The 72,089-nt window shown below is 33.2% G+C and overlaps 1 protein-coding gene and 1 pseudogene across 1 annotated transcript; both read left to right on the plus strand.

Annotated features, from left to right (window-relative positions):
* The first annotated feature begins 15,971 nt into the window (after nt 1–15,971).
* LOC18589459 (plant intracellular Ras-group-related LRR protein 6-like) lies at nt 15,972–20,158 on the plus strand. Its single transcript, XM_007014441.3, has 3 exons — nt 15,972–16,537; nt 18,908–19,077; nt 19,261–20,158. The coding sequence occupies exons 1-3, from the start codon at nt 16,328–16,330 to the stop codon at nt 19,943–19,945; spliced, it is 1,065 nt and encodes a 354-aa protein (XP_007014503.3). The 5' UTR covers nt 15,972–16,327; the 3' UTR covers nt 19,946–20,158.
* A 1,624-nt stretch (nt 20,159–21,782) lies between these two features.
* LOC18589460 (choline monooxygenase, chloroplastic-like) lies at nt 21,783–52,964 on the plus strand (annotated as a pseudogene).
* The last annotated feature ends 19,125 nt before the right edge of the window (nt 52,965–72,089 follow it).

The raw sequence follows: 72,089 nt of genomic DNA on the forward strand, positions 1-72,089 counted from the left end.
AACATTGTTCTTAATGTTAAAAAAAATAAAGGAAAGGTAAAGTATACTCTTTTGATGGTTGGATGAATCTGGTGAAGCGTTAGTCCTCACCTTCGTCCTCATCATCCTCATTGTCACCTGTAAGAGAATTTTTTTTATTGAAAAAAAATAAGTAGAGATTAATGAAAATAAATAAATGAATAAAATAAAAATAATTAAAAAATAAAAGTTTCGAAAGCTTGGGTTGCCTCCCAAGAAGCGCTTCTTTATAGTCAATAGCTTGACTTTGGTTGAGGTTTGAGTTTGCATGGAAAAGCTTGAGGTGTGAAAGTAGCCTCCTTTTGAGATGAGGTTGTAGTGCCTTTAACTCAAAATTTGATGCTGACTTAACCCGAGGTGGTGGAATAGGCTGACTTTTATCTAACTTTTCAAATTGAGTTCTTCTTGAATAATGCGCTTCTGTCATAATCTCTTTAAGTAACTCATCAACTATATCCATAAAAGGAATGGGAGGCACATATGGCTTGACTTATGGTGGTGTAGATATTTCCTCTTCTTGTTTAATTTCTTCATCTTGAACTTGATTGTTGGAAATATTTCCTTGATCTACTCTATCTCCATCATCTTAAGGTCCATTATTAATGGCAATAGCTAGTTGACTCACTTGTGTCTCAAGATTTCGAATTGATTCTGCTTAACTTTGAATGATGGCATCAGTCTTTGTCATGAATTGCATGAACATATCCTCTATTGAAGGCTTTTTCTCTAGCATAGGAGCTTTAACTTGTGACTGAAAACCATAATGGAAAATAGGTTGTGATGAATATGTAGGACCGTGATCATTACTTCATGAAAAATTTTCATGATTCCACCATGAGTTATAATTGTTGGAGTTTGACTTATTTTGCTGCCCATCGAAGCTTCCATCAAATTGCATTGATTCATAATAGACTGGACAACAATCACTTGAATGGCTATCTCCACAAAGCTCACATGTTACAAAAGGACTTTGAAAAGCATTAACACCTTGAGTGTTAATTTTTTGAGACAAAGCATCTATTTGGGTGGCTAAAACATTGATTGCATCCAATGCATAATCAGTAGCAAGCCTTTTAGGCACAAATAGTTCAAATGGCCATTGATAGTTCATCACTTCAATCAAAAGTATCTGAAAATAAAACAAAAAGTTTGAAGTAAGATTAGAATTCTTGGTATTAATATTAACAAGGAAGAATTAAAAATCAATTTCCTAACAACGGCGCCAAAAACTTGTTGTTCCATTTTCTACCCACGCAAGTATATGTATCGCAAAGATAATATAGAGATGAGTAGAGTGTCGATCCCACAAAGAATTGAATTAATCCTTATTGTTAACTATTAAAATTAACACACCCTAATTTTATCTAAACAATTAAAATTAAAAAGAAAAATTTAAATTAATAAACTAATAATTAAAACTAATATATCAAAAAAATTACTCCTAATGATTACCATACTTAAGATTATGATATCCCTCAATACTTCATCTGCATATTGTCTCTCTCTCTTAACTCAATTTAATGGATTAAGTTGCTAACCTCGAGTTCTAAATTATTAACAAGTTTCTGTCTAGTTTCTCATAAAAATACCTATCCCAATTAATTTACTATATGTTTATGCAAATTATATTGAATAAAGATTCATTAAGTTTGTGCTTTAATTTTAGTTACGTATGGCTTATAGGTGTATGTCTACCCTATATGCAAATCAAACCACCTAATCAACTAAGTGCATTCGATCATACGCTATTCTATTTTAGGTCTACCTAAATCTCCTTTGTCAAGTTTCCAATTCAATCTAATTGGTGATCAGGCAATTAGAAGCATTAAGAACATAATAAATTAAACAACTTAAATCTATTAAAAATAAGTAAAAGAAAGATAAATAATTCAGACTACATATTGAGTTCAACCATAATCTTAGATAAAAAGTTTAGTTCCCCATTAAGTCACACATTGAATAAAATTTAAACATTAAAAACAAAACCAAGATAACAAGAAAATAAAAAAGATAGAAAAACTAAAGAATTGTATTTTTGATCTCCAAATTTCCTTGAATTCTTCAAATTCTTCTTAGCTTCAATGACTCTGTGGCTTGACTTTCAATCTGGTGTTTCATTCTTTTATTTTTTTTAAGTCCTTCGAAAGGTTATTTTTATAGGTTTTGAAGCTAAGCCAAGTTGGGTGGAGAAAGAAGTCAATTTTAGCTGGGATTTCTTCATCAGACTATATGGGTCGCAGCCTTGCCCAATTAGTTACAAGAAATCATAATTGCTCTAGGACTGCTGTAGTGTGTTAACTTCGACAAGATTTTTTACCACCTTCCAAGTCGAACTGGACAAAGTGTTAAACATGAAAGTTGTATCTTTTTCTCTTATCTTTTCAATGGTCTAAGACTTGCTTCATTACCTTTTTAAGCTCAAGACAATCCTGCTTGTACTTGTGCATCAGCTAACACATAAGCCGACGCAAGTAACGGACTGTGAGTTCATCATCATCGGTTGTCCTCCCCTAGCTCAACTACAATAAGAGCAATTAATTGTGTTAGTCGATAGTCAAACATGGAGTTGTTGCATATAAAACTAAGAATTATACATACTAACCAGTGGATTGGAACCAATGTGCATCTCAAAATGTCCTGTCCCCATATGCATCTAAGGCCAACTACTATATAGTTAAGGAAGTGGACGTGTATATCTGATCTTCGTGTTGGGAAAAAGAAGCTTGACTCACATTGGCCTAGTCAACATCCTCTTACATCAACTGAAGGTGTGACTAGTCGTCATCTAGACGTGTGACCATGCGCCTTCGCTTAACGAGGGCAGACATTTTTTTCTCCTTTAACGCTCTCCTCTTCAGTCTTTGCTAGATATCTCACTTGGGTCGATCCTTCATATGGCCTATTGGCATGTACTAGTTCCCCTCAAATAGAAGGACCTCTATGTCTGACCAATATTCTCATTTGGCCTCCTCTAGTGTGGGCTCTAAGGTTTTGTGTGCTAATAACTGCAAAATAAGTAAAATGATATTAGATTTTGAAAGATAGTATATAGATGAACAATGTATATTAGTAGGTTTACCTTCACTGCTAAGTAGAACTTTTGAACCACCTTGTAGAACTCCTTCGACTTTTAATTGCACTTCCATCTGCAAATACATGGGTACGCGTCCTCATTGGAAAGACTTGGAGCAATTAATTTTGGAACACAAGAATGGCCCCTATTGCCCATAATTGCAAATTAATTGTAAACATTATTATCACCTATCTCATACATGACATGCCAGCTTAAATATGTTATGTATAAAAGTAAATTGGAAAATGTTTCTTGATAGTATCTGTATCGCGCATGCAAAATTATAGAGGCTGTAGCGTAAATGATTTTGCATATCAGAGGTTTTGAGAGGAACTTTGAACCCTTTCAATAGGTAGTCATCAATCAGCCTCCATACATAATGACCCCATGGGAAGACATTCCAAGCTTCAATGTCCTGAACCAACTCTAATAGCTAAAATGTCACCTATCTTCTATAGTCTTGTCTGAATAAAAAATTATTCACCATTAAGACGAGTGCCATCTTTGTTGCGTCTCCTGGTTGCTGAAAGTTACATTCTTGAAACTTATCAAGCAACTGTTGTAGCTTTAAATTATCATTCATGTTCCAGAATATTGTGTGAATGCCTCTAAAACGACCTTGTACAGTTGTTGGAATATATCCAGCATGGGGCTGAATTTCAATCTTGTAACAAGACAGAACTCTTGTTTGGAGAACAGCACCTTCGTCTTCACAATTGTAAACCACAACTCATGCTCCATCGATTTGGGTTTATTGATCCAATGAACCATGATGTTCTGCACAAGACTATCGCAAAAGAAGCCCTGTGGATGGACATACTAAAGCATATACACTTCACTGCTTCATACTCCGCTTTCTTTTAGGAGCATCTTGTTGATGTATTATAGTTGTGACCACTTACAATGGGTGTTACTGGGGACGTTGAAAGCCCACTTATTTTTTGGCATAACAAGAGATGCCTCAAGGTTATTGTACTCTCTCAACTTCATCTGCAAAACATATCACCCATGCATGTGTAAGCTACGTGCCATTAACATTAAACCCATTTCAAGCAACACACTAGTTTGAGCAAATTTATTGTTGTTCCACATTATGCAGATTTCTTAAAATGTTTTTATGCGCCTAAAAAGATGTTAGTTATATGATGTAATTGTCTCCAGGAAATAAGCAAGGGGAATGAATGTACATTGAAAACTAAGCCCAAAAATGAAGAAAAAAACATGAAAAACATATCAATGCATTACCCTTAACCATTACCTTTCCTAAAGCAACAAAATCATGAAAAAAACCACTCAAAACACATAAGAGAACTCACCATTCATTGATTGACTTTTTCACACAATTACAAATTTGTTGTTGTAACCCTAAACTTTCCTCAGAATTTGGTCCAACGCTTTAATGCCTATGGCAATGAGGAAATATGAATGAATCAAACCGTCTCTACTCTTTGCTCTTAGTTGACCCTTCCATTTGCCAATGAGTAATAAAATGCGATGGTGTGTTAAATTCCTCACCTCTTATATACATAGATGAGAAATTGATACAGGTTTCATTAAGGGCATTTTTGTTCGAAATTCCTTTCTATTAGATTATAGTGGTTAAATTTATGGCATGTTACATAATCTCACCATGGCATGTTATAACAACACTTTTTAACATGACGTCTAATAAGCTTACTTTGGCATCTCCAAATATTTTTCACTTTTTCTAGTAACAACAACCTTTTTTTTAAGATCGTGTGGAACATCTTCCTTTCAACACATGTGCATGAAAATTATTTTTTAACTGTGGCATGTTAAAACCCAATTTTTTTAAACCTAGCATATTTTAACCTAAATCATCTGACAAGATCCACATTCTTTTGATTTTTGTCTTATTGCTGTCAAATTTGAAAGGCTTGATGATAAGACAATTGCTAAGGCTACTATAAACATCGTTCAATCTTGAATGACAATTTCTTCAATGTAAATATATTTTTTTTCCCAACTTAAATGAGTTTTCTTTATCATTTTCCTATTTCTTCAAAACTTTTATGCATTTGTCCATTGGTTTTCATGTTAAAGGTATGATTATCTAACATGCCGTTTACCAACATTGAAAAGTTATAACCTTTTTCTTTCATTGTCAAATTGAGATACATTTCTTGGGATGTAATATTTATTTCTATGTTCTAATTTATGATTTTTACACAATATGTATTATGACCAATTTGTTGGAATGCGTCAATAGACATTGCTATTATAAGCCATGGATACTATACAAATATTGCTAAACGGCATGCCAATGTTATTTCTCACTTACATGACACGCCTTTATATATTGTCAGTCACACCAATTTTACATATATTGTCAGTTATGCGCCATGCCTATATATTTTGTCAGTTACACTTTATGCGTAAATATACCTTATTATTACATGACATTCTTAACACCATTCTAAATAAAGGTATTCCTAATTATGTAGCTAAAATAATGATTCATTTACAATCAAAATAAACTTCATAATTTGGAAGAAGAAAGAGCCATATGCTTCTACCCTATACCAAAACCCTAAAAATGAGATAAACATAAAAGTTTTCCCAGTTTTATTCCATAACTTGCAATAAAACTATAAATTCAATATAGTATATTGCACAACACAAAAAATTAAACATAGATCGATGAGTCAAGAATTTACAAGCATTTCTTTGAGGTTTTTTTTAAAATTGTTACATTATGGGATATTTGTACCAACTACATTTTCAAACTGTTGCATCAACAAAAAAGTGTTAGTGAACTTATTTGCATTAAATCATCATTGAACTAAAGTGGTCGAATATTACTGATTCTATTAAATAAAATATGTCAAGCCCGACTCTACAATATGTTTATTATGCCATTCCTACATAAGAATGCATGTTTGCTTATTTGGGTACCTCGAAAATCGTTAAAGGACGACAATGTACCAAATAGTGTAATTAAGTTGAATTAAGCCTTGGACTAGTCCAAATAGAGATTTTAAGATGAAATTGAGAATCTTAAAATCTCAGAATGACTTAAAATGGTGATTCGGAGTTCGAGGACCGATTTTGAGTCAAATTGAAATTTTCATGATCTAGGGCCAAAATTGTCATTTTGCCACCCGAGGTTAAAATTGGATTGTTGGAAGAAGTTTTTGATCAAGATTGACTATTTAGAACATAATTTGAGTTTGAGAAGTGAAAAATTTTAATTTCGACATTTTTTCGAGCATAGGGGTAAAATAGTCATTTTGCCACCCCATGGGCAAAATTGTAATTTTACACCACCTAACACTTGTCCAGCACATGGATTTTATCCAATATTATCATGGATAATTGAAGGATTTTATGTGGTGGAGAAAGAAAACTTAATAGTTAAGAATTTAAAAATGGACCAATAACATGGTGACAAGTGTCAAGCTTACATTATTTTATTATTTTGCTTTAAAAATCAGCCTACAACTCTTCCACATTCATTCTTACGGCCGACCATAGCAAGAACAAAGGGAGAAAAGAAAGAACAAGAACCCTAAGGTGAAAATTCAAGAGAAAATTGGTGGATTTCAAGTAATTAAGCAATCAAAGGTAAAATTTCTTGATTTTGACTTGTGATCTACCTTTTTCATGCATTCTTTTGCATTTTCCATGGTTGAATCACATGATTTCATGATGGGTATCTTGCTGGCTGAACATTTAGAGAGAGGTTTTGATGCTTGATTTGGTTAGATTTTAAGATATTTTAGTGTTTTTAGTTAGTTAGTGATGTATAGCATGAAAATCAAGCAAGAAAAGTTCATGTTCTTCCATCACCCATCAATGGTCGAATTTTACAAGAGAAACTGTGAGGATGATTTTGCCATATTTCAAGTTATTTAATTTGTGCTTGATGATTTGGAGTATTGAGAGAAAAATGAAATTATTTGGAGTTGAATTGGACGTATTGGCCAATTAATCAAGTGATAAATCGAATTAGGCTAATACCGTTTAATTTAGGTACACAATTTAATTTGTGTAGAACACCGTGTTTAGACAATAATCCGAACAATTTGCATCCCATTTCATACATTAGTATAAAGCTTGAATTAGTTTTATAACAATTTAGCATAATGTAGTAAATGGCTTATTGTGCATTATGTTTAGGTGGTGAGTATTTTGGCAAAAGTAAAGAGATAGTACCAGATGATCAAGAATCGGAGTACTTGGAATTCGGCTCTCGAAATAGTGAGTAACCTTACTATCGTCTTAATTATCTAAAGTATGTTTTATTCGATTTTGTGAATTTTATAGAAAATGACTTAAATGATTAATTTTTCAGTTTTATAAACAAAATGTGATTTAATGAAATGATTTCATAAAATTGTTTTGAAATTGAATAATGGCTTTGAAAATAGAGTAACTGGAGACCACTTGATGTGTTATAAATTTATGGTTCTAATTTATGGCTTATGATAATGTGTTGGCATGACTGGCTGAAATTGTGGTTTGTGAACTGTATGAATTGTTCTGTTTTACATTTACAGGCTGGGTAGTATAATATTAGTCATGTCATGCTGTCAAAATTTTATTGTATGGTGGGTTTAGCTTGCTGCAGTGGCTAAGTTCTGTGGACCAGCCTATTAGAAGGGCATGAAATTCAGTTATATTTTACCTCGGTTGGAGATGTGAGTAAGGTAACTCCCGAGGTATAACTTTAGAGTTCACTTCACACCAAACCACCACATGAGGGTGAACTCAGCCAACGCCAAGGAACGACTATATTTTTAAAATAAAAACATGATTTATGCATACATAACTTTTTAACAACCTTGGCGGACTCGGTTGGGATAGCCCTTGATCAAGGCATCCCTGATAACTGGGTATGAAAATGATTTTGGCAAGAGCCAAAGTTTTAAGAAATTCATAAGCCATGTTAATTATTCGATTTATGTGAATTGATTTTATTTGATTGAAACAAGTTGAAAGGTGATGAATTACAATATGTTGAACTATTTTATCTGTCTCCATTTACTCAACTTTAGATATTTTAGATGGTATTTATTTAATCACTGGGATTATATAATCTCACCACCCTCATTTCCACCCATTTCAGGCTCAAGATAGTCTACAGATAGCTAATTTCATCAAAGACCACCATTGGATTTGCATCCTCTAAACTGTAGGTTCACAATCTTCCTTATTTTTAGTTATTCGGGGGTCCACTTGTTACTGTAAATTAAATTAAATACTCTGGCTTACTGTATTACGATATATATGAATTTATTTTGCTTTTACGCTGTAAAAATTATTTATGTAGTGTTCTCAAAATATTGTTTTATGAGAAAATTGAATATTTTATTTAATATTTTTATATCATTCTAATAGTCATAAATTCATTTCAAACAAATGTTTTAGACATCCAAATTTATTTTTGATTATGAAATATGTGTTTTGCACCCGCATACTACATTTTTAGCGGATTTCGAGATTTTTGAGGAAAAATGACCAAAATGCCCCTGTGAGAAAAAAATTGTTTTTCTATTGTTTTTATTTGGAAATATTTTATAATCTCTCAAAACATAATTTTAGTGACTAATACTCATAGGCGAAGCGAGAAAAACTGATGTTAAGCCTTGCGAGGTTTCGATTGACATTTCGAGTAAGAATGTCTATCGGGACGTCACGGCGGTTGTCACGGACTCGATGGAAGTTCCGGGTCGTGACAAAATATTTGCAGCATCAACGTATAACTTATCTCCAAATCCATGGGTCATCAACACCAACATGAAAAAGTTTATTCTAGTTTCACTATGATCATATAAATTCAATCTCTTTAGTCAGGTTTACAAATATTTAACTCGGTAAGACTTTCAGATTGATGACTATACCGAATCAACAATTCTTCATATGCATGGCATGCGAACAAAAGCCTTCGAACTTAAACATCATCAACAAACTCTACATCACCATTATGGATAGTCTTCAAACTTGGAAACCATATGTCAGTGGGGATGCTCATAACAATAATAATATAAAAATGTAGTTCCAATTTCATGACTGTCTTATTTCTAAGGAGACTAAGAGGCAGCAAACCCAGAAAATCCTCTCTAATGGACATCTAGAACTAAGTTGGTCAAGACTTTGACGTTATGCAATAGATATAATACACTCAATAAGTCAATAACCTTTAAAATCTTCATATAACCAATAATAGAAATTGATAGACTACGAAAAAATGCACCTACTTGATAAAATGGAGGTGTGAATTGCATTTATTGTGGAAAGCAAGGACAGTACTTTAGATAGCATTGAATCTAGTAAAGAAATCAATCTTTCGATGTTGTTGTCAATGCTGTTGTTGCTTTCATGCCATCGACTAATGGTTTTCGTGCGTTAGAGTCAAGTGGCCATTTGGGGATTTTGATTTTCAATTGTTTTCGATGAAACTCAAATGATTGAAATGATCATAGAGGTTTCAAATATCTTTTTTTCGAATCAATTCGAGCCTTAAGCTTGAGTAAACATGATAATTTCAAAATTCTAAACCTAAGGTTTCATATGAGATTTTCTTCGATTTTTTTTACGAAACATGTGTTTTCGATGAGGAAAAAATGGCATTTGGATTTATAAAAACGCATTAGACAAACTTCAATCCGCATCCACTCCCCACAAAAACAAAATTACATGTAGAAAGTTGAGAGAATTTGAAGCTTTGCTTCACAGTTTGTCTTTAAAATGACTCATCAGTGTCTTTTAAACCCAATGCAGAACAAGTTAAATTTTCTTGCATGCCAAACTAAGTTATTACAAGCCATGCCTAAATATTCTCCCTTGCTACACGCCAACCTAATAGTATTCGTGTAAAACATGCCATGCATCACCACTAAGTTGCAACATGCCTTGCATAATCATTAAATTCTTATAGTACATGCCTAAAAATCCAATTTTTAAACATGCGTCTAACAATAACATTTTTTCACTAGGTCCTACATGCCAAGCCTAAATTATCGATGTTGCTACATGCCATGCTAATAAATATAGTTGTTACACGCCATGCATAACAACTAACACATGGCATGCCTGTTCATGTGTTTGATTTAAAGCAACATACCAAGATGCACATGTAATCATCTAATAACTTCAAACTCAAATGTAGAGTTTTGAGATGTTAAATCAACAGTCTTGATTTTCATTACTCTGATTAAATGTATGAAGATTAAATGTCTCTTCACCTGCCTTCCTTGAAAATTGTTACGTTATTAGGTTGCCCAATTTTCAATATTAATTTCTTTATATGTTTTTTGTCTACCTAAACCTTTTCAACTATTATAAATACCTATGTAATTTAGCATGTAAGTGAAGTCATTTGTAAGTTGCTTTCCAAGTGCACCACAATTCTATTAGTTAATTTCGCTTCAATCATATGTTACTAAATTCCAATCCTCTCATATCATTTCTGACCTAAACCTTCAACCATAAACCCTTATCAGTCAATAGTCAACCCTAAACCACTACAACGATGCAAAAATGACCACATGTCTAATTGATTCGTTTTCTTTTCTCCTATTCCCACCTCACCAATTCTGTTAATTTTCAATTGGTAATAGGATACATGCAAATTAATTCTTGGACATTGTGTACATTTTGGCTTATTTTTCCTGGTTACTCTATTCTAATGCTCCATTGGGCTAGTTCATTGATTTTGCAAAGCATGATGTTGTTTGGGAGATCGGCTCAGAGCTAACCCTTGGGGATTTCTTGTTCCTTTTTTTCCTCCTTTCATGTCACTGTAGTAGCAAGGATTTATGGTTTCACTTCTTCCTTCTTTAGACTCACCACAATTGATTCCTCATTTTGTTTCACCTCAATGTTCTCATACTCTCTAAAATCCATCTGCAATAGAATACAGTAATGCACATGTAAGCTACACACATTGAACAATTAACCAGAGAAGCACCATGACATTTACAAAAATATTTCTTTTGTTACACGCCTTATATAATAACTATTATGTTACATGCCATACATACTATATCATTGTTGTTACACGCTATGCCTAAATTTCATAACATTCTACACGCCATACATTTAATAATACAATGATACACGTAATTCCTCAAATTCGTTGGTTTCTACATACCATATTCATGCAATTAGGGAAATCGCTGAATTGTTACACACCATGCCCATTTTCGTTCCATAAGCTACAATATTCGACCCAAATGACCATGCCATCTAATATTTCTGATGATTTCCACAACTTCAAACCACACCAAATGTCGTTTAACAATAAAACCCTAAACCACGTTCTCAACCAATATGGCATTCAAATCATTAAACCCACTCAAAAAATAACAAAAAATTCGACATTCCCTGACTTATTGTGTGTTGCCAACTTCTTTGTTGTCACTAATTACTTCGCTCTAAACTTGTTCGAACATTTTCCTATCTTTGAGAATGAATCAAATGATTGTTTAATAATCCAGCCGTGTTACATACCTATTGTTTCTGTTTACGTCAATGTCCAATAAATTGGAGAAGATAATCTTCTGCAACAAGAAGATGGTTTTAACAAATTGTCATTTACCAAATTTTGGGCATATTTTTTTTTCACTTATTTGCACATGTATGACAATGCGCGTGAATGAGAAGGTTCATTTAAGGCATTTTTGTCCAAAAATCTTATCTCTTGGCTTAAAACAATCAAAATTATGAGGAGAGTTATTTCCAAAATCACCTTATATTTGAGGGCTAAAAAAAAAATTTGTCCCTAAAAATTATAACGAGAGAAAGTTACCCATTGTTAACTCAATTTTTATGAAAAGTACCTTGACATTTGGTAAATGTTTGTTTCTCATTGCTCAAAGAAGACAATTTGTCCCATAAAAAAATCTTAAGAGAGTGAAAACTATTGTAACATGAGAATGAAAAATAAAAAATGTTAGAGAATAGATTTAAGATGAAATACCCCATACTTTGATATGGTGATAAATAAAGTTGATCGAATGCAAATTGAGGTCAATTAAAATGTTTAAAAGTGATAAAAGACGAAAGGAGTAGTTTAGGATAAAATATTTCGTAAGTGAAAAAATAATAATAAAATAATAATAATTTTATCGAAGGAGAATTTGTGAGATAAAAGGCGATTTGGAAGTAAAGTGAGGCATAATAAGGTATTTTGGGTACCAAGGAGACAAGATAAAATTTTTAGAATAAAATAATATTTTATTAATAAAATAATATTTTATTAATAAAATAATATTAAAATATTAATATTTAGCCGGATGTCGAAGTCAATCAAGAAGAAGGATCATATGGTTGATCCAAGTGGGGGAGAAGATGACAAGCCCGACTCTATAAAAATATTTATCATGACATACATGTGATGGATAGTATGTTTGCATGCTAGGAGAGTCTTGAAAAATTTACAAAAGTCGGTATTGTACCTAAAGGTACAATAAAGTTGATTTAAGCCTTGAATTAGATCAAATAGAAAATTTACGATGAAATTAAGAATTTTAAAGTCCCAGAATGGTTTAATATGGTGATTCGGAGTTCGAGGATCAATTTGGAGTCAAACCGGAATTTTCGCTATCCAGGGGCAAAATGGTCATTTGCCACCTGGAGACAAAATGGAAATATTAGAAAAGATTTTTTTTGGCCCCATTTGACTTATTGGAGTACGATTTGAGGTTTAGAAGTGAAAAATTTTAATTTCGATATAATTTGGAGTAAAAGGGTAAAATGGAAATTTTGTCACCCCAGGAGCAAAATTATAATTTTTCACCACCAGGACATTTTTCCAGCACATGGTCTTCCTTTATCCTCATTTTGACCATTGACTAATTGTGTGGTGGAGATAAAAAGGATTAAAATTTTCAAAGTTTTAAAAACGGGCCAATGACATGATGCCACGTGTCATGCCTTTATTAATTTATTATTTTCCTTTTTAAAAGGCACAAAAATCAGCTCATCTTCCACCCCATGGCCGGCCAAACCAGCAAGAAGAGAGAGAAAATTAAAAAAAAAAACCCTAGAGAGAGAAAATCAAAGAAAAAGTGTGAATTTTCAAGGAAATTAAGTGAAAAAGGTGAGATTTTTTCTATTAAGCTTGAGTTTTCTTATTCCCAAGCATTTCTCTTTATTTTCCATGATTAAATTACATGTTTTCATTATGAATTCAATTCTGAAAAAATGGGTTAGGAGAGAGAAACTTGTTAGATTAATTTGATTTTAAGTTATGTTAGTTTTTTAAGTTAGTTTAGCATATTTAGAAACAAAACAACAAGAAAAGAACTTATTTTCTCCCACAATCATTAATGGCCGAATTTATCATGTGCTGAGTGAGGAAAAATTTGATTTTCATTTTAGGAGAATTGGTTAAGAAATGATGAACTATGAGCCTAGAAAAATAATGAAAATTTTCAGAGCAAAAATACGATTTTTACCCACTAGGGGTATTTTCGTAATTTGCTACCGAGACTGATAAATTGAATCTCATTCACAGTCATGGAGGTAATTTAGTTATAATTGGAGTGTAGAAAGTGAGAAGAATTGATTTGGAGTTAAATTGGAGATAATAGGCTGAATTAGGTCAACACCGCATTTAAGCGGTAGTCGGATAAGTTGTATATCCTATCATGCATATATACCGAGCCTAAATTGATTTTATAATGGTCAAGCATTGATGTTATGAATTATGTATTGTACATTGTGGATAGGTGGTGAGCAAAGTACACTGGTAAAAGTACAGAAATTGTGCTTGAAGATTGGGATTAGGAGTACATCGACTCCTAGAACTGTGAGTGAACTTATTATAGTCTTAATTATCTAGAGTAGTTTTATACAACTGTGTGATTTTATGAAAAATGGGTTTAAATGGTAAATTGCTATGTTTTAAGAGAAATTGTGATTTTATAAAATGATTTTATAAATTTTCTGGAAAATCGAATATTAGTTTTGAAAATAGAGTAATTGGAGACTGCCAGTTTGTGTTGCATATTTATGGTTTTGAATTGAATGGCTTATGACAATAAATGAGCATGAATGGCTAAACTGATTTTGGTATTAGAATTATTTATACTGTGTATTCAGTCTTGAGAGGCTAGGTTACGATAAATTGCCATGTCATGCTAGAATGAATTTTATTGATTGGTAGATTATATATTAATTATTTACTGCAGAGGGGGTTCCGTGGACCAGCCTATTAGAGGGGCACGGTAAACTCCATTATATTATTACCTTGAAGGGAGAGGCATGTAGGGTATCTCCTAGGGTAAAGCTTAGGGTTCATTTCACGTCAAACCACCACGTGAAGGGGAACTCAGCCAACGCCAAGGAACGACTATATTTTTCTCAAACTAAAATATGTTTTAAGTGTATACAAAATTTTAACAGCCTTGGCGGACTCGGTTAGATGCCCTGCGCAAGGTATCACCGAGTATGAGTTTTGGCACGAGCCAAAGTTTTAAGAAATTCGTAAGCCAAGTTGATTACTCGATTTTTATGGATTGATTTTATTTGGTTGAAATGAGTTGAAAGGTAATGAAATTACAGTATGATGAATTATTTTAATTGTCTCCAATTACTCGACTTTAGATAGTTTAGATGGTATCTGTTTACTCACTGGGATTTTATAATCTCACCACCCTCATTTCCTCACATTTCAGGCTCGGGGAATTCCATAGTTAGCTGACTTTGACAAGGACTTTCATTTGGACTCGAATCGGTAAAAGCTGTAGGTTTCCAGCTTCCGATGCATTTTGGATAGATGTGGGCCCACGTGTCACTGTAAAAGAAATTTTATGCTTTGGTTATTTGTTTTATAGTATATATGAATATAATTATCTTTTACGCTATAAGAATTATGTACCGATAGTTTTATGAAAATTATTTTACAAGAAAATAGTTTATTTTATTGAATATTTTTATTATATTCAAATGGTCAAATTTTCACTTCAAATGAACGTTTTAGATACTTAATTTTTTTTAAATCATTAAATATATATTTTCGGCTTACCTACTACAGGTTTAGCAAGTTTCGAGATTTTCGACAAAAATGACGAAAATGTCCCTGTGAGCAAAAAAAAAAATGTGTTATGTTATGATTTGAAAATGATTTGTAATCCTTCGTATTTTGATTATTTGATAACTATTGCTCACCGGGGAAGTGCGAAAGCTGATACGAGAGCCTTGCGAGGTTTCGATCGACATTCAGGGTGAAGAATGTTTGTCGAGGTTTCGAGGCGGTTGTCACGGGCTCGATGGAAAGTTTCGGATCGTGACATAAGACATATATCTATGTCACTTTTTTTTTGGATTCTATTTGCTTCAGTTATAGTATGCAAAAAAGTTAGTGACGTATAAACCTCAAAGATAAGTCTAGTGATTGATCACATTTTGTACTAATGAAATCAATTCATTAAGTAATCATTGGAGTATGACGAGATTATCAAACTTATATTAAGTTTTTCTGCAACAAAACAACATTTAAGAAGAATTTGAAGAAGGTGGAGAGAATAATTGCAAATTGTTTTTCTTTTTGTTTTTTCACACAATCTTCAAAAAATCAGATAATCCTATTTATAAGTAAAGATGCTTATTCCCGACACACATAAGACAACTATCTATTCCTAACAAACATAATTATTTAAATAAATAAATTTAATAATTTGGATAAACATAATTATTGTACAATCAGAATCATTCATTTTCATTATTGTTAATGCCAAGGCTCAGCACAAACAACCGAAAAGATAAGAGTATGTAAATGCCGTCCTTAGAAAGAGTTGAAGTTGGTGATAGCAGTGATTCGTTTTCAGTCTTCCCCAGGGGCCATGATTGGTTGGTAGGTAATTTCATATAACGTGTGTAAGTACGATATGATAAAAGTAATCCAAGTTGGATTTAGTCTAAAGACTGAATAATGAGACAGGAGATCGAGATCCGCGGGCAGCCGAAGAGAAACTAAAGGACGGGATGGTTTGACTTTTTAAAGTGGGAGACGTGGCCACGCAACCCCCTAAACATACGGCTCTTTGTACTTTTTCTTCCTTCTGTTTCAGTCTTTGGACATACGTCATGCACATCTCTTGTCTTATTCTATTTCTTCCTCACTGCTCCTCCGTACGTCCTTGCAATTAATTCCCCTTATAAAACCAACAACGATTCAAATCAAAATCCCTTTTCTTTGCTTTCCTCGTCTTCTTTTCTTTCTCTTCTATTACAAATTCTGACACTTTTGGGACAAGTCTTAATAAAATGATGTACGAACAGCAACAGCAGCAGCAGCAGCAGCAAGTGAGAATGGCCATGGGTTTGAGCGACAAGGGAGATCACAGAAGAAGATGTATAGAGGAAGAGAGGCTTGAGATTGTGGATTTGAGTGGGATGTCGTTGGATTCTCTTCCAAATCCTTCTCTGAATTTGGCTACTATTTGCAAGTTAGACCTCTCCAACAATAATCTCCAGGTATCCCTTTCACCTTTCAATTATTCCCTCATATTAGGTTCTCAAAACTTTTTGGATCACATGCATGATCAAATACAAGCACGCACCTGTGTTTCCTGTTTGTGAGGATTGGTATCGGTGCATGACTCATCACTACTCGGAAACGAAGGGCCTCCAATCCCTTTGGTCAACTTATCATTCTATATATATATATTCCTCCCTCATAAGCTAAATACATCTATAATCACCGATCATGTATAATAGCACAAACCATAAACTATCCATATATTTTTTTATTAGTGAACAAAAACTGTTCAAATAGAGAGGAATAAGATTCTAAAATTCTCGTATTTCATCTTTTTATGTTATTAACAATAATTATGAGCCTTTAAAAAAAACAATAATTATGAGTAATATTAGGATCATATTCTAAATTTTTATTTATCGTATGGTTAGTAATCATATTGATTTCATATTTAAGTTTTATCAATCGATTTTTTTTATTGGTTAAACTTACAATTTATACGTACATGAAGGAAATTAAGGCCCTCTTAATAAATTATCTCTCTATATTTTCTGGCTTTTGTTTCCTTCATATCGCTCTCACATCTTACAGTACTTGATTACAAATATTCAACAATATTTGCATCTGATGCAGTTATCCTATTCCAGTCAAAGCAGCCTAAAAGTAGTTAAAAACCTTGGTTACCTTAATTGTCGTTTTCAAGTTCTGCCGTCCATTGTTAAATATATAAAATTTTTTCCATCCACAAACAAGTAAATTGCCTGTCTTATGTTTATTTTCTTTTAAAATCCTTTAATATGAAGTGCAAACAAAGAAAACAAGTAATTATATGTGCTAGAGAGAAACGACAGCGCTTCAATAGAGCTATATTAATTCTCTACTTAAAACATTAAATGTCTTAAAATATTATAAAAGAAAAAAGGAATATCCTATAATATTTATAGGAATGTAAATAAAATAAAAGATTTTAAATTAATTCTCGTTTACTAGTTATACATAAATCAGGGTGTTTGTTAATTAATTCACCTGTTCTTTGGGTGCGCCTATTATCGAGTGCCTAAAATTGTACTTGATTAAACTTTAGACACCCGATAAGCCGCAGTTAATGCTTTTAGTAGAAAGCCACAGTCTTAATTTTTGACTTTACGGGGGTATAGTGCACGTTTCATTCGTGAATATTTTCTTACAGAAGTACCTTTTGAACACAATCCTTTTTAACAACACTTACATTTGGTCTCTCTCTTTTTCTTTTTATGCTTTTTTAGTTCTATTGTTTATTAAATAATTAAAACAAATGAATATTCCTCAAGTAAATAACTTGACTCAATTCTAATATAATAATATATATTTTAGTTTAAACTTGAGATTTCACTTTATAAATAAAAGTAAATGTATTTTGTTTTCTTATATTCATTCATGTATCACTATCATTTTAGGATTGAATATAAATTAAGTATTAAACTTAAAAAATTAGGATTTAGTTAGCTATACTATAGCACAACTAATAAGTACTAACACAAAAACAAGGTAAAATATAAAAATAAATAATAAGAATATGATGTTTGCTAAAAATACTAACAAATATATATAATTATTTTTCAATTTCCATTTGATTATTGTTTCCTTTTGAAAAGTAAAATAGTTAAGAAAATTATATTTTATATTAAAAAAATCTTTTTGCGTATTGCTTTAAACATATTTTTTACTTTTTATTTCTTAGAATAAAAATTAAGTTACAAAAATAAATAAAAAATTATCTTTTTGATGTAGATCTCCTGAAATACACTCCCGTCATTAACGGCTGATTTGTGGAATCACGGTTAAGGTTTGATACATGATGCTATATGTTTACTCCTATGTTTAATGACGTGGGAATAGTAAGGAGCAGCTTCTCAGTCTGCAATATTTCTTTCTTTCTTTTTTCCTTTTCCAAATTGTTTTCTTCATTGCTTCACCCATTTCATCATTTGTTCAAGTTAATTATCAAAGTGATAAGGATCAAATCTGATATTGCCCACCAGCATACGCTTTGGCAGATTTTAATATTGTTATCCCTCGCCAATTTGAGCTCTTGTTTTGTATATTTTCATCATCATTGGTCTTGGATTTTGTACCCGCCCTTTCCGACTGCCAATTGATTGTGACTTTATAAATATAAAAGTCTAGCTCTGATATAGAATGTAAGGCTAGAGTCGTACGAAATTTTGAGGTTTGAAAGTACGGTTTTGTTGCTGCTGACCAAGGGCCGGCTGCAAGTATTCAAGCAGCATTCTTTAATTTGTTTGACTTTTTAATAACCCCATTAATAAGTTGTAGTAGTAATATTTTGTGGATATAATATTCCTTCCTTTGAATTGACTTGACAGAGCATACCTGAGTCCCTGACCGCCAGATTACTCAACGTGTTGGTGTTTGATGTGCACTCCAATCAGCTTAAGTTTCTCCCAAACTCCATAGGTTGTCTGTCTAAGCTCAAGATTCTCAATGTTTCGGGCAACCTTCTCCAAACTCTCCCTAAAACTATTGAAAATTGCAGGTTTGTATTGTACATGATGGAATGGGAATAGGATTATCATTTGCCTTTATTATTACTGCATTTAGATATATTCATATTTTATAATCTGGTATTTTGAGTATCTTAATTAATATTTTTGTCAATATACATCCATGGACCTAACTAATAAATTGTTAAGCTGCAAATATCTCTTGCATTTGGCAGGTCATTGGACGAATTAAATGCTAATTTCAACAAGCTTACCATGCTGCCAGACACTATTGGATTTGAGTTGATCAACCTGAAGAAACTGTCAGTGAACTCAAACAAGCTGATTTTCCTTCCCCAATCCGTCACGCACCTGACTTCCCTACGTGTTCTGGATGCACGCCTGAATTGCCTCGGGTCTCTCCCTGAAGACTTGGAGAACTTAATCAACCTGGAGGTTCTCAATGTAAGCCAAAACTTCCAGTACCTTGAAAACCTACCATACTCCGTTGGCCTCCTCGTTTCTCTTGTGGAATTGGACGTTAGTTACAACAAAATAACAAGCTTGCCTGACTCCATCGGATGCCTGAAGAAGCTTCAGAAGCTTTGCGTGGAAGGGAACCCCATGGTTTCACCACCAATGGAGGTTTTCGAGCAGAGCTTGCATGCTGTGAAGGAATACTTGAGTGAGAAAATGAATGCAGGGCACAAAAGCCCCCAAAAGAAGAAATATTCATGGGTTGGGAAGTTGGTAAAATGTGGGACCTTCAATGGGCACATGATGAGGGGCGGAACCCACGGGGAGCGAGAGGGGTTCGTCATGTCGGAATATAGGTCCATCGAAGGGCTAGCTTCACCTCGGTACATGGGGATGTTCTCACCGCGCCGGCTCTTCTCGCCCCGTACTTACTTTAGCGGATGAGGAAAAGAAAACTCTTCTACAGTTTGAAAATGTTTGCTTGAGTGGTTTATATTATAGTCAGTGATTGTAGATTAATTTGGGATGATAAACCATATATAAGCAAGTGGGTTTAAGTTTAGCATGGCTGAAATTGCAAGTCTTCCATGTCTGTATTTGATCTGTAGATGAGCATAGTGTATATATCATGTATCCTACTCCAACAGCTTTTATTAATTGCTCTCGTCCTTGCTTCTTTAATTATATTTCTATATATTGTACATACTATTTTGATCATTAGTCAAATCAACTGAGTTTGCTGCTCAGTAAAAATGTATATAGACACAACTATGGCTCATGTTGTGTTGTCCGAATGGAGTCTCTTGAGCAGTGAATGGTATAATTAGGTCTTTTCTTTTTTATCATTGCTTTCCTACTTATTATTATAGCAGTAGGAAAATTATGTAAGTAGTTTTTGTCGTGGGATCATCTACATATAGGATTAAAAGAGGTTCAAATTCGAATAACCTTTCAAAAGTAGTCGAACGGGTGCAAGGAGAAATGAAAACTGTGAGATTGGCATGTGCTTGGAGTTTATAAAAAGCTCTTGCATATCAAGATATTGTAATCAACTGTAAACCGTGGGCACTGTTAGGGATTAAATCTTTGCTGAATGTACAACTTTTAAGAGGCTTGGGAGTGTACACAACGGTGAATTTCACTTTGTTTATATGGGGTGTAGAGTGTTGTTGAGGTTTTATGAAATATGATTTCATGTTTGTGGTGTGGTTGTCGATGTAGGTGCCTATAGCTTTGAGAGTCATTACTCAAATGAGTTTTCAAAGCTGTCCAATTTTGAAGCAATCTTTTGGGCTCTACAGTTGAGCTATATCTTTAAATTATCTTTTTATGAATATTGAGAATTAGATTTTAAAGAAGATACCGAAAATCCACTAACATGCAAACATGTGGCTGCCTTCATAAACATTAATTGCATATTCCACTAAAAGCTTGCTTTAGTCAGCTCAGATGTATTATTGCAATCATTGATTCTATACCAAAAAATCCCAATGATTGATTGTATGACAGATGGTTAGAACAATTTTCAAGTTATTTTGAATATAATCAAAGTGAAAGCTTCAAATAAGTAGAAGTAGAACTACAAAAAGAGGATTCCGCACTGTATTTGGGGAAATTTTAGGAAAACCGGATGTTGGACGTTTCACACTGTTGTTGGTATAGATATTGGGAGTAAACCTGGCAATTTGATTTTAGTCACACAATTAAAGGTTCTCACCCTTGTTATTTACTGAAGAGATGAGGAAGGACACCAACTTAAAAGAACTTCTTGAGTTAAAACCAAACTTGGAATTAAAGGTGCTAGAAAGATAAACAAGTCACCGAAAAGATATACAAATCCTATTAGGTAAATTAAGTATTGAAAAGCAAACAAATGCTAAAAGGTAAAGGTGCTTGAAAGGAAAATTGAACTGAAAATTAATGTTGCTAAAAAGGTAATTAAACTTTGAAAGATAAAACAATTGCTTTAAGATAAAGGCTTAAATCTTAAAGCAATTGTTTTATCTTTCAAAGTTTAATAAATGAGGAGAGTACGGTGATGTGTGCACGATGGTGGTGACTTCGGCAAAAGACGACCTTAGAGATTTAAAAATGATGAGAGTACGAGTGATGCGTGCACAGCCGGTGGCAACTTTCAGCGGATGACGACCTCAGAAGATTGGTAGTCAGGCTACCGGAGAACTTATAAATAGTGGAAGATAGACTATTTTTGGTGTATGTGGGAAATTTAAGCTCAAGGTCTTCCTGAAGACAATTGACTGAAATCTTCCATGATTTCGGAATGGTTGTGGATGCCTTCACATGGAAATCTTGTCGGACTCAAGAGCCTAACAGTAGGCCAACCTTTGCCTTTGTCAGAAACTGGCTGACAGAGGAAATGAGGAAGGCCATTTTGCAAGCCAATTATAAGGTGATTGATGGTTGCCAAATTATCGTAAACAGGACAATCTCCGTGAAAACTGCGAATCAATCTAAAGTTGGCAAAGTAGAGAACGAGGGCCAACAAAAAAAATTTTCAAGGAGGCCTTGATTCAAGGTCCTAAAAATTATTCAAGCCAACTACAAAACAAAGATAAGTCAACTAATTCTCTATTTAAGAAGATAGTCCAGTTAGTAGACATTCATGTGGATGTTGCAGACAGTGATATCAAATGGACCAAAAGAAGTGTCGTTGCTTGTATGAAGGAAGCCTTTTCTCTCAAGTCTATTCAATCAAGATTCATCCAAGAAGGCATTCCCGTTTCCTTACACCCTCTTGGTGTCTTTAAGCCACTCATCAACTTTAGTGATGTGGAGGAAATGAAAATAGAGAGCTACTCAGACATTTTCACTATCTGGTTTCGCATTATTACCCCATACTCCCTTATACTAGAGAGAGACCAACAACCCATCTGAATCACAATTGAAAACCTTTCCCCCATCTTTGGTGTGAAACCACTTTCAAGAAAATTGGGAGCCTCTGTGGTAAGGTTATTAAAGTCAGTAGTACCACATGTTCTTTACAAAAGTTTGACTTTGCCAAGGTGTTGGTTGTGTTAGAGGAAGGGAGGAGCATTCTATAGTCGACCTCAATTTGATTTATTAGCTCAATTTTAGTTCTCTTCCCCTTTCCGGGAAATCACTAAAATAATATTATCCTGGTCCTTGGGCCACGCTTAGCTGTGGAAAACTGGTGTGCTTTATGTTGTCCATTTAACAAACGATGCCCTGTTTTCTGATTCCAGCAGTTAAATAGGCTCAATTTTCACATATAAGAACAAATGAAGGTTCATCGTCCTTATGCAGATTGGGAAATGTAGAGTTTGTGGTCTGCCGGGATGATAATGGGAACATTGCTGCTTTTCACAATGTCTGTAGACATCATGCCTCTCTTCTTGTGTCTGGAAGTGGGAAAAAGTCTTGTTTTACATGCCCTTACCGTGTAAGTCTCTTTGAATCCCGTCTGATTGACTTAAGAATATCTTGTTTTTTTCTATGTTTTTGCTGTTGATTTGTTTTAGTTTCTTTGATTTCTGTTTTATGAGAAAGTTTATCCTTAGCTGCGATGGGACTTCCTCTCAGATACCTACCTAAGATCCCCTTTTTGCTTTGAAGTTTCAGCGGCCGGTAAAATGTAAAGCAATTGATTCAGAGTTTTGCCCTACATTTTACACACATAAAACCAGTTACCAGCAGATATTTTGCTTCAAATTGAGTTCTCTGCCTTATAATTTGTTCTAAATTTATTATGATAAGCTTAAAGAAGAGTTGTAATAAGAGAAGATTATGTACAATATAAGATGCATTGAAAATACTATTAAAGAGAAAGGCTCTTTCTACACTTCCAGAAGAATGGTAATCATGGCCAAGCTGAAAACTTTGTGCCTGTTCTCTAAAGCTAACAAGGTTTTGATAGGTTTTTACTTCATATTTTGGGTCGTCTAAGAGAAATCTTAAGTTCTCCTTTAACAATCCACCTGCTCAATTTATGTCAATTGTTTCATTTGCTCTCATCACCAAAATGCTACTTTACATCCAGAGTTCTCACCTAAAGTGGAAAATCCTCACAAATGAATTTGTGGCAAAATAAAACTTCCTCTCATGGATCAAATTTTTTGTAAGTGACATTTGTTAACAACAAAGAAGAATATAATGCTCTGTTAAAGGGTAGTAGAATTGAGGTGAACAAAGTTACTTTGTTATTAATGAATAAGGTCTTATATTCACTTTGATAAGAACAGCACATATATATCAAGTGATACAACATTAATTAAACACTAACACTTGTTCTTGATCTATTAACAAGTTTAAAACATTTAACAAAACAGCTTCATGCAACTTAACACATACAGTCATAGAGTTTAAGCAAAAGACTCTTATTTTTACACAGAATCTTAGTGGATTACATATGCCTTTATGTCCACGTTGATGCAAGCATTACAAGTTAACATTCTCCCTTAATGCTTACATTGACTATCTTTATTCTCTCTTTGTGATATTCAAACTTCTGTTTGCTCAATGACTTAGTCATTATGTCGATCAGTTGATCATCTGAGCAACAATGAGAGATAGCAATTTCACCTTGCTGTTTTGCTTGCCTCAGTGAGTGATACTCAACACTGATGTGTTTTGTAAGTCTGTGGAACACAGGATTTTTACCATAGCTATAGTAGATTTATTACAACAAATAAATCTGATGCAGTTGTCTACGGGAATCCCAGGTCATGGAGAATTTTTCTTGACCAAATTGCTTGGTTTGTTGTTGTTGCAGCAGAGACATACTCAGCCTCTACTAAGGATTGAGCCACAGTCTCCTGTTTTTAAGAAAACCATGAAAGTACTCCATTTCCAATTGAGAAAACATAGCCGGAGGTACTCTTTGTATCATCAACAGAGCTGGCTCCATCACTATATAAATATCACATTAATTTGATTTCACCATATTGTGTGAATTTAAGTCCAAAGGTGATTGTACCATTCAAATACCTTATTACTCTCTTGGCTACAATGACATGTGATTGGCATGGTTGCTGCATGCACCTTGACAAAAATCTCATAGTATACATTATCTCGAGTCTTGTGGCACGGATGTATAACAAACATCCAATGAGACTCCTATATTCAGAAGGATTCTTCAATTTGACACTATCATTAAGAGATAAATTTTCATAAATAGGCAGGGAAGTGGATACACCTTTGCAATGGGCCATTTTGAATTGTTTAAGTACCTCTTTGACATAATTCTGTTGACATAATAGAATGCCATCATCTTCCTGCTTAACTTTAATTCTTAGAAAATATGATATTAACCCAAGATCAGACATGCTGAATTGTTTCTCCAATAACTCCTTGAGCTTATTAACCTGAGTTGAATTAACTCTAGTAATTAATAAATCATCAACGTACATAGACAGGATTAGAGGAGATTGATCTTTCTTTTTTAAAACATATAAAGTGGCCTTATTTAGACTCCTTTGGAAACCATGATTCACCAAAAATGAGTCGACCTCACTATACCAAGCTCGTGGAGCTTGCTTTAAACCATACAAAGCCTTGCGAAGTTGGTACACCTTGCCTTTATCAGATTCAATCTCGAAACTAAGTGGTTGCTCAATGTAGATTTCTTCATAAAGCTTTCCTTTTAAAAAAGCTAACTTTACATCAAGGTGATAGAGCTTCCACTTACAAGTTGGAGCAATGATAGTGATTAATTGAATGGTATCCATTCTTGCAATAGGAGCAAAGGTTTCCTGATAATCTATACTTGCCATTTGAGAATATCGTTTCACAACCAGGCGGGTTTTATACTTATTCAACAACCCATTTGAGTTGAGTTTCCTTTTGAAGATCCACTTAACATCGATCACATGTCTATATCTTGGTCTGTGTACCAATGACCAGGTATTATTTTTTTCTATCATCTTTAACTCTTCTTTCATTGCTGCCATCCATTTAGAATGATGAGCAACTTCCTCAAATGAAGCTAGTTTAACAAGAGCCAATTGACACCTGTCATACACATCTTTAATGGTTTGGGTCCCTCTTACAGTTTCATCATCTATGATTTGGTCAGCTTCTAGACCACTCCCATCTCCATCATCAATATTACTATTATCAATCGTATTGATTGGTGCATAACTGGTGCCTACGAGTTGTTGTTTTTCCCAATTCCACTCGCTATCTTCATCAAAAATGACATTTCTGGTGATTGAGACCTTCCCAAAATCAACCAAATAAACTCTATAAGCTTTAGCTTGCAAATTGTATCCAATGTGAATCCCAATTTGTGCCTTAGTGTCATGACCCAAATTTCGGGTCATGACCGGCACATGGGCCTTATAGACGTAGTCCACTAAGCCCAAGCAAGCCTATTAATCTGGCATATTCATCATTCCATCATAAACTACTAAGTCATATATCATAACTTAGAATCAAAATAATATTAAGCATTGCCACTTCATACTGGCATACCAAACAAGTGTATATACACTGTCTACACATGTATCTTAATAATTCACATTAGGTTTGTCTATACACAACAAAAGGAGACTCTATGTCCAGCAGAGAAACTTGACGAATGTATAACTACTAAATGCCAAGACACCTACCAATAGTCGAGTCTACAAATGTACTTCGACCTAGTTACTAGCTACCTCGTAATCTGAAAACATGAAGTTGAAAGCGGTGAGCATAACGAAAGGGAACAAGCATACCATAAGGAATGTTTAACGAAATCATGATGCATTCATTTTCTCAAAACAATGCAATTGTTTTGGCTCTTTTAAACCCCTCATGTAAACCCCACATGAGTAAATCACTTTACAAAGATCCATGCTCAACTATGGTACCAAAGAAATGGGAAATATGGCAAAAACCCACAAGTTAGCAAAATGGACAGAAAGGTTCTCATTGCAGTGAACTTCATTCTCGCTACAGCGAGAACCAAGTCTAGTGAAGGCCCTCAAACCCGAGAGTTTCTCGCTGTAGCGAGTTTCAAAACATCAAGGAAAAAGTCTCCTTTTCCCTTAAAACAAGCCATCCTGCTAAAATAACAATAGCAACATGTAACACATGTAAACTCCCAAATTTCAACAAATCAAATGCTCACATATTTGCATTTACAACCATATACCTATCATCATCATGCACACCATCCCATCATCATCATCATGAACACCATCCCATCATCATCATTCCCAACTCATGCGCACTCCCTACTCGCACATGGCTAGGTCATCACCAGGTTATGCGCACTCCCTACTCGCACATAACTAGGTCATCACCGGGTTATGTGCACTCCCTACTCGCATATAACCAGGTCATCATCGGCTTATGCGCACTCCCTACTCGCACATAGCCGAGTCAATATCATTACACAACAATGTATTCATATATATATATCAACACAATGTGGTAGTGCATGAATCAATAATAGTCACATGTCATAACATGAAGAAATACTTGTTTTTATGAAAAGCTTGTTCCTAAGGCACTTGTTTTTATGAAACGCTGGATAATCCATTCAAATGTTTGACAAATACATTATATCTCCAAAACAAGTTTTGAAATGCAAGTCCACTCATCGGTATTAGGAGTAGAAATACTCCTATTTTCAATCTGCGGGTACAGTCCTTTACCCGTATCTAATGGCTCACCACCTAACCATAATCCATGACACATATTCTAATTAAATTATGTCTAACAGCCATAAGCTATTTCAAGCTCGATATATATATGATATGAAATGAAAAATGCACGGGTAGCCATCTAGACTTAGTATTCGCCTAAGTCGATTTTTCATCCGATAAATTGGCCAATGCGTCCAATTTCACTCCAACTTGCTCCATTTCTTTTCCAATCCCTCAATTCACCAAGCACAAACTAATTAACACACAATTAGGTAAAATTTATCTTCATTTTTCTTCTTGGAACTTTGGCCAACAATGGTACACTAACTCTGTGATTTTTCCTACTTAATTTTCTCACCATTATTCATTAATTCCTACACCAAAAACTATTATTTCTTAATCACATCACCTAGAATAACATCCCATTCTTCCTCATTATTCACTTAGAGAATTCGGCTATTGATGGGCACCAAACCTTTGGTGGTTTATGCTACACATCATTAATCACCTAAAAACACTAACATACCTAAAAATCAAACCAATCTAAGATCATTCTCTCTCCATACCCATTTTGCCTACCACTTATTCACTATGAAATCATGTTTCTCAACCATAGAAATAAGAAAATAAAGCATGGGTATTGTAAATCTCAATTAAAAATAAAGAATTTTTGCTTTACCTTGCTTAATTCCTTGGAATCCCACACTTTTTCTTCAATTTTCCCACCTAGGGTTTGTGTTCTTTCCTTTCCTCTTCACTTCTTGCTTTGGCCAGCCATATGGGTGAGACTAAGAGAGTTTTAAATAGATTTTACAAAGAAATTCTAGAATGATCCAAGCTTGACACATGGCATGTTTCCATTGGTCCATGTGTAATACTTATCCATTAAGCAATCTCTCTCCATCACATAAAATGTTTCAATTATCCACAATGTAAAATGTTAATGGCGAGACTAAGAGAGTTTAAATAGATTTTACAAGGAAATTCTAGAATGATCCAAGCTTGACACATGGCATGTTTCCATTGGTCCATGTGTAATACTTATCCATTAAGTAATCTCTCTCCACCACATAAAATGTTTTAATTATCTACAATGTAAACTGTTAATGGCTGAAATCCATGGGCATGACAAGTGTTAGTTGGTGTAAAATTCCAAAATTCCAACTTTGCCCCCGTAAACTCGTAAAATTACCGTTTTGCCCCTAGAACATGAAAATCATCAAAAATTTTATTTCCTTGTCATTTCACCCATATTTTCATCATTCATTTATGCTTTAGGCCCACTTAAGCCATAATATTGTTTAGAACTTACTTTTATGGGCTTATTGAGAAAATGACGAAATTACCCCTAATTAGGGGTATCGCGTATATTTCTATCTACGAGTCTATAAAGGTCAAGGTCTCACACTTAGGTTCGAGTTTGTCTCTTAGTTGTTTAGGAATGTGTTGATAGCATAGGCAATCAAAAACTCTCAGATGATCCACTGATGGTTTAATACCGTACCATGCCTCATGAGGAGTCATTCTTTGAGTAAAACGATTAGGCAGAATATTAAGAAGATAGGTTACTGTATTTACTGCTTCTACCTAGAATCTTTTGGGAAGATTCTTTTCATAGAGCAAACACCTTGACATTTCCAGTATAGTTTGATTCTTTTTCTCATTGACTCCATTTTATTGAGGGCAATAAGGAGCAGTGAAATGATGAAGAATATCTTCTTTGTCCAAGTATTGAGTGAACCCAAACGATGAGTATTCACCACCATTAGTAGATCTCAACACCTTAATCTTCTTCTTTGTTTCAACTTCAACTTAAGCTTCAAACTTCAAGAAGTAGCAAAACACTTTTGATTTCTCCTTCATGAAGTAAATCCAACAGAACCTGGTGAAGTCATCAATGAAAATAAGGTAGTACCTACTTCTATTTAAGGAAGCTTCACTCAAAGAGCCCTCTACATCTATATGTACCGATCTTAGCTTGTCACTAGCTCTGCTTAAACTAGTTAAAGCGTATGGTCTTCGAATAATTTTCCAAATTGGCATGTCTTGCAAATTAGACCACCACTTGAAAACTTGGGAATGTCATTCACTAAATTTAAAGAACTAAGATGTTTTAAAGAGGCATAATTACGGTGGCCTAATCTTTTATGCCAGAGAGTTGCTGAATTTGAATCATGCTTAGTAGCGTGCATGCATACATTATTCCAATTCACTGCAAAACAGTTATGTTTCATTGGTACATTCATTAAGAAATCACCTGAAGGAGTATAGATGGTGCATGATTTATCTTTGAAAATTAAAATATAATTATCATTTAACATTTAACCCACGCAAAGTAAATTTTGGGTTATTTTAGGTGCCAACAAAACCTCATATACATACTTGATTCCTATTGCTGTGCTGACTGCTACTGATCCTTTCCCTACTACACAAAGGTACAGCCCCATTGCCAATCTTCACTGTTGAATGATAGTTGGCATCTAATTGAACAAACGGTGACTTTTTGGGGGTCATGTGGTTTGAAGCACCACTGTCAATCAACCATTGTTTTGCATCAGAGGTACTTGAATCGCTACCTACCATAAATAGGCATTTTTCAACAAACTCAACCTTTTCTGCAGTCTGACCGTGTTTCTCTTTGTTCTCAGTTTGCTTATTCTTGCAAACTCTCTCAACATGACCTTGTTGATTACAAGCCCTACATGTGACATTGGGTCTAAACCAGCAACTAGATTCTACATGTCTTTTTTTCTTGAAATGAAAGCAAGGTACATTTCTGTTCCTTCCATATTACTATTTGCCTACTAATAAAGTTCTCTTTCCTTCGTTGCCTTCTTTATAGATGACTCACCATGGGTCTTACCCTTCATTTTAGCAATCAATGCATGCTTAACATTCTCATCATTTCTAATTACTCTCCTATTCTCAGTTACCTGTAATGCATTAACAAGTTCTGTCAATGTTATCTTGGAAAGATCCTTGGCTTGTTGTAATGAAGATATCTTGGATTCAAACTGTTTAGGCAAGCTTATAAGCACCTTATCCACCACACGATCCTCTAGAAATTTGCCTCCCAAAATTATAACTTAGTTTACAATCCTCTCCACCTTGTTTTTATAGTCCTTCACACTATCAGTATCTTTCATTTTGAGAGCCTCAAGCTCTTGTATTGGTTTCATCACCTATTGATGTCGAGTATGACCAGAACATTAGAATGTAACTTTAAGTTTTTCCTAAGTTTCTCTTGCTGACTTGCATGCCATTATCCTTAAGAATATGGGTTCAGTGACTGATCCATGAATGAATGACAGTGCCCTATACCTCTTTACAATTTCTTCACTGTATTGCTTAATTTGAGTAGCACTTACATTTTTCCTCTAGCAAGGGACTTCAGTTCTGGACTCAATCACATCCCAAAGGTCATAACCTCTTAGATAGGCTTCCATTTTTACAAATCATGAGGGATAATTATCATTATTAAACGGAGGAGAAGCTAGATGGCTTGTTGTCGTGGTGGTGGCCATTTAATTTTCAAGTAACTTGCTGAGGCTTTTTAAGGCTATTAAACTCAGAAGGGCAAACTTATTTAGACTTAACCACAGTCCTTCAAGACATCAAAGGGTGCTATAATACCATGTTAACAACAAGGGAAATAGAATAGAGGTGAACAGAGTTACTTTGTTATTAACGAATAAGGTCTTATATTCAGATTGATAAGAACAACACATATATATATATATCAAGTGATACAACACTAATTAAACACTAACACTTGTTCTTGATCCATTAACAAGTGTAAAATATTTAACAAGACCACTTCATGCAGCTTAACAAGTAAAGTCATAGAGTTTAAACAAAAGACTCTTATTTTGCACAGAATCCTAGTAGATTACATATGCCTTCATGTCAACGTGGATACAAGCATTACAAGTTAACAACATCCACCCACCAATTATGCACTTTTACAAATTAAAATGTGCAGAATTTCTGATGGTGACTGAAAACATCAAATAGAGAACTACAAATCAAGTATTGTCCTTTACTTCCCATTTACTGCTAAGATGACAACTAGTATCAAGTGTTGTCTTTTACTTCCCATTTACTGCTAAGATGACAATCGGTTTACTTACTAGATATCCAATTTTTTCTACAGGGATGGACGTATGGGTTAAATGGAGTGCTTTGTAAGGCAACTAGAATTTCAGGAATATAGGATTGCATTAGAAATGTATGCTGTTGTGCACTTAATATAATTGTTGCCTTCTTGTTAGTTCAATAGCAATATATTTCCAATTAATGGAATACCTTGGTTGATATATGTTGCAATTGATGGTAAGAATTTGGACTTATACCAATAAAAGTTGCTACTTAGGGACCATTTTTGCTTCTCAATATGGAAAAGGAGAGTTTACGTAAGGATGACATTGGTACTAACAGCTTTGCTAATGAATGGCTTGGTAGTTGCTTAGAAATATTAAGCCTCAATGGGGTTGATTCCCCACTAGCTTATGTTTATAGACGTGAATACATTATTAAATGTAACTGGAAGGTGTGTCTCAGTTGCTAATGGAAGATTCTTCAATTTTGTTTGTCTCGATTGGCATTTTATGAGGACATGTATACATATACACATTCATATATACATATACATAAATATTTATATATACACATACATATGTACATATACATATATATATATATTTATATATACACATACATATATATATGTATACATGTGTGTATATGTATGTGTGTCTGTATAGAGAGAAAGAGAGAGAGAGAGAGAGAGAGAGAGATAGGGATGAGCTTTTTGTTGCTTTAAAAAAGTTATGTCTCTTCAAGCCCATGTTTTGTGTCGCATTCAAGATTAATTTAGTATTTTAAATACCACAAACAATGATATTTTGTCTTGAACATAACATTCAGCATTCTCCAATTTAATGGTTATAGCGTTGTTGTGCAAGTTTGATGGACATATACACAAATTGCTAGCAATCTTTTATTTCCTACTTGTAGGTATTCTGTGACAACTACTTTGATGGTGGTTACCATGTACCATACGCGCACAAAGGCCTTGCATCTGGTCTTACACTTGATTCATATACGACCTCATTATGCCTCTATCTGATTTTTCTTTTTGGACAATTTCTTTTTAGAATTCTATAATGTTACAAGGACATATATGCATACATTAGGTTTGATGTGTTTGAATGAGATTTGTTTCAATATCTCTTTTTCACGTTGTGATTTAAATGATTTTCACTTCATTATGTCAATGATTATTGTTTATGAAACAATTTTACGGAAAAGTTAGCATCCAAAAAGGTGGCTCTAAAGAAATGAAAGATGATAGGCTTGGATCAAATGCTTTATATACTTTTATCTATCCAAATTTCATTATTAATAGGTCTTTATTACTTCCATCTACATTTTATCCTCACCCCTCTTCTTCCCACTCTTTCCAATAAAGTATATTTTTTATGGACTTATAGGTATGGACCTTGACGGACACCAATCTGGTAATCCCATTAGGACTTAGGATATGACTAGTAGTATTTGACTATTTTCTTGAAGCTTCTCTTAATGTAATTTTATTTAGACTTTTGCTAACCTTAAAGTTACTATATTAAGTAATATCTTCTTCCAATGCATTTAATTCATCATATTTTCTATTAATCGTTGCAATTTATACAAGAATATTGTTGTAAATAGTATATTAACAAACCTAAAAGATTGCCTTTCGAGTACTCATTAGCAAAATCCTTTTACTTATTCATGCATTTTGTGATATAATCATGATCATACTTATAGAATATCAAACATGCAAAAATGTAATGTAAATAATGGATCATTCTATGCATGTGAATGGTTTCATTTTGTAACTATCAACTATATATGTTTTGACATTTACTGTAATTAATCAAAGGATGAATAAATCGTATAAAATGACACAACTTGTCCAAGGCTTGTTCTAAGGATTCTCCGTATGTTGATAACTCAAGCTAGTCAAAATACATCGAACAAACCTAATTTGAAATGTTTAATTACTGGGCTTGAATAGCAATGTGTGTTTTTAGTTTTCACTCTCGTAATCTATAGGACAAAGTAATACCTTGGACCAGATGCAAGAGGTTTGGATTTGCACCGTGTTGCTTTCTTAGCTAAGCATACTTTTGGCAGTTGATGCAGAACAAAAAAAGATAACCGCATCAATTTTCCTTGTTGAAGACTTGGAATTTGAGGCTCATGAGTAACTTTTAGAAGGACCAAAAAAGCCTCTCAACCCAAAATTCTTCTATTGAAACAAAGTTCAGAGTTTCTTTAAGGGTAAATTACAAAAAGGCACCCTGTGGTTTGCAATAAGATAAAATTGTCCCATGAGGTTTGAAATGTCAATTACCTTGGGGTAATTTGTTAAGCTAACATTTAACACCATTAACTTATTTCCCTTTTTACTTTTTGCTAACTACCTTTAGGCTAAATCCATTAACATCTATAATTGCTTATAAGAAAATGTTAACAGTGTTAATAATTTCAACCAAAATAAAGCTCAGGGTGGTTGATTGCCAATTTTTAAACCTATGAAAGTAATTTTTTCTTAGCCAAACCTTAGTAATTTTTTTTCTTTTTTTAATCCTTTTTAATTTTCATATAACGACTTGTAAAGGAGATCTTAAATACCAAATAAAATCTTAGAGCTTGAGGCATCTTATTGGATACATGTTGTAGTGTCCATGGTGAGCATGAGAAGACTTGAAGGCACATTTTCTTTGAATGTGCTTTAAGTAAAAGGATTAGGTGCCGACTTTTCTAAAATTAACTAAATCCTTAGCAATCTAACATATGAGCTCAAATTCTTCAATAAGGAGTTAAACCCATACCTTAGAGGTTGGATTGCACAATTCTTAGCTCCAAATTCACTCCAAATAGCCTCAAGAATCAATTTGTGGCTTAGGGTTTCAAATGGTTAAAGAGAGAAAACATAAGTTATCAAAACTTAGTCCTTAGAAGTGAAAATCCTTACCTTTTGCACTTAGAATCCAAGATTTGTTGTTTTACTTCGAAGGTTTTGAAGGCCATGAAATTTGAGAGAAATGAGTGGAAAAATGAAGAGTTAGGAGACAAATGAAGAATTTTCAATTTTAAGGCTTTTAAGCCCCGTTTTAGGCTGACTGGGCAGCTTAGGATCGACTATGGAGTAGTCGATCCTAGACTAGAAACTTTTATTATTCACCCATTTCCCTTTCACAAGATCGATCAAGGAAGGTTTATAGTTGATCTTCCACCAGAATGTTCGTTTTTATTCAATTTTCCTTCACAAGATCGACTATGGAGGGTTGTTAGTCGATCCTGGACTAGAGTGTTTGCATTTCTTCCATTTTTTCCTTCCTAGCATTGACTATGGAGGGCCTATAGTCGATCTTGGACTAGAAAGCATGACTTCCCCTACTTTTTACTTCACAAGATCGACCCTTTATGCATTAGGATCGACTTCTTTGGTCCAGATTTGTTAAAATTGTTCCATTTAAAGTCTAAACCCATTCTAAATCTCTTCCACAACCTCATACCATTCATATATGACTCAAATCTTTTACTCATGTGAGACCTCAACCTCTATAGGCTTGTAACTAAGTATAGATGTAATAATACGAGCTAGGGGTAGTTTCGTCATTTTTTCTAATAAGCTTCCAAAAGAAATTTTTATGATATTTTAAGGCTTAAATGGGTATAAGACTGCATAAATGATGTGTGCTGATGAAAACACGAAGAAAACTAGAAGTTTCAACAATTTTCATAACAGGGGCAAAATGGTCATTTTTCACCTCAGGTTAAAATTTTAAGTTTTTATGAACTCGAACATGTCTAGACCATTATGGATCTTGTCCTAGTGTTAAAAGAGCAAAAAGATTGTATAAAAGATTGGAGGAGAATAAGTTAATTGGTGGAGGGGCATTTTTGTAATTTTAAGGGAAATGATAAGATTTACCTATAAATATCTTGAATTTCTAGTAGCTTCTAGAGATTTTCCAACAGCTGGTCTTCTTTTTCTTCTCCTTTCTCATGTTTCTTCAAAACTCCATGGAAGCTTGATTTGAAGCTTGAATGATTTTCTCTCTCTAACTCTAGTTTTCACACCTTTGAACCCTTTTGACTAGAACCTTTGAATTCTTTCATCCTTTCACTTCAAAACCCTTGATAAAGCTTATTTCCAAACTTTCTCTCACTAGTTGGGCATTCTAGAGAGAGAAAAAGAGAATTACTCCATTGATTGGAAGTAATTGGAAGAGAATTTGACTACAAAGGAGCCCTAGGGTAAGTAATGAACTAAGCTCAATTTTCAGCTGCAAAAAATGGCTAGTAATTGGGATTTATGAGCTGTTTTATTGTTGACTATGTTCATTACTTTTTAGTGATTAAGATAGTGAACATAGATAGTCGTTTAATGTGGTAATTGAAAACTAATTAAGAGATAGCTTTTAAAGTTCATAGTGTGTAAATTGATCTATTGTTTATGTTAATGTGATCTTAGGTTTTAAGGAAGCCCCATCATCTCATTTGGACAATTAGGGGAACTGGAGTCATCTAAAGGCTTTACAATCAATTGGTGAATGGATTGCCTTCAAAACTTATTTTGGGAATATAATGTATTTGACAAACGTTTGAATGATTTTATACGATTTTTCATGAAAATGAATGTCTTGGGAACAAGCTCTTGAGAAATGATTTAAGTTCTGATTTGTGGTTATTATGGATTTCTATGTGGTTGCACTATGTTGATATACATATATGCTTGAATATAATGTTGTGTAATTATATTGACTCGGCTATGTGCGAGTAGGGAGTGCACATAAGTCGAGGATGACTTAGTTATATGCGAGTAGGGAGTGTGCATAACCCGATGATGACCCAGCCATGTGTGAGTAGGGAGTGCGCATGAGCTGGTGAGGATGATGATGGGTATATGCGTATATATATATACATATGTAAATATGTGTGTTATAGGAAATTGATGGATAATGGTTTATGGTTGTAATGCATGTGAAACTTGACATGTTAAACCTTGAGAAATTGTTATGTGTTTGATATTGGTTTTGAACATTTCAAGCTAGGTGATTTTCTTTGGGAGAAAGGGAAATTTTCATTTGATGCCCTGTATTCGCTGCAACGAGAATCATTCTCGTTGCAGCAAGAAACTCTCAGGTTTTGAAAGGGTAGGCTGGCAGAAAACTCGTTGCAGTGAGGATGCATTTTCACTGCAGCGAGAATGACATTGTAGCTTCTCGCTGCAGCGAAATACATTCTCGTTGCAGCGAGAAACTTTCTGTTTCTAGGTTGCAATTTCGCTGCAATGAGATTGAATTTCACTGCAGCGAGAAACATTCTGTTTCTGGGTTACAATTTCGTTGAATCTCGCTGTAGCGAAAAACTTTCTGTTTTGGTCTCCTATCTTGTTCAATTGCTGCCCTATCTTTTACTTCTTTGCTACCATATCGGAGCATGGACTTCCAACATTAAGGATTAAATGAGTTAAGTTTAAAATGAGGAGGTTTAGTGAGATATCCTCGGCCAGTTGAGAAACCCTCGTTCGGTTAATAACTAAATCCCAATGTCGCTGCAGCGGAAAGGAATTCTCGTTGCAGTGTAACTACAGTGAGAATGCCTTTCTGCTGCAGCGAAGATTTGTTGTTGTATTTGACTTACTTGTGTAATATTGAAGCTTTCATTCTTCAAATGGTTCGTTATGTATGGGTTAATGATTTTCAAATGATTAATCATTTAAAGGCTTGATGAGGGGTTTTTAATAAGAATAGAAACAAATTGCATTGTTTTGAAAAAGAATGCATCATGATTTCATTAAAGATTCCTTATGGTATACTTGTTCCCTTCCTTGTTCACTCACTGGGTTTATACTCACCATTTTCAAATTCATGTTTTCAGATCACGAGGCAGCCGGTAACTAGGACAAGGTGTCCTTGTAAACCTGTGTCCATCTTTTGGTAGGTGTCTCGGTATTCAATAGTTGTACATTCATCCGAGTCCCTCCGCTGGAAGTCGAGTGTTATTTTGTTTTGTATAGACAAACTTAATGTAAATTATTAGAATACATGTTGTAGACATTGTATGTAAATTTTTAAGGAGTAATGCCAGTACGAGTTGGCAATGTATATCACTATTTTGATTCAAAAGTATGAAATATGACTTAGCGATATTTGATGGAATGATGAGTAGGATAAATCGATAGGCTTGCTTGGGCTTAATAGACTACGTTTATTGGGCCCTTGCGTCGGTCATGGCTCGAAAATTTGGGTCATGACAACTCAAATATGCAAACATAAGATCAAAACTCCAATCTAAGCATTAAACCTTTGGATTCCTCAAATATGTTCATAAAATTTTTGCCTAAGTATCATAAGGCATGCTTACTACATTTAACACATTTAGATATCATCAAAGAAATTTCCAAATATACAACAAATTTCAAGATCATTCTCTGTACACATAATAGTTCATATACATACTTCATAAGCATACACATCGGGTTCAAATTTACTCTTTAATATCTTAGCCTCTATTGCGTATAGGCAATGTCAATTAGGGGTGTTACATTCTCCCCTCCTTATAAAAATTTGTCTTCAAATTTTGTACAATTAAAGCAACCTCACACATTTAAATATATTTGAGTTCAAATTTATCTATAAGCATCTCAATGCTAAGTACCCCAAAGCTGATTCAAGGGCTATGTCATCACCCTCACAACTTAAAATCATAACTAATTGGCTGGGCATGGTTCATGCATCATACATGTCTCACTTGCAGTTACAGAGTATTAATCTCCATATCCTTAAAATATTACACATTAATGTTCCTTTAACTGTTACACTCATAATCATTAATCTAGTCAAATTCTGACAAGTCCATGTAATAATCTCTTAACACATTCCTGAGCACTCATATCGTAAGCTCATATAGACCATCCACTTATGGATGTTGAGTCGTACTTAAGATCCCAATTAGACATTTAAGGTGCTGTTTCTAGCCTTTCCTAAAACCAATTAATAATTGATGTCCCTTTTGAGTCTGTGCATACACATTGGATACATCCAAGCAAAGTTTTAGACAATTCATTGGGATAGTTCGCTAACCCTTCAAATAATTCATATGGCTCGCTTACTAGCATGGGCCTTGGCAATCTCTCCACTATTTTCATTTACTAGGGTCTACTTGTACCCCACCTTCAAACATCATATACTTTTCAAAAGCCAATATTGCTTAATCGGAATTCATACTAGGGACTTGATATATTAGTTCTCTTTAAGCACTTGAAGTGCAATTCTTGCACATCTCACATATCCTTCCAAACTCTTTGACATAAAATATCAACTATAAACATGACTACAAATTTGTCTAATTTTCCCTTCCAACACTTAAATCATAGCGCCAAATGTAGTGGATCATAATTCAATATTTGCCTTATCATTATTAGGCGTTCCTTACATGTGAGGAAAACACTTTTCACATTTTCCATGTCCTTGCCTCCACAAGCATATCAAGACTAGAACATTGTCGGGTCTACATCAAGATGAGAAATCATTGTCTTGATCCAACATTTTCATGTATTTTTATCTTCACAGCAATTCCATGCATCACATGTCACATCAATGATAGCTCTCTTTGTGGGTATATACTCATATACTACCTGACTACTCATAAGTCACTCATGGCCATCTAAATTTGGCTTCTTAATTAGGCTTAATATTATCCCATTAGATATATCTCTCACCCTAGTAATCAGCTGCATTATCTAGGCTCACATCTGATATTCAAATTAGAATCATTCATCAAAACAAGTCTCGGGAAGCTTATTCAAAAAGAGTGGCCCATCAGACACATAAAATAGCGATCCTTCTTAGATAGTATCAAATATTTGCTTCATCATAACAAATACGTCCAGTGATAAAATAACTGAAGCCACATTAAAATCATCATCCAGTGCCAAAGCCACTAACAGAATATCCAAGTCATAGAGCCAGATTCTCCACCCTACCAAACTCACGTTGTACGCGCCATTATTCTTCTCACAAATCCAACACTTAATTTACTATGATGGGGTTCAAATTTTGGGCATAAGGTTACACTTATAGCCTTAACTGCCAACTCTTTATCTTTAGATAACTCATTCAAACCATAATCACTAAACTAGGGGATCTCTAACCATATTTCAAATTTAAGCCATAACTTAAAATCATGGTTTCATGATTTTCAAATTTACTTAGACTATGTCAATCATTGACAATAACAAGCATAACTAAAATTTTCAATCGAGTCACTGAATCCAAGTGTATCTTTCCATCAAATGATGGCTCCGTGGCTTATATCCTCATCAAAATCCCTTATGGATTAATTCATTCAAATGACTTGATCTTCCAACACTTAAAACTACTTATAGTAGTAGCCATATCCCCTCATAATTCAGGGACTCAAATCAATGCTCATAGCAATCTAACTCGCTTATTTGAGTAGTCAATAGTATCAAGTTTACCAAGGTGTCTTGGTTTTTCATTTAGACTATACAAGACTTATTTACGTGTATGTGCCCTTAGGCTTTTCATATTACACCTTACATACATGGTAGGGCATTCTCAATCTTATACCCAAGCTTTAAACATAACCACCACTTAACAAGTCCCTCTATGGATTATCTTTTTCCATACAATACTCACAAATCCACAAATGATACAACTCTAGAGAGGTTCTTACCTATTTGGTAAGCTTCAAGTAGTTCATGATCATGTATACCATAATTTACATAACTTGCTTTCCTTTGCACGTACATACTTCACATTTTATAATATGCCAAACTCACTTTTAGGCATATTTTACTACTAAACGATCTTGCAACACCATCGCATTATTCAATGCAAGCCTTGTTAGGCAATAGTCTCCAATTGTCTATCATCCACAAAACATTGAATGGTACTCCTTTGTACTAAGGTTCTAGGCCAATGATTATAGGTTATATCGAACAGATTTTTCAAACTAGTCTTCAAAACAATATGTATATATATACCCCAATTTCAATTAAAAACTCCCATATGGAACTATACACAATTAAAATTTTCAAATCATTTACCTTTAAGCAGTCACATTCACAATTAGCCTTGTCAATTCATAGGCTTTCTACCAAGCATGGCCAAACTGAAGCTTATCCTTAAAGCTAATTGATTTATTAACCCAGTCAAGTTATGACCATATGTCATGTATGATAGACACCAAGGCTTGCCCTTTGGCTAATTCGTGTGCTTATAGCTTTAAATCACATCACATAAAATCAAATCTTGAAAATACTCAACCATTAGGCCAGAGCCAAAATCAACTTCAAGTGGGTATTCAACACATAGTGCATATCAAAGTCCTAGGGATTCCATATCAATTACACGTATATGCAGTAGTCCCATATACCATCAAAGTGCAGAAACATCCATTAGTAATTACTCAAATAGAGTAACAAAGTTGACTGTCTGAAATTTCGAGTACAAAATGACCAAGCATTAACACAATGCACTGACCTCAGTGCCTATCCAACCATTCAAATTATCGTCAGAGGCATCAAACCATTATCTCAATGCGTTTGTCATGACCCAAACCCAAGGGCCATGACTACGCACGAGCCTAGCAGGCAAGTCCACTAGACCTAAACAAGCCTTAGAGTTCATACTTAAACATACATAAGCCAAGGGATTCAATCATTAAATATTCATAATAAATTCGAATAAAATACCATATCCCTGGTTTAATTTCCATACAATAGTAATAGGGCCATATGTTGGCCATCTAAATGGGTTCATACATATTAACCCTTAATATACCATATAACATGACACTCAGTGCCTACACATATTATCCACAACGGAAAGCTTTAACTAACTTAGCAAAGTGACCAATACGGAGAACCTATTGGATGCCAAAATTGGTTTGACGCTGGATGACCTTTACTACGTAGCTCTGTGGCCTATTTATTTGAACATGGTTGAGTACTATAATACTTAGTGAGTGGTGTACATAAACAAAATCATATATATATACAAAATAAATATATAAAATATATGCACATTTCATGCAACTAGATGTTCGAATAAACATCTTCAAATACAAGGCATATCATTATCCCTAAATCTCCAATATGAGGGCATATCATCACCTTCATTGTCTCCAAAGATTATCACACATCATTAAGCTTACTTTCGAAGCTAATCAAAGTTATTCAAATCATCCTCCACAGCACATTCTAGTCGCTCGAGTATCATATCAAAATCATATCACATTTATCTAAGCCTCTCCATGGCTATCGCACATCATATACGAACCAAATCAATGAGTGGTCCTCCCCTAGACATAGCAAGATCATGCTCGGTGGCCATCCAGTGGAGAATCAGATCACGCTTAGGGCAAAGCCACTGACAGAGAAATGGATCACACACGTGCCGAAGCAATGGGAGGAAAACATATCACACATAGCATCGGAGCAACTGATGGGGAATAGATCATTAATCGAATTAATCTCCTGACATTGGCATCATCCAAGGTACTCTCAATAGATGGCATCAAAGCACTGTAAGTGGGAATCACAAGTAGGATTAGTGTCATCGTCCTTGCTTAGCATCATCCTACAAGCACACAAATAGTCACAAGGGGGATAGAAATCCACTCAACGACAAATCTAATCAGTGTTTGGAATTCATTCCTTGGACAGAAACATAAATCCACAAATATGGTCATTGTGCCTTTATCATTCACAATTTCCTTACCAAACCTTAATTCACATTTATCGAGCTTTAATCGTCTTAAGCTCGGTTAAGTTCTAAGTGCCTTTAAGTCTACAAGGTATCATTCAATCAAATCATCTCACATATCATTCACCTAGGGTAATATACTCCTAAGGGTTCATCATAGCCTCTAGACATCCTAGTCTAAGCACACACACAACATAGGCCACCCATGTGGCTCACATCACAGCACATAATTGCACACAATTCACATATATACATATACTCATATATTATTCTCTATCCTAGGTTCATTCATCTAGGCATACATATTTCATTTTAATACCAGTGCAGCGCATCTTTCATGCGTCATGCATTACATGCATATTAAACTAAACCCACTCACAGTGACAAAAAGAGGCACTCCTAGTCAAGCTTCGATCCTTGGACTCTAATTATCGTCTAGCTTGGCAATGAGTTAATTTAACTCCGTTTCCCCCTTTAAACACATCAAAAGATTAATTATTCATGGCTTTCAAAAAATGTAAGCTTTCCACACAATTAACTAAATCTTAGCAATCCAACTATTTAAGCTCAAATCCTTTATTAATGAGCTAAACCCATACCTTAAAAGTTGAATTGCATGAGTTTTAGCTCCAAATTCTCCAATCCAAGCTAAAAGGAAAATCACCAAATCTGGAGAAAATCGAATTTCTTAGCATTTAACCGATTAAATTGGAAAATAATCAGTAAAAACATTAAATCTTACCTCCAAGATGGTTTCCCAAGCTCCAAATAGCCTCAAATCACTTCAAAAGTCCATTTAGGGCCTTAGAGTTTCTAGTTTTTAGAGAGAGAAAGGGAAAGAAAAAGTTGAGAAAAAGGGTTGGGCAAAAATGGCCTGAACCCTTTTTTATTTTTGTCTTTCCTTTTTGATGTATTGATACATTTTGGCAATGTCTCGATATATTTTGACAATGCATCGATACATTTGCCCTAATTTTGAATGAATGTATCGGTGCATTTCAAGCAGAATGCTCCTTGCCCAACATGTATCGATACACGTGGGAAATGTATTGATACTTTTCCCCTTGGGTGCTCTCTATTTCAAATGTATCGATACATTTAGACAATGTCTTAATACATGTTCATCTTTGTCCAAGTCTATCAATACGTTCTCAAATGTATTGATAGAATATTCTTTTTGGGGCCTTTATTGTTCATCTTGTCATGAATGTATCGATACATTCAAGTGTCTATCGATACTTTCACTCCTGTAAGCAGTTCCCAGCTTCCCAAAAACTCAAAAAATCCAAATTTAACACTCTAATATTATTCTTGGTTGATATTACACCTCAAATCATTCATTTAACTCAATCCCATACACAAATTCATAAATATAACATCAAATCTTAATCAAAACCTCAAATTATAGGATTTATCACATATATCCTCAAAGTTTTGCCTAAGTGTGAATATGTACACTTTTAAACACTAGGCATACATATTCTATCATCAAGGTTCTCAAGACTCCACATATTTTATAAATCATTCTTAGTTTACATAAAAATTGGGGGTGTTATAGCATCGTCCAGTTCTAGTGGATCTAATAGTCCTATTTCAACTATCATGACCACATGTTGTAAGAGCATATTCCCATTAATATCTCCTTCGAAGCATTTTGCCCCAAAGTCCTCTTAATGGTGGCTCGTCCCTTAAGGTGGCATCCTCACTCGAACTAGAGCAACACCAGTCAAATTCAAACTTAGAATTCAAGGGTAAGTTAGCTTACTAAGACTTAAGAGTTCACGTAGTCTTCTATTCATAATTAGTGCTGTAGTCACAAACCATGAATAAGACTCTACATTAATCCCGACACTTGTTGACAGACTTAAGATGACCTAAGACACTCTGAACCTATGTGCTCAAATACCAACTTTGTCACGACTTAAACTCGGGAGTTCGTGATCAGTGCACGAGTTCGGCAGGTTAAACCCACGAGACCCCGAGCAAGCCTCAAAATTTCCAAAAATATTTAAATTCAAATACATAAATATTTCCTTGGCACATAGCTCATACACAATATTTAATACATTTCTCACAAGGCCATACATTGACCGTCATAATGGGTTTGTATCATTCAACCTTTATAACACATATAAACGACATCATCATGCCTACACAGATCTTAAATATACATGGTTGGGAAACCAGTACCACCAACAAAAGCTAACATAATTCGGACTTAGCGGTGTGACTAATGGGATGGAAACCTATCAAATGCCAAATGTATATTTGTCCAAAGACAACACTAGCCACACAATCCCGTAGCTTTACTTATCTAGATATGGTACAACAAAGGGGTGAGTCATCTAATACTTAGTGAGGGGGATGCTGACATAGCATAATAACTCAAACACACACACACATACACATATTAGCATATCTAGCCATCTTAATATCCCACGTACACATCTCATTGTATTATACGTTGCTGGATGACAACTCAATGGCCTATCACATTCATAATTTTCTAAACTCTATATCACCACATCCAAGCATATCAAATTAAGACTAAACTTTAAACTCATCATCAAATTAGGCTCCATAGGCTCATTCTAGTAGCTAAGCATAATCACAATATTCAATATCTATAACTCGCTTACCTTGAAGCGTTCCATCTAATATCAACCATATTTCAATCATACATCTCCCATTTTAAGGGCACATCAATCATCCCTAGGGAGCATTCACATTGTTATACATTGTATTATGCTTATCCTTAAACCCGCATCAAAGTAAACATCCATAGGTACATACTAGTTGCCAAGGTATCATAATAATTTTAAATCATTTTCATTTGAGCTTATCTGAGGCTATGTCATATTGTACATAAATCATATCATAATCTTTGAGTGGTCTTCCCTAGACATAGTCAAATCACACATGGTGGCCCATCGATGGAATCAAATCATGCTCAAGGCAAAGAGCATGTCAAAGCAATGGAAAGAGAATCAAATCACGCACAGCACCGAAGCAGCTGGTAGAGAATCAAATCGTTGACCAGAGTAATCTCCTGACGGTCAGCATCACTTAGAGTATTCTCAGACAGGTGGCATCATGCATATATTCATCATCTGGAGTAATCTCCCAATGGATAGCATCACCTCGAATAATCTCAAGGGGGCATCAAAGCACTGTCGACAAGATTCATAAGTGAGATTAAGACCACCGTCCTTACTTACTACCATCTCTGTAGGCATATACATAGTCATAGGGGTTAGACTCCACTCAACCTCAAATCAAATCAACATATGAAATTCAAGCATCAAACGGAACATCATCAAACTCATAGGCCATCATGGCCCTCATAATTCACATCCTTAATTAGGTTCCCTAGCCTTATATATGTAAATAACTTACGTGAAAGATTCATGGCTCAATAGCCTCACATACTTGGGCAATTTTGCCTCTTAATTCTCAAACAAGGCCATCATGCCTTCCACAATTCCATATATCCACATAAAACCACAAATCATATTTAACGAACTTTAATCACTTCTACGCTCGGTACGATTCTAAATGCCCTTAGTCTCTAAGGCAATAAATGTTAATAATCCATCAAATGGTTTAGTTGTCTAGGGTAATTTACTCTTAGATGTTCATCATACACAATTAACATAAGCCACTAGGTGGCTCATCCAAAGCACATACATCACATCATTTTCTAGCTGAAGCATACTCATCTAGGCAATCATATTCACATATACACATACATAGTTCTCTAGCCTTGGCATACTCATCTAGGCATTAGTATAACATTTAAATACCATGGCAACACATATTATCATGTGTTATGCATTACATCCATTTTATTAAATCCCACTCACAGTGACAAATTGGGTGGGCTTCTAAGCCAAGCTTCGATCTTTAGCCTCCAACCATTTTTTGGCTCATAAATGAATCCAAATTGCACAATCTTCCTTTAAACACATTTAAACATCACAAAACTAATTAGATCTTGGCTTTCAAAAAATGTCAACTTTTCTAAAATTATCTAAATCCTTAGCAATCCAACATATGAGCTCAAATCCTTTAATAATGAGCTAAACTCATACCTTAGAGGCTGGATTGTATAATTCTTAGCTCCGAATTCACTCCAAATAGCCCCAAGAATCTATTTGTGGCTTAGAGTTTCAAATGGGTAGAGAGAGAAAACATAAATCATCAAAACTTATTCTTTAGGAGTGAAAATCCTTACCTTAGACATTTAGAATCCAAGATTTGTTATTAGAGTTTGAAGGTTTTGAAGGGTATGAAATTTGAGAAAAAATGGGTGGGGGAATGAGGAGTTAGGAAAAAAATGAAGAATTTTTAATTTTGGGGCTTTTAAGCTTATTTTAGTTTGACTAGGTAGCCTAGGATTGACTATGGAGGGTTTATAGTGGATTTTGGACAAGAAAGTTTTATAATTCACCCATTTTGCCTTCAAAAGATCGATTGTGAAGGGTTAATAGTTGATCCTGAACTAGAATGTTTGTTTTTATTCCTTCACAAGATCAACTGTAGAAGGCCTATAGTTGATCCTAGACCAAAATGTTTTACATTTCTTCCATTTTTTCCTTCCTAGAATCGACTATGGAGGGCCTATAGTCGACCTTAGACTAGAATGCATGACTTCCCTTGCTTTTTACTTCACAAGATTGACCTTCTATACACTCAGATTGACTTTTTTGGTCCAGCTTTGTAAAAATTGTTCCTTTTAAAGTCTAAACTCATTCTACATCTCTTCCACAACCTCATACCATTCATATATGACTCAAATCTTTTACTCAAATACTCAAACATAAGATCAAAACCCCAATCTAAGCATTAAACCTTTGGATTCCTCAAATATGTTCCCAAAATTTTTACCTAAGTATCATAAGGCATGCTTTCTACATTTAACACATCGACATATCATTAAAGAAGTCCCCAAATATAGAACAAATTTCAAGATCATTCTCTCTACACATGGTAATTCATATACATACTTCACAAGCATACACATTAAGGTTCAAATTTACTCTTCAATAACTTAGCTCCTATTGCATATAAGCCATGTCAAAATTAGGGGTGTTACAAAAAGAGTCATCTAGTTCATCCAAAATAGTATTAGATTCAAAACCAAAAAACCTTTTAACTACGAATATTTAAAACATTTTCCTAGAGACTTTAGAATAGAAAAGACAAAAAAAAGGAAAGGGGATAGATGGTTATATGAATTATTATGTGTGGGTGTGTCTGTTGCAACCATGCTTATGTACTTCTACACACTCAATATGTACTAGGAGAAGGATGATTGTATCAACCATTATGTTAGTACATGTGTACATCCACCATAGCATGTAAGGTAAAAGAAAAAGCTTTTGACTACAAATATTTAAAATCTTTTTTTCTTGAGATGTTAGAGGAAAGAAAAAAAGAGAGGGAAAGGGAATGTGGTTATATGAATTATTTTGGGTGGGTGTGTCTGTTTGTAACCATGTCTATGTGTTTCTACACTCACAATGTGTACTAAGAGAAGGATGATTGTAGCAACCAATGTGTTAGTACATGTGTGCATCCACCATAGTATGCAAGGACAAAAAGGAAAAGGTTTTTGGCTATGAATATTCAAAAGCATTTTTCTAGAGACGTTAGAGTAGAGAAGAAAGGAAAGGGAATGGGAAGGATGGTTATATAAATTATTTTGGTGGGTGTGTGTCATGACCCAAATTTAGGGCATGACCAACATAAAAGTATCAATTGGAGTTATCTTTTTAACTCAAGCAAGCCTAAGATAAACAATAAACCAATAACCATATGTGCCTCATGGGAACCCTCACTATGGAATCATATGCAAATAGATATAAACACGGTGATATCATATAACACAAATATCATATCAATTTCGTACACTCATGTGCACATAATGCGGAAGCAACATATATAACAAATCTAGAGTATAAGCCATCTTGTGACGAATACAACCTATAGCCAACTCAAGGCAAGCATCCATAATATCATTTATTACACGACATAAATAAGTCATAAACCATAATAGTCAAATATAAAAGATTGGACCATCTAACCAAAACTCAACCGAGTCTAACACGGAGTAAAAAGGCTTACGCTTATTGGATGCCACATGACCACCTACCAAAATTGTCAGTAAAAGTAGCTCATTCCAAAAGACATCGTGCCAAACAATCTATTGATATGAAATAACAAGTGCATATTATATGTGTAAGGTATAAATAACTCCGTGAGTAGATATGGGGAGAAGGAACAAGCTAATAGGGAAAAGTATTTAACAAAATACACTTTCAGAGATATGCAATAAACATTAACAAATGTTTTGCACAACTTGCTTCTCTAAGCGTAATCATAAATAAACACCCGACTCTTTAAACGTAATCATAAATCATTACTCTAGGCATGTCAAATGTCCACATGGTCTTCAAGTCCGTTATCTTCCAAATGGTTCATGGACCAAATAATCCAATAGTTTTTGAGTCTGCTGTCTTTCAAACTACTTAGGAAACGTATGTTCATATGACCTCTAAGACTGTTGTTTTTTTAACTATACAAGGATAACAAAATATTATAAAACATAGTTTGCAAAATAGTTAATGAACCTTTAAAGAAACGTTCAAAGTTTGGAAACCATTTCAAGATAGTTTAGGAAAAATAAAGTTAATCATCAAATTAAGAGTATCTAAAATAATAATCGAGGTTATCAAAGATTTTACTTAAAACAAACATCATTTCGATCTTTAGAATACCTTTTGAAATCATTTGGATTTCAAAGTAAGCTTGATCTATCGATTGATAGATCATCTCGATCTATCGATAGATACGAAACATAATGCATTTTCAATGGTTCTATGCTGTATCTATCAATATATCAGTGCCATGCATCACTAGATTAGGCACAGAACAATATTTCTCAACCTAAAACTCTCCACTAAGACCTCAACCAAGACTATTATCCATCCATAGTCAAGTAATCATCATTCAATTATCAAATAAACATTATCAATGATACAGATTCATCATATTAGACATCAAGTTATACAAACCGTGGAGCACTAGCCAAGGAGAACCAAATTAGCTAATGTTGTCACACTAGACTTATCTGGTTCACATAGACACTGACCAAAAGAAAGGATAGGGCTAAGACAACTTCCAATAACTAGGGAGTCCTAAGAAAATACCTTAACTGGCTCAAGTTGTAAATCCTTGTGAGTCCTATAATACAACCTCAACTAACTCACCAAAACTCATTGTGCACAATGGCTAATGCCTACTACCACTAGTTGCAGGTCCTTATCTCGTTAGGATTAAACAACCATAGTACAATAATCCAATGTTCAAAATATACATACAATCAAAATGTGAAACCATGACCAACATATCATAAAGGTTGAGACATAATCACAACTGAAGTCAATCAACCGTATCAATAATCTAAAGATAAATGACCATATATACCAAGGCCTCACCAAGGAGGAATCTCTCACATTAACATTTAAAACCATCAATCATACATCAATCATAAACAAATGAGATGTTTGAGATAACAAAGCTTTGAAAGGCTTATTCCCCATATTCAAAACTAATACATAGTAGACTACATATACTTAGTCTATAGTTTTCATCAAAGCATACTTGTAAACATTTTTTCACAGCATAAACTCATTGAAAGTCATTCATATGCAAGGTTGTAGAATAGGCATGCTTAATTATATTAAAATAATAAAAAATGTCACATTTACCCACCTCAAACAAGCATGGCTTCCTCTCTAGCACCTTTCGTCGAACACTAGGTTTTTGAAAAATTCAAACTTCCTCCACAACACCTATCATGAAGTTTTTCATCATTAATACTTAGTTCTATAACATAATATTAGACTAATAATCATTTGTTATTCCACAAATAAATTTCTAATAGTTCATTAATCCACAAATCAATAACTAATCTAACTCTAACTAAAGGATTTGAATCTACTTTTAGTTAGAGTTCAGACAACTTTACCTTGGTGAGCATGAGAGTTCCAAAACCAACTCAAAACCTAAGTTTTCATGAGTAAAACAAATTTATGAGAATCCATGAATTTTGAAAAAAACAAAACCTTAGTTTCAAAGGTTTAAAACAAATAACTTTACCTTTCAAAAATTATTAGTATCAAAATCCAAACTTGAAGATGACTTTTAATGCTTGAAATCCATAATTTTGTTGACAATGAGAGTTGAGCGAAAAAAAGGAAGAGGGTGGCCAGGCTTTCAAGGAAAAATTACATTTTTAGCCATATAAGGTAAAGTTTGAGGTTTTAATGTTTTTGAATGAGTGAGAAATCACTAGAATAACCTTATTTTTTAAGTTTGTGACTAATGTATCAATACATTTTGCCCTGAGTTTCATGTATTGATTCATGATGAACATATTTAGATACACGTTCATAAAAGTCCCTTTATGGGTTTGCTATATCGATATATGATGAACATGTATTGATACATTTTGTCTAAAATATAGTTTTAAGTCTAAAACCATCCTATTCAACCCTATAAAGGTACTAACTTTTGTATAAACATATTTGGTTATCAAAACATGGGATTTCTAAATCAAAATAATCCAAAATTGAAGTTCAAAACTTTAAAATAACAACTCACCAAGTTAGGTTACAAATCTAACCTAATTTAAGAAATAGGATTTCACGGTGTGGCTTTTTGTAACGAAGCCTATCTGCTTCTACACTCACAATTATGTACTAGAAGGATGATTGTATCAACCATTGTGTTAGTACATGTGTGCATGTGCACCTGCATGCAAATCACACATGCACTACCACAAAAATGTCTCCTTTCTTTATATCTAATCTTTAACAGTCTGCAAGCGATAACAATAATTAAATGTCGGTTACAACCATTGAAAGATTTCTCACATCAAGCTATGGAAAACTAAAAATATTTTGTTCGAAAACTAATGTCCTTGTTTCTATTACGTTCTATCTGATCACATCCCATTCTGTTCTGTGATATTTGAGAATCACCTTCAATACCTCAATGTAAGTTCAGGATTAATGCATCATTGAATTGAATTAATAAAAAAATACAAAATTCCTAAATTTTTTTCACATGTTCTTTAGTTTTTCCAAACAACCAATCTTCCTAATCGCGTGTGGGCCAAGCTTAGAGCATGTGAGACTCATCACTACCTCGTAAGGGCATTGAGACCATAGCATGTCAAACAAAAGCGTCACTTTCTCAGAATGCTGCTTTGATCTTTTGTCTTGTATAATGAAATTGTTCGTCTTAAACACTTTTATCTCTTTCATTATTTTTTCTCTTTGAAATATTTAGCAAATTGAGATTTCAAGTTATTTGCCTCATATGGGTAGTTGTGTTGTCTTTGTAGGCTCAGTAACTGTAATGCCTATACTTAATAATCTAGATGACAAAAAATAAAATTAATGTTTATAACTAATGCTCCTTTAAAATTGTTTTCTACTTTCGAGTTGAAATTGCATGAAGACCCTTTAATGTTGTCAGATATCATTGCATGCTTTACGTGTGAACTTCCTTTCACTTTTGACAGGCAGATATTTAAAATCTCAAGAATGTGTTTGCAATGAAGAGTTATGAAGCTATTATATACTACAAATTTATTACTGTACTTCTATGTCTTGACCTCTGAATATTGCAATCGTACTAAATTGCATGCTTCTATTTCTACATAATTTTGGATTATAGTCTTAAACCAAGTTGATGTATAGCTAATGTTGTTTCAGAAGGGATGCTTCAGGTTTAATATCTTATATCTTAGCCTTCCACGTATTGTCTTCTGTATGACATGGCATTTGAAAGTGCATGTCTGTCTAAATAAATATGCCAACAGTGACCAGCATTCACATTTTCTTCTATGCATCGTATAATCACAGTAATCACAAAAACTTAAAGGCCTTCTGACTTATTATATCACATGGCTGCCATTGTTAGGAGGCTTCATAAGGGTTGTGTATCTATAATTTGAGTGCAGGTGCGTATGCACACATGTCTAAATAAATCCCTTTGACTTATTATATCACATGGTGGAGTTCACACCCTTATCAAGCCTCCTAACAGTGGCAGCCATGTGATATACTCAGTCAAAAGGCTTTAAGTTTATATAGTAATCATCCTTATCCATCTCTCAAATTTGTATAATTGTAGTAGGCTTTAAATTAGGGGAGGAGAAATTGAACTCGATTTCTTTGTGTTGGTAAGCTATGGTTGCAACCATTGTCCCAATCCATAAAATTGTAGTATTTCTCAATTTTATTGACTGGAGGGAGCAATTTTCTCAATTCCATGATCTGTTTTGAATCTTATAATGGTGAAACATTGTTCTATGTTCTATACAGCAATATGATCCTGTTATCAGTAATCCTTATACTAGGCATCTAGCTTGATCTCCCTCTCTACCATGCAACGACTTTGGGCCATGATTAGCTTTATATGGTCCCAATTACGGATAAGAAAGAAAACAATTCCAATTTAACCAAGCACTTCTTTTGGCGTCAGGATGACAAAGCTTTCATCGAGAGAAGTCTTGTGGATAGCGAAAGAGTGCAGGTACGAGCAAATGATCTCTAGTCCTGTATGTTAAAAATTTACTGTTATTCTTGGAACCTTCAAATTCTTTGTGCAACAAAAATATGGATGAAAATATGCAGATGGAAGACATTACACTGTGTGAAGGTGTTCAAAGGGGTATGGAATTACCTACATATTGCAGTGGAAGATATGCTCCAACTGTTGAGAAGGCCATGTATCATTTCCATTGTCTGCTTTATGATAATCTCATAGACTAATTGACCTTGCATTTGGGTAACAAGTATTCGAGTGATACAGTAAACACTTGGAGAGGCATTGAGCTCTTAAGGAAGGGATAGTGAACACTTAAGGGACACTGTGGCAATTGGCTCCGGCTGCTGAACTTGTTGTCTTATTAATATGGTAGACATAAACAACACATCAATACATGTGTCGAATAAAAAAAGAAAAAAATTGAGTATCGACATGTGAAAACTGGGAATCGCATATCCGTCTTTCGATCTTGAACCAAGTAGACAACCCCAATGAAAAAAAAAGGCCAAAAAACTTCTTAACATATATAGTAGAAAATGGTAACCTTCTTTATCGTTTCATCACTCATTTAGAAAAAGAAGAGAGGAGAAGCATTGAAAACAGAGGGTAAAAAGATAGAGAAGTTCCGATGCTGAAAATGAAGACAACCAACAGAAGGACAAGAAACTTTAAAGATTCTTATTTGTCTGGGTATTTATGAGCATGGTCAAAAAGAGAGAATTTAATACTTGAAATGAGTAAAATTTTCTCAAATCCTCAATCAAATTGAGAAATGTCATAAATTAGAATGCTGTATTCTTTTTTTTATCTAAAGTATAATGATTTTAACCTACAAAATTTTTCTATACATGACACTAGTCTAATTTTTTTGATGGGTTGTGGGGTTTTATAACAAAAGATTCCATGAAATTTTAGAGAAGTTAAAGAATAATTTATCTCTTTTATTTTAAGTTTTTAGGGCCATCTTGGGGTGGTTATATATTACACTAAAACGTCAGATGTCATGATGTGGATAATGTACCAAGAAGATAGTTTATCATCCATGATATCCTGTTGTTCTACCAAGGAAAACACGGGTTATGCTTGGTATTCTTTACTGATTTTATACCAAGAGAATAAGATCTTATCTTTGGTTCATCAGTGAACACATAAAGGAAAACTAGGTTTTACTATTAAGAGTGATATTTGTATTAAGTGTGTTTTTAAGTGTTTTCTAATGATGGACTAGGTAAGGGTATTTTCTAATTTTTGTATTTTTATTCTTAGTTTTTCTATATATAAAAAAATATTCTTCATTACTTTTTAGTATATAGAGATAACTGTATTATCATTTTAAATTAAGATTATGTTAGTTGTTTAAAAAGAAACTTAACAACAGATCACATTAAGAATTCAAATTTGGATCGGGATTGCAATATATTAACCGACTCCAACCATCAATAAGAGAGACTCCGCCGCCTGTGTATAATCAATCTTGAAAACTCGAGAAAGAATTGCAGCTTTGCCATATTCTCTTGTTCCTGTTAATGGGGGTGAGTTACAGTTTCATTAACAAAGTGAGCAAATCGTGCAGCATGTTAGAGATGTTATACCAAGAGCCAGTGCCATTCCCGGTCATGGCAACTCTAGCAGTGATCTTGGCGGTTATGCGCTTCTCTGTCCACTCAGCTGTTGAAACCACGACACCCCAACTGGGCGGCTCAAGGTGGGCTCTCCTTCTCATCACAACGTTGCTTTTGGTGATTGCCGTGCATTGCTTTTCCTCATCATCTACCTCCATGAATTTGAATGCTTATAATTCTTCAGTCGACTGTGGTAGTCATCTCTCTCGCCATGATCCGCCCATTTCTTCCTGGGTTTTGCTTTTCCTTAACGTCTTCTTGCTTTACATGGCGCTCAACCAACGTACCTTCAGACGTACCTTGTTCCTCTACGAATGAAATATGTACAAATCGTTAGATTAGGGTTCATACTTCATGGCTACATTTTCTTTAGTTTGCTACATTATCTTTATTTTGATTTTGATTTTCTTTTGAGAAACGGCATATGGATTAATCTGTCATTTTTATATCATTTTGACCATACAATTTTGATAGAAGAGAGAAAATGAAAAGAATGGATATCATTTCAACTCATCTTGCGCTATCAATAGAAAGTGAACAAAGAATGAGTCCCAAAAATGGAGTCCAACTTTGTTGATTCTTTTGGTGAGTAGCTCGTTACTCCAATTGTTTGTATCTTGTAACAGTTATATGTTTTTTGGTTTGAGATTTGGTCAATTTGGTGTTGCATCTCCTTGGGATCTTGTTAATATCTAGTTAGGCTTAGCATGTGCTTTTTCAGTTGTTTTTTTTTTTAATATAGCTTTTTTCAGTTGTTAATTTCGTATGATCCCTTTTTTATTAACATATCTTTTCTCCAATTAATTATATTTATATATACATACTATTTGATAATTTCTTCACAGAACAATATAAAATGTACATGAAATCTGGTATTGATGAAAACGTTTTGTAATTAATGAATGGAAATCTTTTGTCTCTTAAATGTGGCCCTTTAGCTCAAATCTTTTTAACGTGACAAAAACAAAGGTTTTTCCTTTGCCCTTTCATTTCTTTCTCTCACTTCTCTTCGGCACACTCATCAAAAAGAAAACAAAAAAAGAAAGGAACAAGTCTCTTCTCTTGGCTCCTTCCTTTCTCCCTCTCTTTTCTTCGATTGCACACTGTAACTCCCACACAATAAAAATAGATTCCATTCAAAAGCAACAAAACTAAAAAAGAAATTGCAAGTAAGATAGCAAATTTCAAATTGAAGGGAAGAGGAATGCAGGTTCAGACTTGATAAAAATTGGACATGAGTGATAAATGACTTTCCCTCGTCACCAAATCTCCCATAATTACTTAATTAGATTTATCAGCATTATGAGTTTTTTTTTTTTAATTGAGTCATAGTTCTTGTCCATAAACTTTTAAGGTCACAGAAAAAAGTTAGAGCATTGACATGATGAAAACTTAATAATCTCTCTAAACAATGATTCCAATATAACTTCTCTATCTTGAAATTTTATTGTTTTTAATAAATCTTGAAGCATTATTTTAGAAAAAATTGCCTTTTATAGTAGTTTCTTGTTAAATTAAAATTTTTTCAATTTGCAAAGCATTCTTCTTAAGTTAAAATTTATTTGCTATCTTATCTGACAAGCTTTTGTGAGTAGGGTAGAGAATGGGGATAGAGGGATTTTCATTCATAATTCAGTAGATTAATTTTGCCTCTTCTTAGATTTTCAACATATAAATTGGACATGCAAAATAAATGATTTTTTTTTCATCCAAATATCTCATTATTACTTAATTAGATTTATTAGCACAATGAATTTTTTTAAATGACTTGTATTTCTAGTCCATTAACAGTTAGCGTCATAAAAAATAGAGCATTGACATAAACAAAACTTAACCATCTCTCTAAATAATGATTCCTCTGTAATTGTTTTATCTTGAAATTTTATTGTTTTTACTAATTCTGGAAAAATTATTTTATAAGAAAATGCCTTTGAAAGCAGTTTCCTGTCAAGTTAAATACATTTATTCGGTACATCATGTGACAACCTTTTCTTTTTTTTCTCAATCAAAATATGGATTTATTAATAGTAAGAGTTATTACAAGGTTAAATCTTCATGCTGAAGATTACTAACTAAACAACAAACCAAAACACCTAAAGAAGATAAAAAAAAATTAAGCAAAAAATGATAACAAACCATCCAAAAAACTATCTTAAATTACTATCACGCATAAAATATCTCAGCTTGGTCAACACCAAATTTAGTAAGAGAATCACTAATGTGTTTGCTTCACCAAAGGTATGCATAACAACAATATCACCAATCATTTTCTTCAAATTGTCAAATTCATTATGCAAAAACCATTTTGTCCCATAGTCGAAGCTTTGATAACTCTATGTTAAAGAGTTATGTTACATTCTTTTGAGCCTAAAAATGAGTATTGTCTTCTTGTTTTTAATTAATTTAGACCTTATTTTTACATTTTTCTTAGTATTTACTTTATGCATGCCTTAATAGTTTAAGTAAGTAATTTGAGTTTATTTCCAAGTTATTAAGTCTTGTTTATACTTTCTATTGACTGTGCTATATGTTGGTGAAGGTGCAAAAGTGCTTGGAAGTCAAATTTGCAAAAGATCATGCACTTTTGCTTAAGTTGACCTCACACCATGCTGTAGTAATCGAAGCATATCTTGAGTTATAAAACTCCAATCGACATGATTCTTGAACCTATGGAAAGATAAGAAGAATAGCTACAACTTTTATGTTCAGCACTTTACCCAATTCAAAAGTTATCCTGGTCAAAAATACAGTGGAAGTCGATTAACTATAGCAGATTGCATTCAGTGCAGATAACAGCTTGGGCGCCTAAACGCCAAATGTACTACCCAGCACCTTAAAAAGGCCAAGGACAGAACCTTGGGTGCCAAGGCGCCAGCCCTTGGGGGCCTAGGTGCTGAAATGTGACTTTGCACATTATTCGCCTTCCGATTTTGCATCAAATGACCAACAAAGAGTGTATAAATACAATCTTTTTAGGGTTGAAAAAAAGAAGAGGATTTAGACCCTAATTTGGGCAAAAGGAGGCTAGAACCAAAAAGGGAAAAAGAATGAGGAATCAAGAGCTTGGAAGCATAAAAAATCTACACCAAACACTTTCTCACTCTAGATTGGATTTTCTCTCTCTAACTCTTTTTGTAGAACAATGTTTCATTTTGTTGAAATGTGTATTTGTCTTTTGAATATATTAAGCTAGGACTCTTAACCTAGGATTGTGGTTAATCTCTACTTATAGTTTAGATAATTCAACTTTCTTATACTTAATATTAATGGGTATTGTGTTGTTTATTTCAAATCTATACTTATTGTTTCTAATTGCTTGATCAACAGTTAGATTGAGTTGGGTCTAAAAATCTAGCTTGACAAAGAGAATTTAGAATAGACCAAGAATTTGAATAGCATGTGCTCACTTCACTTAAAGCTTAGGTGATTTGATTAGTATTTAGGATAGAAATATATCTAAATATCATGTGCAGCCAAGATTAGGGTATGAGCTTAGTGAAAATACCTTAATTAATTTACATAGACATATAGAAAATTAGTTAAAATAGATATGTTTACAATATCTTGACAGAGAATTGTAGACAAATTTGGACTCTAGGCTAGCAACCAACCCATTGATATAAGTATAAGTAGTGAAATTAAATCCAAATGAAAAGTAGAGTAATCCATAGTCTTAGGCTCTATTTCACTAAACCTTTAAAAATTTCTTAGCATAAATTCATTAGTTTAGCTTTGTTACTTTAATTTTAGTTCTAATTAATTTCAAAATTAGACTTACTTGGATAAGATTAGAGTGCCAAATTTAGTAATTAGCAATAATTTAGTTACAATTCCCTATGGAGACGATACTTACTATTATATTTCTTGTTGACCATATGCACTTGCATGATGCCTTTGCTAAATTAAGAAAATTTTAAAAGCCAATATCTTAGTAATTTAGCAAGCAACAAGCTTCTCATAACACACCCATGAAATCATTAGATTGGAAATAGATTAAAAATCAAAGTTTTCAAATCAACCAACATTGATGAACTAGATAGTTGAAGTGCATACTTAATGACAATCAATTCTACAAAATTAGAATCTTGAGTGATAAACTTTTGTAAGAAGGGTAGAAAATGGGAAGTAAAGGATTCCATTTGTAATTAAGTAGATCAATTTTGCTACTTCTTAGATTTTCAACATATACCTTTGTTATGCAGCATTAATAATCAAAAGATCAAAGTCAAGTCATGGTCTAAAGTCAAATTGTTATGCAACATTGGTAATTAGCATGCCTTGGTAGCATTGGTTAGTAATCATTCACTACAAAAATTATTGGCATTGAGCATTACCAATGAATTTCTAATGAAACAATCCATTGATAAATTAGTCCGGAAAAAGGTTGTCAATAATACATTTTTGTTGGTGATGGAATATTCTAGTGGTAAATCAATCCATGAAGTTTATAAGCTCTTCTTTGATCACTTGCCATTAACTTGTAAAGAAATTTAAATTAAACCTATCGAGACCAAGTGCTTTATTACCATTACACTTAGTCTCCCACATCTTATCACTACAAGAAAATTAGTTTTTTTCTAACGAAAAAAATTTCGTTGGAAATTTTTGTTGGAAATTTCCAACGGAATTTCCATGTGACCTTTAACAACGAATTTCCAACGAAATAATTCCAATGGATAAATTCTGTTGGAAATCCGTCAGAAAATTTATTGGCATAAAAAAAATTTATTTCCTCCAAACGTTCCAACGGAATTTTTGACAGATTTTCGTTGGAAATTTCCAATGGAAAATAATTCGTTGGAAATTCGTCAAAAAGTTTAAGGCAGGAAAAAAATTTAAATATGCTAGATTTTCCAACGGAATTTTCCATTGGAAAATTCCGTCGGTATTACTATTCTTTAAATTTTTTATTTAAAATATGTTAAGATTTTTTTAAAATTTTATTAATCTTTTATAGGAAATATATTAATAAAATAAAATATAAACATCTTGGATTTTATAATATTAAAAATATAAATATGTTTTCTTTCATAAAAATAGGTGATAAAATTCAGTAATATATTAAACAAAAACTAATAGTAATTTATTAGTAATTATAACCTTTATTAGTAACTTTATGAACTTTATTTATATGATTATATTTTAATAACTTTATTAGTAATTATTATCTTATTTTTTATAACATATTATTTTTTATAACATATATATATAATAATAAAGTGATACATATAAATATATATTATATAAAATTAACAAATTAGTGATTAGTGATGGATAAGGACTGTAGATATCAGAATTCGAGTTGAGTTTAATTATCTTGAGTAAAGTCTTGACTATGACTCTTTGGTTTAATTAGAAAAAAGTCTTAAGTTAAGTGGATCACTAGAGTTTATGATTGAATAAGACATAAGTAGTAAGGAAATACTTTAAATGACTGTGCGTTGTAAATGGTTAGCTTCTGGTTATAGACTGTAAATGGTTAGCTTCTAGCTGCATTAGTGATAATTGGTGATTGTAAATCAAAGATGGTTTTATAATCTTTTAATTGTATCATAGGATGGGGAGTTATTATATTAGATACCTAATATCTTTAATTTGATTTTTGGGTGCTTAAGGGGTTATTTCATGTTTTTATTTTTATATGTAATTTATAAAATCCAAATTAAGTTATTTGGACTTTGGTATCAAGTAATAAAATTGCATACTTTAGGAAAAGAATTACTTATGCTTATTATAAATAAGTAATTAATATTTTACAAAATGTTAAATTTAGTTAATAATTAATAAATATTATATTATAAATAAATAATAAAATAATATTAATTTTGTTCATAATTTAATAATAATAAATATGTTACATTGTACATTAATGTCTACTATGTTATGAATATCTCAAGATATTATTATTATTAATTATTTGTTACATAATAAGTTTAATATAAATATGTTAAACTTTATTTAATTTTTAATGAAATATAAATTATTTAAACTTTTGTTGATATAGAGACTATAGAGACTTAAACTTGTGTATTGATGAAAATGAAATGGGCTGAAAAGAGAAAAGGGATCCAAAAACTTATTCAATAGGCTTGATTTAAGCCCAACACTATCACGACCCAAATTTCCTGGCTATGACCGGCGCATGGGCCCAATGGACGTAGTCCACTAAGCCCAAGCAAGCCTATTAATCTGACATGTTCATTATTTCATCATAAACTGCTAAGTTACATTACATAACTTAGGATCAAAATAATATTAAACATTTGTCACCTCATACTGGCATACTGAATAAGTGTATATACATTATCTACAACTTGTATCTTAATAATTTACATTAGGTTTGTCTATACACAACAAAACAATACTCGACTTCCAGCGGAGGGACTTGGACGAATGTACAGCTATTGAATGCCGAGACACCTACCAAAAGATGGATACAAATCTCCAAGGACACCTCGTCTTAGTTACCGGCTCCTTCGTGATCTGAAAACATGAAGTTGAAAACGGTGAGTATAAACCTAGTGAGTGAACAAGGAAGGGAACAACCAACCATAAAGAAGAATTTAAAATCATGATGCACTTGTTTTAAAACAATGCAATTTAATTTCATTCATATTGAAAACCTCTCATTAAACCCTTAAATAATTAATCATTTGGTAATGATGAACCCATACATAACAAATAATTTGAAAAATGAAGGCTTCAGTGATACACAAGCAAGTCAAATGCGACAACAAATCTTCACTGCAACGAGAATGAATTTTTGCTGCAACGACGTTGGGATTAAGTGTTTAGCCGAACGAGGGTTCCTCAACTGGCCAAAGGTTTCTCACCAAACCTACTCATTTTAAACTTAATTCACTTATTCCTTAATGTTGGAAGTCCAAGCTTAACTATGGTACCAAAGAAATGGAAAATGGTGCAGCAACCGAACCAAAAAGGAAACAAAACAGAAAGTTTTTTGCTGCAGCGAGAATGAATCTCGCTGCAGTGAAATTTTGGTCCCAAAACAGAATGTTTCTCGCTATAGCGAGAATGCATTTTTGTTGCAATGAGAACTAAACTGGTGGGGCTCTCAAAAACTCGAGAGTTTCTCGCTACAACGAGAATGAATTTCGCTGCAACTAGAACAGAGCAACATGAACAAGATTTCCATTCCCCTAATAAAAGCCATCTTGTTAAAATGATACCGACAACATGAAACACATGAAATCCCCAAGGTGTAATGTATCAAGTTTCACATACATTTCAATCATATATCATTTTCATGCTCTTTCATTTCATAAGTAAAGATATGCATACATACATAAATAACATCCATATCATCATAATCACACCCGGCTCATGTACATCCCCCCACATCATGCGTATAGTCGGTGACATCATGTGCATTCTCCCACATCGTGCACAATCAGTGCCATCATGTACATCCCCTCACATCGTGTACACGAGTACTATCATCATCCATCTCTCACACCACCATCATTATCGGCATGTGCATCCCCCCACATCGTGCACACACACGGTTACAGTCATCATACACAATATCAATCATCATGCATAACACTCACACATATATATATCATCATATTACAATAGTGAATGAAGCTAAAGCAATCACATATCACAATATAAAACCATTTAGCAAAAGCTTGTTCCCAAGGCACTTGTTTTTATGAAAAACTTGATAATTCATTCAAATGTGTGGCAAATACATTATATTTCCCAAAACAAATTTTGAAGGCAGTTCACTCACCAGTATATTGTTGAGCCTTTAGCTGACTCTAATTCCCCTAATGATCCAATTAGGGTGATGGGCCTTCGTTAGAACCTACCATCAAATTAACATTGCCATAATGTCAATTCATACTTATAAACCCTAAAAGCTATCCCTTAGCAAGCTTTCAATTGCCACTTTAAATGGCTATCTATGTTCACTATCTTAATCACTATAAAAGGAATGAACATACTTAACAATAAAATAGCTCATAATCCCAATTACTAGCCATTATTCACAGCTAAAAATCAAGCTTTGCTCATCACTCACCCTAGGGTTTCTTTGTAGTTGAATTATCTTCCAATAGCTTTCAAACAAATGGGGTAATTCTCTTTTTCTCTCTCTAGAATGCCCAAATAGTGGGAGAAAGTATGGAAATAAGATTTATCAAGGGTTTTGAAGTGAGAGAGTGAAAGAATACAAGGATTTTAGTCAAAAGGGCACAAAGGTATGAAAACTAGAGCTAGAGAGAGAAAATTATGCAAGCTCCATATTAAGCTTCCATGGAGGATGGAAGCAACGTGAATTGGGAGGAGAAGAATAAGAAGAAACTGCTGAAAATTCAAGAAGCTGCTGGAAGGAGAAGATATTTATAGCCCAAGCTTATTTACTCCCTTGAAAATTATGAAAATGCCCTTAGTAAGTTAGCTTATCTTTCTCCACCCCTATATGCAATATTTTTATCCTTCTCCACCCCTATATGCAATATTTTTACTTTTTTGACACTGGGATAAGGTCCATAATGGTCTAGACATGCTTGGGTTTACGAAACTTGAAAAATTTTGACCTGAGATAAAAATAACCATTTTGCCCCTATAGTGAAAATTATTGTCATTTTCTAGTTTTCTTCTTGTTTTCATCATTACACATCATTTATGCAGTCTTATGCTTATTTAGACCTTAAAATATCATAAAACTTTCTTCTGGGAGCTTATTAGAGAAAATGATAAAACTACCCCTAGCCCGTGTTATTGTGTCTATACCTAGTTACGAGCCTATAGAGGTCAAGGCCTCACAAACACCCTTGGACTTTCCTTAATGGGAATTCATGGGCTAGAGGCCTACTCCTTTTTAGAGGACATTTTTTATACTAAACAGTGTCTGGCTCTCTCTTTCTTCCTTTCCTTTTGTTCCTTTGCTTATCAATTCCTCTTCACTCTCTCCAAAACCTAGAAAGAAATCGCTCCTCCTCTGACGTTGTCCCTATCTGCCGTAGGGCTTTCTACGACCTCCCTTCACCTTTCCTTTCCAATGGGTTGAGGTTTAAAAAAGCTTTAAAAGATAGTGGAACCCGAAGCCAACAACTTCTAAAGAAAAGCTGAAGCTGAGCTCGACTGTGAACCTTTTAAACTCTAGGCTGAAACTTTTCCTTTTGTTTTTGTATGATTGTTTTCCTTTGATTTGTTTTTCTTTTTTTTTTTTAGTTTTTGATAACTATTGTGGTGAATTTGATAATGTTAGTGCAATGATGAGCGTCGATGAAAACCTGATGTGTTCTTTCCAGATTCTCAAGCCAACGAAGAGAAAAGCAAAGTTCATGTCCACTAAAATGTGATGGTTGTAGCTATCAATGTATAATGGCTTACAAGTCTTTACCAAGGTCAGCTGACTATTGTTGTTTTTTTGTTCTTTTTTTTTATTATTGATGATTGTATGGGTCCTGAGTTGCTAGTGTTCCTACTCAGCAGTGCATACTGATAAAGTATATTGACTTCCATGACTTTGCTCTAGCCTCTAAGGTCCAGGAATATGTGGTTGTGATTATAGGAATAAATTAATTTAATGACTTAAGCTGACTAAATGCTTTTAATGAATATCTTATTGTCTGGTAGTTGCATCTTTTGTTGCCTCAAACTTGCCATTAATCTTAAACGTATCACCTGGGAGTTATATGTTCTAAACTTTTAATTGGTCAAGGTAGCCATCTTGTTTCTAATACCTGCTAATGGTTTTAAAGAATTAGATTTTCTAAGGTTTTTGTTTATGGTAGAACAGTTTAGGCTTAGTTGTCTATTGACCACTGAAACATCTACTTGAATTAACTAAAGGAGATGTTCGTATTTGGGTGGACAATGTACCAAGTTGGGCATTTGGTATGGGACATTTTTGTATCCTGCATTCCCTCTACCTTCTTTTGAAACATAGTAGTTCTCACAAGCCAAAGTGAGATTCATGTGCCTTAAACATTCTAATAATATAGATCTTTTTAACAATCAGTGACTCAAAACTGACACTAGTAGCTCCTTTTAGATTACTGTAAAGCTCAGCACCAAAGAATTAATGGAGTATATTTCATTGTGCTAAATATTTAAAATTTCAAGTTGGCTTTCTCTTGTAACACTTCATATAGCAATTCAATGGCATAAATTCCTTCATCTTAATGCTGCTAATGAATGCCTGATTGTTAATTTGTTTTTATTTGGCTATTTGAATAAGGAATTATCTCTAATTTGCTGGTCAGTTTTTTGTAATATATTTACCTTTGTAGATTTATCCTTTTATGTTTCATTTATCATAATTATTATAAGGTTATTTTATTTGTTGTATTTCATGTTGTCTTGAACAACTTTATATTTAGTAGCTCAAGAAGTCGTTTACTATTTCATTACAGGATTTGTCTGCACAGTTGGAGAGAACAAATGCTTAAGCTGATCAAATTCTTTTTTCTAACAAAAGCTGTAGCACAGATTCTTGAATACTTTTTATGATATGATGTCTCTTTTTCATTTCTAGACTTGGATACTTTTTTATATATGTATTTAATAACACATTTAGCTTTATACTAGGTTATGTGTTTGACATTTTTAGATATTCTGTGTTTATGACAATTTTTAATTGTATGAACTTGACATTCAATTTTAAGTTTTAGTGTGTGTTTCTCTTATATATTTTGAAAGTCATTGTGGATGTCAATTGATAATTTATTATCTAAATTTTAATTAGTAATTTTTGTTGGAAAAGCATTACTAACAAAACATGCAATTGAAAATTAGTAAAAGAATTTCCTTTGGAAATACATCACTACTGAAAAATTTCGTTGGAAATTTCGAACAGAATTCTCCATGGGAAATGCTTTTCCAACGAAAAATTCTATTGGAAATTTTCAATGGAATTCTGTTTGAAAATAATTTCCAAATTTCCAACAGAATTTCGTTGGAAATTTCCAACGGAATTACTATGAGATAGCCCACGGATTATCTCTTTTTTTCCAATGAAATTTTTTGTTGGAAATTTCCAAAGAATTTCCAATGGAAAGTATTACCGACGAAATTTCCAATGGAAATTTTTGTTAGAAATCTGTCGAAAAAAAGTATTTCCAACGAAATTTTTACTTTTTCTAACTAAAAATTTCGTCGAAAAAAGCTTGTTTTTTGGTAGTATCTTTCCAATAAATGGACACTTTAGAAACAACCTTAAGTCCTCTTTTAGTTTTTGAAAATTGCACCTTAAATCCCTTAATCTAACAAAATCATTATTGCTATATAGATCTTTTAAAAATAGCAAAGCACCTCTTCTTTGATCACCTTTGGCTCTTCCCCCATCCTTCGTAATACTTCTATTTTCTCTATAAAATTAGCCTTCTTCCTAGTTAAAGCTACTATATGAAAAATTATATTGTTTCTCTGACATATTCCAAAGTCTATGTAACTATAGATTTTTGCGGCCTATTTCGCCTCTTGATTCTAAATAAAAACCAAAGTTTCACATTTTTTTTTTGCATTATTATCTTCCAGCCAATCAACTATAATTTTTTCAATATCTTCTTATAACATGACAATTATTTCCAATGCATTCTTAAATTTCTCCCTTTTGCCATTGTTTTGTTGTTGGTTTTAAGCTTTTGAGTCTATGACATAACTTAGCACGTCTATGCCTCTTTTCCTTTACTACCTTTAATTTGCCTTTGACCAATCCCTCAAAATGACTCTTCTCTAACTAGTGCTTGACAATTTTTAAGGGCTGACGGCCACAATTACTCACCTTTATGCCAATTACCACTGGATTATGATTGAAGAGGGAGCAAGATAAGCATCTTTGAGACAAATTTTGATACCATCTCAAGCACTCCACATCAATCGATTAGGAATTCAAGAATATGATGCCTTGAAAAATAAGTATATTTCCATATTTTATTCCATTTATTTTATTTGTAATGAAAGCACATTTTGATAATAAGATGAAGAGTTTATTTTAAGTAAGCATTTATTATCTGGTTATAAGGTACCATGATTTTATTGAGATATTAAAATGCATTTATATGAAGAATCATACATAGAAGACATGTATTTTAATTAAATTTTAAAATTGTTCATAGGCATATAATAAAGCTAGTTACATTATTATGGTAAGGCTGTAGTGTACAAATTACTTTCAACGTAAGGAATTTGATTCACTACAAGGGAATGATGAGTCTCAAATCATCGAAGTGGTTGACTTCAAGTAATGACACTACAATTTGAACTGGAATCACGTAAGAATCAAGTTTCAATTTAACTATTACTTAAAACTTGATCCCATGCTTATGTATTTGCTTATGGTAGAATCAAAATCCTAATGGATAGTGGACTTGTGTTTTATCTCCTTATAATTTTATAATACCATGGGCATAATCATCATATTGCGTTGATCTAGACTCTGTATGTTAGGATTATAATTGAGGTGAGCATCAGGGAACTTACATCCAAAAACTGGAGTTCATAGCATTAACATCACTTCAAGTGATTTTAAAAAGACTAGTAATTAATTTGGGCCCAGTAAATTGATAAAGTAGCTACTCATCACATCTTGATACTCAAAAAATCAGATTTAGAGTATTAGATCACCAATTGGATAAAATTTGAGACTAAGAGACAAAATTGATATAAAAGGTAAAATGGTAATTTCACCTTTTGTTATTGGATGGTTATTAGAGTTCACAAGATAAGGTTTGTAATTAGACAATCAATATTAAATATTAATATTGACTATTTCTTGTAATTGTAGATAATTCAAGAGTGCAACCATGAATCTATGGTGGAATGATTCCATGGTTAATATACTTGACTTATCTAAATCTGATTAAGAATAATTCTAGTTTATTAGAGCTTGGAATATCTACATCTAAATAGATTCCCCACTTAGCTTCGTATAATTTAACTTATTTAAGATGGAATGCATGCTTTATTTAATTCGTAGAATTTAACTTATTTAAGATGGAATGCATGCTTTATTCAATTGTTTAAATTAAAGTATAAAAATGGTAGGTTTATATGTTGTCTTAATTAAGATAAGAGTTGTCTTAATATAGACAAGAATTTATATGTTGTTTTGATTAAGACAAGAGTTGTCTTAATTTAGACAAGATACATATGATGTCTTAATTTTGACAAGAAAACATGTTTGTCTTAATTTAGACAAGAAAACATGTTAGTCTTAATTAAGATAAAAGTTGTCTTAAATTAAGATAAAGTTAGAAGACTCTTGCAAGAGTGAATCTAGACAAATAATAATAATATAGTTAACTAGGACTCTTTTTTTTTATTATTAATTCTTTTTAAATAAAAATAAATAATAATAATATAGAGTTATTATTCAACATAGAGTTCTATTTTATCACAAACTCTAAATTATAATTAAAGAATTAAAATCTTTATTCTTTATTTATAATTTTTGATAATAATGGAGTACGTATGATGCATCCATAACTCTAAATGGATGGTCAAGATTGATTAAAAAAAGGTTTAATTTTAATTAAACTTTTGAATCAAGAAGTCTTACAAAAAAGGGGTAAGAGGTTTAATTTAAAAGGTGATGAAAACCTTGCCATTCATTTCTTGAAAGTTAGGTTGGCTGCCTCTCCTCTTCCTCTTCCAATCCTTTGGCCGCACCTCTCTTCCTTTCTCCCTCCCTTGGTCATTTTTCTTGAGTTCTTTCAAATAGAAAACTAGCCATTAATTTTAGGAAGAAAAGAGAGAAAAGGTAAGCTACCATCTTGTGATTTAGTATTCCACACTGTTAAATTTAACGCTTCATTTGATTTTAAGTTTTGGTTTGGCAAATAAGTGATCAAAATTGTTTTTCAAATGTTCAAACAAGTCCAAATGATCCTTGAAAAAGGTTTAATAAAAGAGCTAAGTACTTTAAATAGAAAACAAGCAAAAAGTCTTTTCAAATTTAAAAAATGCTTTTTATCTATTGATAGATTTTCTTCATCTATCGATAGATAGGCTAATCTATCAATAAATAAAGAAAATCTATTAATAGTTGGATTGTTTTAGCACTTGGACATCAAAGACTACGAACATCTATTGGTAGATGCGCGGCATCTATCAATAAATAGTCAACCATGAACAATATAAAAGGACGAATTGAATCAATCGATAGATACATTGTATTTATTGATAAACATCCACTCGAGGACAGTTCAAAGGGACCCTGACTTGCACCTATTGATAGATAGCCACCTGAGGATACTTGAAATGATCCTAAGTTGAATATATAGATAAATACTTGCACCTATTGATAGATGAGTGCGAATTTGAAAATTATTGAAGATAATCTATCGATAGATGATGACTATTGGAACTTGGAACAGTGTGCTAAACGACTATTTTCACATTTAATGCATTCCCAACCACCTCTGAAGCTTCAACAACTATAAATTCAAGCTCCCACAACATTTACGAAGGTGAAAAGACTTGAAACACAACTCCAAGAGAAGAATTAAGCTCAAATCATTTGTTACTCTTTGTACACGCATTTATCTCTTCTATTGTACCATTTATTGAGCCTTTATTTCTTATTCTCTTCTTCACTAAACATTGTACTTAACCTATTATTCAACCTTTAAGAGGCGCTCTAGTTACATTTAAATTTCTTTCATTGTATTCATTTAAGTAGTTATACCTTAACCAAATGAAAAAGGTAGTACTTAAATGGTTATACCCTAATCAAGATAAAAGGTAGAGTGGTTGTGCTTTAACCATAAAAAGACATTATACTGAAAGGTTGTACTTAATCCACAAAAGGCATTGTATCAAATCTTTTTCAAAAAGTGGATTTTAAACTCCTCAGTGAATCAAGGGAGTGGACATAGGCAAGGAAGTTGAATCTCTATAAAAATTATTGTGTTGATTTTTCTCTTTCACTTTTTCAGTCTCATTTGTGTTTCTAACTTCTCTTATTTGATAGGAAATCAATTATCTTGTTTATTCATAATAAGGGGGATTTTACTAGAAGGAATTTTATTTTCTTGAAATTGAAAGGAAATTCTTCAAAATATTTATAATAGTCCAATTCACCTCCTTCTTGAAACTATACTTATTCTGCTTATTGCACTAACAATTGGTATCAGAATTAGGGCTCAATTTTGTGAATCTTATAACCTTGAGCGATCCAAAAGCTAAACTCAACACATTAAGATGGAGTCCACCTCAGCTGTTCTTGGTGAAAGACACTCAGCTCAAAGACCTCCATTTTTCTCAAGTATGAACTACCTTTATTGGAAGAAAAGAATGGAGATGTTTATTCAATCATTAGATCTTGATGTTTGGAATATTATTTAAGATGGTCCTTATGTCCCCATTATAGAAGTAAACAAAAAAATAATTGTTAAGCCTAGGAAAGAGTGTGATGACAAAGAAAAAAGAAGTTGATATAAACAAATTGCAAGGCCTTTGATACTTTTCTTTGTTCTCTTAGTGATAGTGAATTCAATAGAATATCCATGTGTGAAACTACTGTTAAATGTTGTTGATTTAGTATACATGAGTACACGTATCAAACAAGTAATATAGACAGTAAGTCCAAAATCAATTTCTATAGAGATTTGTTCCTAAATCTTCATTAAGTACTAAAATTATGATAGATCAATCTTATTCAAATAACTTGATTTTGTAGAAAATTATTAAAACTATATTAGATCAAGCACGAAATTAATTAACAGATACTAAAAATTCACTTAAGAAAGGAAATAAACTAAAATTTAGTATTATAGGTTCATTCAACAATTCATCTGACATATACCAGCTTCTTTTATTATTTACATTCATATGTGGTTTTACTAACTTAGAATCCAAAGCTATGTACAAGTCTCCATTGGCTATGTATAACAATTGACGTATGTCTATTTGAATTACAAATCAGATCACCTAAGTAACGTGAACATACACCATTCAAATCTTAGTCCAATCTAAAATCTTTTTGTCCATTCTCAATTAGATTCACAAATCAGTTAATTATTGGCTAAACAATCAAAAGCATTAAGAGAAAATTTGAATAAGCAAAACTATACTCATTCATGGTAAATAAAAGTGAAACAAATATTCATACTACATGTTGAAATATACCACAATCCTAGAAAGCAAATTAATTGATAACATCTAAATAAAACATCATCCAAAGAAAATTAGCCATTAATACAAGTCAAAGAAAATAACAGAAACATAAAGATGGAGAAAGAAACTAATGATTAAAGCTTTTGATCTTAATTCTCTCTCAAATTCTCTTGCTTTCTTTCTTTGTTTTTTGGCTCTTTTTTTTCAAAATAATTTTTTCCTATGCTTTCTTAAACCTTTGGAAAAAAACTCCCTTAAATAGGCTCTTAATAACCTAATTTTCAAAATCCTCGTCAAGAGTTTTATTTTTGGAAAATTGTGCAGTGTTGCTTTTCCTACACCATAGCACTAGATTCTTGATGATTTTTCTCTATGATCCCATAAGAACTGGGTAGGATGATAGACCTAAAGTTTGTAGCCCTACCTTTTATCTTTCTAATGGATCAAGAATTACATCATTTGGACTCCTTGAGTCAAAGATAAGCTCAAAATACAGCATCATGTTCAGTCTATGTAGACTGCTATAGTGCTTTAATTTCAACAAGGATCTTGACCATGATCCAATCAAAACTGGGAAAATTGATTAACTTGAAAGTTATATCCCTGCATCTTATCTTTCTAGTGGTCCAAAATGCTTATGAATTGGACATCTTTAGTGCAAGTTATGCCAAAAATATCAAAGCATGTTTAGTAAAAGTATGCACTTAGCCATCCTTGCACAATTCACTTTCATGAATCTTTATGCACTTGAGAATCTTCAAAACAAAGACTAAATCAGTGATGGCTCAAATTAGGACTTTTAACATAAAATAAGCTAAAATTACTCAAATTAAAGTAGTTCAACATGCACTAAACTTAATAACAAAAACCATACAAACTACCTAAAATTACTTAAAAATGCAAAGACTTGACTATTTTTAATAATCAAAATGCGGTAAAATAACTCTAAATCATAGAGCTATCATTGACTCCATATGTTTTTGATGATAACAAAACATTCCTTATCCATTGATGTCTAACTTCACTACTTAAGTGTGGAAGATAAAGTTTAATTCCCATAATAAATTTGGTGATTAAAGGCAAGTCAAGAAACTTGATAACTAAAAAAATGGGTTAATCAATTAAAAAGGGAAAAAAGAAAGGGATTAGTGAAAACAGAACATTACTAACCAATTAACATGAAGCCTTAACCAGTTAAGGCAACCTTGGATGCTATATAAAAGCAAGACAAAGAAGCCTTAATTAGTTAACACTAGGCTTAACTGAAAGCCAAACATAAAAGCTTTTTAATTAGTTAATCAAAGGGGCTAATCGGTTAAAGCTCAAGACTTGAAGTACCTAGAAGTGCCAAAATTTAAATTCAAAGTGAAGTTGACTGTTAAAGGGCAACAAGTGGGAGATTTCAAATTTGAAGATATTTTAATCAGTTAACATTTATTTTAATTGGTTAATGTTAAAGGAAGAGAAGTCTCAATCAGTTAAAGGGGGGACCAACCAATTAAAGGAAGATTGTTGGTTAGAGAAGTCTGAAAATAGAATGTTCTTAATCAGTTAAACCCATCTTTAGCAAATTAACATAGTGAAAAGAGCTAGCAAACAGTGCAAGTTAAAGAAGGCTTAATCAATTAAAACTTGCCTTTAACTAGTTAATGGAACTCTATTTGTTCGTTTGAATTTAAATGCTAAAGGATAAAATAATAGCTAGAAAGGCATTAGACATGTTCATAACGGTTAGAAACTATCTCTAATAGCTAGAATTTAGTCTCTAATACAAAAAGGTATTTCAATGATTGAAGATCAAGATAGAAGCTACCAAGATAACATTTTGAGCAAAAAGCCAAAGAACTTTCTC

The sequence above is a fragment of the Theobroma cacao genome, chromosome 9, assembly GCF_053813885.1.
Source record: "Theobroma cacao isolate CCN51 chromosome 9, ASM5381388v1, whole genome shotgun sequence".
Lineage (NCBI taxonomy): Eukaryota > Viridiplantae > Streptophyta > Magnoliopsida > Malvales > Malvaceae > Theobroma > Theobroma cacao.

What these genes read in the sequence shown, in the direction of transcription:
- LOC18589459 (XM_007014441.3), top strand. Translation starts at nt 16,328, where the DNA reads ATGATGTACGAACAGCAACAGCAGCAGCAGCAGCAGCAAGTGAGAATG. An exon ending in TCTCCAACAATAATCTCCAG is followed by an intron (nt 16,538 to 18,907) that starts GTATCCCTTTCA and finishes TTGACTTGACAG; the next exon opens with AGCATACCTGAGTCCCTGAC. An exon ending in AAAACTATTGAAAATTGCAG is followed by an intron (nt 19,078 to 19,260) that starts GTTTGTATTGTA and finishes TGCATTTGGCAG; the next exon opens with GTCATTGGACGAATTAAATG.